The sequence below is a fragment of the Saimiri boliviensis genome, chromosome 7 (assembly GCF_048565385.1).
Source record: "Saimiri boliviensis isolate mSaiBol1 chromosome 7, mSaiBol1.pri, whole genome shotgun sequence".
In the NCBI taxonomy this organism is placed as follows: Eukaryota; Metazoa; Chordata; class Mammalia; order Primates; family Cebidae; genus Saimiri; species Saimiri boliviensis.
In genome coordinates, this window is record NC_133455.1 from 104,736,471 (window position 1) to 104,797,418 (window position 60,948).

The 60,948-nt window shown below is 39.8% G+C and overlaps 2 non-coding genes across 2 annotated transcripts; one reads left to right on the forward strand and one right to left on the reverse strand.

The window, feature by feature from the left end:
* Positions 1 to 50,555: 50,555 nt before the first annotated feature.
* Positions 50,556 to 50,696, reverse strand: LOC141585246 (U4 spliceosomal RNA). Its single transcript, XR_012518641.1, has one exon. It is a non-coding gene; the product is annotated as a U4 spliceosomal RNA (small nuclear RNA).
* Positions 50,697 to 53,237: 2,541 nt separating this feature from the next.
* LOC141585247 (U4 spliceosomal RNA) lies at positions 53,238 to 53,378 on the forward strand. Its single transcript, XR_012518642.1, has one exon. It is a non-coding gene; the product is annotated as a U4 spliceosomal RNA (small nuclear RNA).
* Positions 53,379 to 60,948: the final 7,570 nt, after the last annotated feature.

The window sequence follows — 60,948 nt, forward strand, 5'->3', positions numbered from 1 at the left end:
TTTAGATTTGGAAGTCATGAAATTTGGAAGTTTAGAATGTATGGATTCCAGAATGCTCAAACGTATGAATTCTAGCATCCTAAATGGGACTGAATTCTAAAATCATAGAATGTTTGAATTCTAGAATCATAAAATATCTGAATTTTAGAATTTAAAATGCGTGAATTGTAGAAATGCAGAAATATGTAATGTCTGAATGCAGGAATCCTTAAATGTGTGTTGTAGAAGTTCTCAAATCTAGAATAGAACAATGTCTGAATTCTAGAATTTTAGAATGTCTGAATTCTAGAAACATAAAGTGTCTGAATTCTAGAATCATAGATTGTATGAATTCTAGGATCCTATCATGTATAAGTTCTAGAATCTTAAAAAGACCTGAATTCTAGAATTTTAGAATGTATGTATTCTCGAGTCTTACATATGTTTAAATCCTAGAATCCTAGAATTTGTGAATTCTAGCATTTTAAAAACGTCTGAATTTTGGAATCCTAGAAAGAATGGCTTCTATGATGTTAAAAAGGCATGTACTCTAGAATTCTGGAATGTGTGCATTTTATAATTTATAATGTATGAGTTCCAGAATACTAAAATGTACGAAATCTAGTTTCCAAGAATGTATGAATTCTAGAATCCCAAATATGTCTGAAATCTAGAATATTCGAATGTAAGATTTCTAGAATCATAAAGTGTCTGAATTCTAGAATCCAAAAATGAATGGATTCTAGAATCATAAAACGCTGGAATTCTAGACTCTGCACATGTCCAAATTACAGAATTGTAAAACGATAAAACATCTGACTTCTAGAATCAGAAAATGTATGAGTTCTCGAATGGTAGACAGTTACAATGCTAGAATCCAAGGATGTCTCAATTCTAGAATTTTTGTATGTGTAATTCCAGAATCTCGGAATGAATGCATTCTAGAATCTTCAACAGGTCTGGATTCTCCAATGTGAAAATGTGGAAAACCTAGAATCCTAAGATGTCTGAATTATGGATTCCTAGAATGTATGGACTCTAGAATCTTTAAAAGGTCCGAATTCCAGAATCTTCGAATGTCTGAATTCTAGATCCTAAAATGTCTGAATTCCAGAGTCACAAAATGTTAGAATCCTAGAATCTCCGGATGTCTAATCTCCAGAATTGTAGAATCTTAAAACGTCTGAGTTCTAGAATCTTAAGACAGTGTGAATTCCAGAATCCCGGAAGGTTTGAATTTCATGAATCATAAGATGTCTGAATGCGAGATTCACAGAATGTCTGAACGCAAGACTACTAAAACTTGTGTTGCAGAAGGTCTCCACTCCAGAAACCAACGATGTCTGAATTCTAGAATTTTAGAACGTCTGAATGCCAGAAACAATGTCTGAATTCTAGACTCACAGAATGCGTGAATTCCAGTATCCCATAATGTATAAACTCTAGAATCCTAACAAGATTTGGGTTCCAGAATTTTAGAATGTATGAATTCTAGAATCTTAAGTGTGTCCAAATCCTAGAATCCTAGAATGTATGAATTCAAGAATTTTAAGAATGCTTGAATTTTAGAATCCTCAAAAGAATGGATTCCACAAGGTGAAAAAGGCGTGTGTTCTAGAATTGTGGAATGCATGAAATTTGGAAGTTTAGAATGTATGGATTCCAGAATGCCCAAACGTATGAATTCTAGAATCCTAAATAAGTCTGAATTCTAGATTCTTAGAATGCATGAATACTAGAATCCTAAATAGATCCGAATTCTAGAATCTTTGAATGCATGAGTTCTAGAATGATAAAACGTCTAAATTCCGGAATCCAAAATAGGTCTGAATTCTAGAATCCTAGAATGTGTGAATTCTAGAATCCTCAAATATCCGAATTTTAGAATTTTCAAATGCATGAATTGTAGAAATGGAGAAAGTCTGAATTTCAGAATCCAAGCATGTGGGAATTGTAGAATTGTAGTATGTCCAAATCCTAGAACCATAAAAAGTCTGAATTTTAGAATCCTAGAATGTATGAATTCTAGAATTTTAGAGTGTATGAATTCTAGAATCTTAAACTGGTCTAAATTCCAGAATCTTAGAATGCATGAGTTCTAGAATCCTAAAAAGGTCCGAATTCTAGAATCCTAGAATGTATGAATTCTAGAATCCTATAATGGTCTGAATTCTGGAATCCTAGAATGTATGAATTCTAGAACCCTAACATATATGAATTCTAGAATGCTAGAAGTTACGCATTCTAGAATCCTAAGACAGGATTGAACTTTAGAATCCTGGAATATGTGAATTTCTGGAATCCAAAAATATTTGAGTTCTAGAATTGTAGAAAGTCTGAAATCTGGACTCCAACAGTATCTGAATTCTAGAGTTTTAGAATGTCTGAATTCTAGAATCAAAAAATGTCTAAATTCTAGAATACTAGAATGTTTGAATTCAGGAATTATAATATAGGATGAATTCCAGAATCCTAGAACAGATGAACTTTAGAATCATAAAGTCTATGAATGCCAGAATGATAGAATGTCTGAATACTAGAATCCTGAATTGTATGAATTCTAGAATCTTAAAAAGGTCTGAATTCTATAGTCCTAGACTGTATGAATTCGAAAATCATAAAATGTCTGAATTCTAGGATATGAGGATGTCCATATTCTAGCATTCTACAATGATAAAAGGTCTCAATTCTAAGACCCTAAAAAGTGTTAGTTCTAGAATTGTGGAAAGTCTTAATTTTAGAATCCAATGATGATGTCTGAATTCTAGAATTTTAGAATGACTGGATTCTAGCATCAAGAAATGTCTGAATTCTAGAATCCTAGAATGTGTGAATTCTGGAATCCTATAATGCACAAATTCTAGAATCCTAAAAAAAGTCTGAATTCTAGCATTTTAAAAACGTCTAAATTCTAGCATCCTAGAATGTAAAAAATTCCGAATCCTACAAAGTCTGTATTCTAGAATCCCGGAATGTATGAATTCTAGAATCATAAAATGTCTCAATTCTAGACTCCGAAAAATGTATGAATTGTGGAATCATTAAAATGTCAAAATTTTCGAATTCTGAAATGTGTGAATTCTACCATTGAAGAAAGGCTGAATTCTAGAATGCAAGCATGTCCGAAGTGTAGAATGGTAGTGTGTCTGAATTCTAGAACCATAAAATGTCTGAGTCCTAGAATCCTAAAATGAATGAATTCTAGAATCCTAGGGTGTATGAATTCTAGAATCTGAAAAAGGTCTCAATTCTAGAAGCTTAGATTGCATGACTTCTAGAATGCTAGAAAAGTCTGAATTCTAGAATGCTCGAATGAATGAATTCCAGAATCCTCTAAAGGTCTGAATTCTGGAATTCTTGAATCCAAGAATGTATGAATCCAGAATCCTAAAAAGTATGAATTCTAGGTGCCTAGAATGTATGAATTCTGGAATCCTAAAAAGATCTGGATTCTAGAATCTTCGAATGCATAAATTCTAGAATCCTAAAATGTCTGAATTCTAGAATCAAAAAAATGTGAGAAGCTTCTAGAAGCTCCAGATGTCTACATTCTAGAATTGTAGAATCATAAAACGTCTGAATTCAACAACCTTAAAATGCGTGAGTTCTAGAATTGTAGAATGTTAAATTTCCACAGTCCAACGATGTCTGAATTCTAGAATTTTAGCAGGTGTGAATTCTAGAATCTTGGAATGTATGCATTCTAGAATCTGAAATGGGTCCGAATTCTACAATGTTAAAATGTCAAAATCCTAGAATCATAAAATGTCTGAATTGTAGATTCCGAGAATGTATGAATTCTAGAATCTTAAAATAGTGCGAATTCTAGAATCCTAGAATGTCTGAATTCAAGGATCGTTAGATGTCTGAAAGTGGGAATCATGGAATGTCTGAATGCAAGCCTCCTAAAATGTGTGTTGTAGAAGGTCTCAATTCTAGAATCCAACCATGTCTGAATTCTGGAATATTAGAATGTCTGAATTCTAGAAACATAAAGTGCCTGAATTCTAGAATCATAGAATGTGTGAATTCCAGTATCCTATCATGTATAAATTCTAGAATCCTAACAAGACCTGAATTCTAGAATTTTAGAATGTTTGTATTCTAGAGTCTTAAATATGTCCAAATCCTAGAATCCTAGAATGTATGAATTCTACCAATTTAAAAATGTCTGAATTTTGGAATCCTAGAAAGAATGGCTTCTACGATGTTGAAAGGGCGTGTATTGTTGAATTCTGGAATGTGTGAATTTTATAATTTTAGAATGTATGAATTCCAGAATCCTAAAATGTATGAATTCTAGATTCCAAGAATGTATGATTTCTAGAATCCCAAATATGTCTGAAATCTAGAATCTTTGAACGTAAGATTTCTAGAATCATAAAGTGTCTGAATTCTAGAATCCAAAAATGAATGGATTCTAGAATCATAAAACGCTGGAATTCTAGACTCTGCACATGTCCAAATTACAGAATTGTAAAACGATAAAACATCTGACTTCTAGAATCAGAAAATGTATGAGTTCTCGAATGGTAGACAGATACAATGCTAGAATCCAAGGATGTCTCAATTCTAGAATTTTTGTATGTGTAATTCCAGAATCTCGGAATGAATGCATTCTAGAATCTTCAACAGGTCTGGATTCTCCAATGTGAAAATGTGGAAAACCTAGAATCAGAAGATGTCTGAATTATGGATTCCTAGAATGTATGGACTCTAGAATCTTTAAAAGGTCTGAGTTCTAGAATCTTCGAATGTCTGAATTCTAGATCCTAAAATGTCTGAATTCCAGAGTCACAAAATGTTAGAATCCTAGAATCTCCGGATGTCTAATTTCCAGAATTGTAGAATTACTTAAAACGTCTGAGTTCTGGAATCTTAAGACAGTGTGAATTCCAGAATCCCGGAAGGTTTGAATTCCATGAATCATAAGATGTCTGAATGCGAGATTCACAGAATGTCTGAACACAAGACTACTAAAACGTGTGTTGCAGAAGGTCTCCGCTCCAGAAACCAACGATGTCTGAATCCTAGAATTTTAGAACGTCTGAATGCCAGAAACAATGTCTGAATTCTAGACTCACAGAATGCGTGAATTCCAGTATCCCATAATGTATAATCTCTAGAATCCTAACAAGGTCTGAGTTCCAGAATTTTATAATGTATGAATTCTAGAATCTTAAGTGTGTCAAAATCCTAGAATCCTAGAAAGCATGAAATCAAGAATTTTAAGAATGCCTGAATTTTAGAATCCTCGAAAGAAGGGATTCCACAATGTGAAAAAGGTGTGTATTCTAGAATTGTAGAAAGCATGAAATTTGGAATTTTAGAATGTATGGATTCCAGAATGCCCAAACGTATGAATTCTAGAATCCTAAATAGGTCTGAATTCTAGAATCTTAGAATGTATGAATTCTAGAATCCTAAATGGATCTGAATTCTAGAATCTTTGAATGCATGCGTTCTAGAATGATAAAAAGTCTGAATTCTGGAATCCTACATAGGTCTGAATTCTAGAATCCTAGAATGTGTGAATTCTAGAATCATAAAATATCTGAATTTTAGAATTTGAAAATGTGTGAACTGTAGAAATGGAGAAAGTCTGAATTCTAGAATCCAAGCATGAGGGAATTGTAGAATTATGGTACGTCTGAATCCTAGAACCATGAAAGGTCTGAATTTTAGAGTCCTAGAATGTGTGAATTCTAGAATTTTAGATTGTATGAATTCTAGAATCTTAAACTGGTCTAAATTCCGGAATCTTAGAATGTATTCATTCTAGAATCCTAAAAAGGTCTGAATTCTAGAATCCTAGCATGTGTGAATTCTAGAATCCTATAAAGGTCGGAATTCTGGAATCCTAGAATGTATGAATTCTAGAACCCTAACATATATGAATTCTAGAATCCTAGGAGGTACGCATTCTAGAATCCTAGGACAGGATTGAACTTTAGAATCCTGGAATGTATGAATCTCTGGAATCCAAAGATGTCTGAGTTCTTGAACTGTAGAAAGTCTGAAATCCGGACTCCAACAATATCTGAATTCTAGAGTTCTAGAATGTCTGAATACTAGAATCACAATATGTCTAAATGCTAGACTACTAGAATGTTTGAATTCGGGAATTATTATATGGTATGAATTCCAGAATCCTAGAACAGATGAACTTTAGAATCGTAAGGTCTACGAATGCAAGAATGATAGAATGTCTGAATACTAGAATCCTGAAAGGTATGAAATCTAGAATCTTCAAAAGGCCTGAATTCTATAGTCCTAAACTGTATGAATCCTAAAATCATAAAATGTCTGAATTCTAGAACATGAGGAGGTCCGTATTCTAGAATTCTACAATGATCAAATGTCTAAATTCTAAAACCCTAAAAAGTGTTAGTTCTAGAATTGTGGAAAGTCTTAATTTTAGAATCCAATGATGATGTCTGAAATCTAGAATTTTAGAATTACTGAATTCTAGCATCAGGAAATTTCTGAATTCTAGAATCCTAGAATGTGTGAATTCTGGAATCCTATAATACACAAATTCTAGAATCCTAAAAAAGTCTGAATTCCACCATCTTAAAAACGTCTAAATTCTAGAATCCTAGAATGTGTAAGTTTTTGAATCCTAAAAAGTCTGTATTCTAGGATTCCGGAATGTAGGAATTATAGAACCATAAAATGCCTCAATTCTAGAATCCGAAAAAAGGTATGAATTCTAGAATCAAAAAATGTTTCAATTCTAGAATCTAAGGATGTCCAAATTCCAGAATGGCAGAGTCATAAAACGTCCGAATTCTAGGATCCTAGAACGTGTGGACTACAGAATTGTAGAAAGGTAGAATTCTAGAATCCCATGACTTCTGAATTTTAGAACTTTTAGAAGGTCTGAATTTTAGAATCGTAGGATGTATGAATTCTAGAATCTTAAACAAGTCTGAATTCTACGATTTCAGGATGTGTGAACTCTAGAGTCATAGAATGTCTGAATTCTCGAAACTCAGAATGTAGGAATTCCAGAATCCTGGAAAGGTCTGATTTCTAGAATCCTAGAATGGATGAATTCCAAAATCCTCTAAAGGTCTGAATTCTGGAATTCTAGAATGTATGAATTCTAGAATCCTAGAATGTATGATTTCCAGAATCCTAAAAAGTATGAATTCTAGGTGCCTAGAATGTATGAATTCTGGAATCCTGAAAGGATCCAAATTCTAGAATCTTCAAATGCATGGATTCCAGAATCCTAAAATGTCTGAATTCTAGAATCAAAAAATGTGAGAATTCTAGAAGCTCCAGATGTCTAAATTCTAGAATTGCAGAATCATAACACGTCTGAATTCGAGAATCTGAAAATGCGTGAGTTCTAGAATTGTAGAATGTTAAGTTTCCAGAATCCAACGATGTCTGAATTCTAGACTTTTAGCATGTGTGAATTCTAGAATCTTGGAATGTATGCATTCTAGAATCTGAAACGGGTCTGAATTCTACAATGTTAAAATGTCAAAATCCTAGAATCATAACATGTCTGAATTGTAGATTCCTAGAGTGCATGAATTCTGGAATCGTCCAATAGTGCGAATTCTAGAATCTTAGAATGTAGGAATTCTAGAATCCTAAGATGTCTGAATGTGGGAATCATGGAATGTCTGAATGCAAGACTCCTGAAATATGTGTTGTACAATGTGTCAATTCTAGAATCCAACAGTATCTGAATTCTAGAATTTTAGAATATATGAATTCTAGAAACATAAAATATCTGAATTCTAGAATCATAGAATGTGTGAATTCTAGTGTCCTATAATGTATAAATTCTAGAACCCTTACAAGATCTGAATTCTAGAATTTTGTAGTGTATGTATTCTAGAATCTTAAATATGTCTAAATCCTAGAATCCTAGATTGTATGAATTCTACAGTTTTTAAAATGTCTGAATTTTAGAATCCTAGAAACATGGATTCTATGATGTTAAAAAGTTGTGTATTCTAGAATTTTAGAATGTATGAATTTTATAATTTTAGAATGTATGTATTCCAGAATGCTAAAATGTATGAATTCTAGAATCCTAAATAGGTCTGAATTATATAATTTTTGAATGTATTAATTCTAGAATCCTAAATATATCTGAATTCTAGAATATTTGAATTTTTGAATTCTAGAATCCTAAAAAGTCTGCATTCCAGAATTCTAGAATATGTGAATACTAGGATCATAAAATATCTGAATTTTAGTATCATAGAATGTCTGAATTCTAGGATTTTACAAAGTATAAATTTTAGAGTCTAAAATCGCTCTCAATTCTAAAATAGGAGAATGTAGCAATTGTGGTATAAAATATCTGAATTATAGAACATGAAAATATCCAAATTCTAGATTATTAGAGTCATAAAATGTTTAAATTCTATAATACTAAAGTGTGTGATTTTTTGAATTTTAGAAAGGTTGAAGTCTGGAGTCCAATTTTGTCTGAATTCTACATTTTTAGAATGTCTGAATTCCAGCACCATAAAATGTCTGTATTTTAGAATCATAGAATGTCTGAAACCTACAATATTTAATGTATGAGTTCTAGAATTTTCAAAATGTTTAAATTCCAGTATCCTAAAATATATGAATTGTAGATCATAAAATGTCTGGCTGCTAGAATCATAGAATGTTTGCATTTTAGAATCTTAAAATGTATGAATTCTAGAATCTTAAATAGGTCTGAATTCTAGAAAGCTAGAATGTATGAATTTCTAGGATTCTAAAATGTCTGATATCTAGTATCTGAAAATATCCAAATTCTAGAATTGTGGAATCACAAAATGTCTGAATTTTAGAATCCTCAAATGTGTGAATTCTAGAATGGTAGAAAATCTGAATTCCAGTATTCAAGCATGTTGGAATTCTAGAATTGTAGTAAGTCTGAATTCTAGAACCATAAAACATCTGAAATCTAGAATCCTAGAATCTTTGATTTTCAGAAACCTGGATTGTATGAGTTCTAGACCCTTAAAGAGTTCTAAATTCCAGAATCATAGAATGTCTGAATTCTAGAATCCTAAATGCATGATTTCTAGTGTTTTCAAAACGTCTAAATTCCAGAATCCTAAAATATATGAATTCTAGAATCATAAAATATATGATTTCCAGAATACTAAAATATATGAATAATAGATTCCTAGAATGTACGAATTCTAGAACCCTAAAAAGTTCTGAATGCTGGAATCTTCAAATGTATGAATTCTAGAATCCTACGATGTATGATTTTCAAAACCCTAAAACATATGAATTCTAGATTCCTACAATGTATGAATTCTTGAATACTAAAAAGGTCTCAATTTAGAATCCTAGAATGTATCAATTCAAGAATCATAAAACGTCTGAGTTCTAGAATCCTAAAATGTATGAATTCTAGATTCATAAAACGTTAGAATTCTAGAATCCACATGTCTAAATTCTAGAATTTTAGAAGCATAAAATGTCTGAAATCTAGAATCTCAAAACGTGTCAGTTCTAGAATTGTAGTAAGTTAAAAGTCTTGAATCCAATGATGTCTGAATTCTCGTATATTAGTATGTGTGAATTCTAGAATCTTGGAATATATGCATTCTAGAATCATAAACAGGTTTAAATTCTACGATTTTAGAATATATGTACTCTGGAATTATTGAATATCTGAATTATAGATTCCTAGAATGTATAAATTCTAGACTCTTAAAATAGTGTGAATTCTAGAATCCTAGAATGTATGAATTCTAGAATCATAAGATGTCCGAATGTGGGAATCATAGAATATCTGAATACAAGGCTCTTAAAATGTGTGTTGTAGAATGTCTCAATTCTAGAATGCAACGATGTCTGAATTCTAGAATTTTAGAATGTCTGGATTCTAAAAACAAAAACTGTCTGAATTCTAGAATCATAGAATGTGTGAATTCTAGTATCCTATAATGTATAAATTCTAGCATCCTAACAAGATTTGAAATTATAGAATTTTACAATGTACGAATTATAGAATCTTAAATATGTCTAAATTCTAGAATCTTAGAATCTATGAATTCTAGAATTTTTAAAAGGTCTGAATGCTAGAATCCTAGAGAGAATGTATTCTATAATGTTAATAAGGTGTGTATTCTAGAATTCTGGAATGTATGAATTTTAGAATTTTAGGATGTATGAATTCCTGAATGCTAAAATGTATGAATTCTAGAATCCTAGATAGATCTGAATTGTAGAATCTTCAAAGAATTCTAGAATCCTAAATAGATCTGAATTCCAGAATCTTCGAATGTATGAATTCTAGAATCATAAAATATCTGAATTCTAGAATCATAAAATGTCTGAATTTTAGAAACATAAAATGTTTTTATTCTATATTCATTAAATATTTTAATTCTAGAATCTAAGGACGTCAAAATCCAGAATTGTAGGATCATAAAATTTCTGAATTCTAGAATCCTAGAACATGTGAGTTCTAGAAGTGTAGAAAGGTAAACTTCTAGAATCCAATGATGTCTGAATTCCAGAATTTTAAAATGTCTGAATTCTAGAATCATAGAATGTATGAGTTCTAGAATCTTAAACAGGTCTAAATTCTATGATTTTAGAGTGTATGAACTCTAGAATCATAGAATGTCAGAATTATAGACTCTTATAATATATGAATTCTAGAATCCTTAAAAGGTCTGAATTCTAGATTTTTAAAATGTATGAATTCTAGAATCCTAGAATGTATGGATTCTAATATCATAAAATGAATGAATTCTAAACTATAAGGATGTCTAAATTTTAGAATTGTAGAATCATAAACTGTCTGAATTTTAGAATCCTAAAATGTGTGAATTTTAGAATTGTAGAAACTCTGATTTCTAGAATCCAAGCATGTCAGAATTCTAGAATTGTAGTGTGTCTGAATTCTAGAACCATAAAATGTCTGATTTCTAGAATTCTAGAATGTATGAATTCTAGAATTCTAGTGTGTATGAATTCTAGAATCTTAAAAATGTCTAAATTCCATAATCTTAGAATATATGAATTCTAGAATCCATAAAAGTCTGAATTATAAAATTTTAGAATGATTTCTAGAATCCTAAAAAAGTTTGAATTCTAGAATTCTAGAATGTATGAATTTTAGAATCCTAGAATGTGTGAATTCTAGAATCCTAAAAAGGTGTGAATTCTAGAATCCTAGAATTAATGGATTCTACAATTCTAAAATGTATGAATTCCAGAATTTTAAATAGGTCTGAATTCTAGAATCTTTGAATGTATGAATTCTGGAATAATAAAGTGTCTACATTCTAGAATTTATAATGTTTGAATTCTAGAATCATAAAATGTTTGAATTCTAGAATCTCATGATGTCTAAATTCTAGAATTGTAGAATCATAAAATGTTTGAAATCTAGAATTTTAAAATGTGTGAGTTCTAGAATTGTAGAAAGTTAAAATTCTAGAATACCACCATGTTTGAATTCTAGAATATTAGAATGTCTGAATTCTAGGATCATAGAATGTATGAATTCTGAAATCTTCAACAGGTCTGAATTACACAATTTTAGAATGTCTGAATTCTAGAGTCCTAGAATGTATGAATTCTAGAGCTGCATTTGGGCATTCCACGGTGAATGTAAGTATATCTTGTAATTAGAAATAAGTGGCTATAACACTAAAACAGAGCTATTTAGCAGAATGGTTGTCAATGTCGGCATTTACCTTACAGAGTTACACTGATATGTGCATTCAGCAGTTCAGCAAACCTTTACGTGAAGTATCTAAAAACTGTTATTTCCATCCAAATCCCAATCCCAATGAAAATTGGCAGTAAGACTGCGTCTAAAACTCAGAAGAAACCTATCTTTCAAACTGCTCTACTGTGTGTTCCTTCAGCTTAGGGAATTGCATGCATCTTTAGATTCAGCGAGTTAGAAACACATTTCTTTTAGGAGCTCCGTTTGGACATTCCAGAGTGAATGGGATTATATAATGCAATGAGAAATATCTGCCTCTAAAATAAAACCGGAGCTATCTGGTAGAACGGTTGTCAATGTGTGCATTCACCTTACAGAGTTACACTGATGAGTGCATGCAGCAGTTCAGAAACCCTTTCTTTGGAGAATGTAAAAGTAGGTATTTCCAGCCAAATCTCGGCATATGAGAATTAGCGGTAAGACAGTGTGTAAAACACAGAAGATACGCATCTTTCAAGCTGCTCTGCTGTGTGTTCATTCACCTTAGTGAGTTGCATCTATCTTTATATTTAACAAGTTAGCAGCACGTTTCTTCTAAAAGCTGCATTTGTACATTCCAGAGTGAAAGGGAGTATATGCTGTAATGGGAAATACCTGGCTCTAAAACTAAAATGGAGCTTATCTAGCAGAATGGGTGTCAATGTGTGAATTCACCTTACAGAGTTACACTGATGTATATATGCAGCAGCTCAGAAACCCTTTCTTTTGAGAATGTAAAAACAGATATTTACAGCCAAATCCAGGCATATGAGAATTAGCAGTAAGACTACATCTAAACCACAGAAGAAACGTATCTTTCAAAATTCTCTGCTGTGTGCTCATTCATCTTAGGGAGTTCCATCTATCTTTAGATTCAGTGAGGAAGAAACACGTTTCTTGGAGGAACTGTATTTTGACATTCCAGCGTGAATGGGAGTATAGGCTGTAATGGGAAATATCTGGCTCTAAAACAAAAACCAAGCTATCCAGCAGAGTGGTTTTCAATGTGTGCTTTCATCTTACAGAGTTACACTGATGTGTGTATGCAGCAGTTCAGAAACCCTTTCTTTGGAATCTAAAAACAGATATTTCCAGCCAAATCCAGGCATATGAGAATTATCAGTATGACAGCATCTAAAACATGGAAGAAATGTATCTTTCAAACAGCGTGTGTTCGTTCACCTTAGAGAGTTGTATCTATATTTAGATTCAGTTAGTAAGAAACACGTTTCTTCTATGTGCTGCGTTTGGGCATTCCAGGGTGAGAAGGTGTATATGTTGTAATGGGAAATATCTGGCTCTAAAACTAAAACGGAGCTATCTTGCAGAATGGCTGTCCATGTGTGCACTCACCTTACAGAGTTACACTGATGTGTTTATGCAGCACTTCAGAAACCCTTTCATTGGAGAATCTAAAAACAGATATTTTCAGCCGAATCCATACATATGATATTTAGCAATAAGACTGCATATTAAACACAGAAGAAACATATCATTCATACTGCTCTGCTGTGTTCGTTCTCTTTAGAAAGTTTCATCCATTTTTAGTTTCAGCAAGTTAGAAACACATTTCTTCTAGAAGCTGCATTTGGACATTCCAGAGTGAAAGTATATGCTGTAATGAAAAATATCTGACCCTAAAATAAAAAGGAAGCTATCTAGCAGAATGGTTGTCAATGTGTGCATTCACCTTACAGAGATACACTGATGTGTGCATGCAGCAGTTCAGAAACCCTTCTTTGGAGAATCTATAAACAGATATTTCCAGTCAAATCCAGGCATATGAGAATTAGTGGTAAGACTGCATGTAAAACACAAAAGAAACCTATCTTTCAAACTGCTCTACTTTCTGCTCATTCACCTTAGGAAGTTGCATCTATCTTTAGATTCAGCAAGTCAGAAACACGTTTCTTCTAGGAGCTGCGTTTGGACATTCCAGAGTAAATGGAAGTATATGATGTAATCAGAAATATGAAGTGTGTATGCAGCAGTTCAGAAACCCTTTCTTTGGAGAATCTAAAAACAGATATTTTTAGCCAAATCCAGGCATATAATAATTAGCAGTAAGACAGCACCTAAAACACAGAAGAAACATCTTTCAAACTGTTCTGCTGTGTGTTCATTCACCTTAAAAAGTTGCATCTAAGTTTATAAGCTCCATCAATTCACTTATATTCCTCTCTATGTTGTCCATTCTCGTTAGCATTCCTATACACCAATAACAGACTTAAAGAGAGCCAAATCAAGAAGGAACTGCCATTCACAACTGCTACAAAGAGAATAAAATACCTAGGAATACAACTAACAAGGAATGTAAAGGACCTCTTCAAGGAGAGCTACAAGCCACTGCTCAACGAAATAAGAGAGGACACAAACAGATGGAGAAACATTATTGTGAAAATGGCCATACTGCCCAAAGTAATTTACAGATTCAACGCTATTCCCATCAAGCTACCAATGACCTTCTTCACAGAACTGGAAAAAAACACCTTCAACTTCATATGGAACCAAAAGAGAGCCCGCATAGCCAAGTCAATTCTAAGCAAAAAAGAACAAAGCAGGAGGCACCACACTACTGGACTTCAAGCTATACTACAAGGCTACAGTAATCAAAACAGCATGGTACTGGTACCAAAACAGAGATGTAGACCAATGGAACAGAATAGAGACCTCAGAGGAAATACAACATATCTACAACCATCCGATTTTTGGCTAGCCATGTGCAGAAAGCAGAAACTGGACCCCTTCCTGACAACTTACACTAAAATTAACTCCAGACGTATGAAAGACTTAAACATAAGACCTAACACCATAAAAACCCTAAAAGAAAATCTGGGCAAAACCATTCAGGACATAGGCATAGGCAAGGACTTCATGACCAAAACACAAAGGCCACAAAAGCCAAAATAGAAATGTGGGACCTAATCAAACTCTCCAGCTTCTGCACAGCAAAAGAAACCATCATTAGAGTGAATCAGCAACCAACAGAATGGTAAAAAATTTTTGCAGTCTACCCATCTGATAAGGGGCTGATATCCAGAATTTACAAAGAACTAAAACAGATCTACAAGAAAAAAAAAAAAAAAAAAAAAAAAAAAAAAGCAAGCTCATTCAAAAGTGGGTGAAGGATATGAACAGACACTTTACAAAAGAAGACACACAGGAGACCAACAAAAATATGATAAAATGCTCATCACCACTGCTCATTAGAGAAATGCAAATCAAAACTACACTGAGATACTATCTCACGCCAGTTCGAATGGCGATCATTAAAAAATCTGGACACAACAGATGCTGGAAGGACATAGAAATAGAAATTCCATTTGACCCAGCAATCCCATTACTGGATATATATCCGAAGGATTATAAATCGTTCTACTATAAGGACACATGCACATGAATGTTCATAGCAGCACTGTTTACAATAGCAAAGACCTGGAAGCAACCCAAATGCCCACTGATGATAGACTGGACAGGGAAATTGCAGTACATATACACCATGGAATATTATGCAGCCATCAAAAACGATGAGTTCATGTCCTTTGTAGGGACATGGATGAACCTGGAAACCATCAATCTCAGGAAACTGACACAAGAGCTGAAAATCAAACACTGTATATTCTCACTCATAGGCGGGTGTTGAATAATGAGAACACATGGACACAGGGAGGGGAGCACTACATACTGGGGTCTGTTGGGGGGAAATGGGGGAGGGACGGAGGTGTGGGGAGGTGGGGAGAGACAGCATGCAGATAAATGTCAGATATAGGTGAAGGGGAGGAAGGCAGCAAATCACACAGCCATGTGTGTACCTATGCAACAATCTTTCATGTTTTTCACATGTACCCCAAAATATAAAATGCAATAAAAATAAATAAATTAATTAAAATGTTGCATCTAAGTCTAGATTCAGCTGGTTAGAAAAAAGACTCTTCTAGGAACTGCGTTTTAACATTTAAGAGTGAATGGGAGTATGTGCTGTAATGAGAAATATCTGGCATTAAAACGAAAATGGAGCTATCTAACAGAATGGTTTTCAATGTGTGCATTCAACTTAGAGAGTTAAACTGATGTGTGTGTGCAGCAGTTCAGAAACCCTTTCTGTGAGGAATCTAAAAACAGATATTTCCAGCCAAATTTGGCATATAAGTATTAACAGTAAGACTCTGTCTAAAACTCAGAAGAAATGTATTGTTCAAATTTCTCTGGTATGTGTTGGTTCACCTTAGGGTGTTGCATCTATGCTTAGATTCAGTGAGTTAGAAAAACATTTATTCTAGGAGCTGCATTTGGACATTCCAGAATTAATGGGAATATATGCTGTAATGAGAAATAGCTGGCTCTAAAATGAAAACTGAGCTAACTAACAGAATGGCTGTCAATGTGTGCATTCAACTAGCAGAGTTAAACTGATGTGTGTATGCAACAGTTCAGATACCCTTTCTGTGGAGAATCTAAAAACAGACATTTCCAGCCAAATGCTGGCATATAAGAAATAGCAGTAATACTACGACTAAAACAGAGAAGAAACATATGTTTCAAACTGCTCTGTTGTGTGTTTGTTCACCTTTGGGAGTTGCATCTATGTTTATATTCAGCGAGTTGGAAACATTATTCTTCTAGGAACTGCGTTTGGACATTCCAGAGTGAATGGGAATATATGCTGTAATAAGAAACATCTGGCTCTAAAACAAAAATGGAGCTATCTAACAGAATGGTTGTCAACGTGTGTATTCAACTTACAGAGTTAAACTGATGAAACTAGAGAAACAAAAGTGGCAGGACAATCAGTGTGACTCTAGGTGTCACTGTGTCTTGTGAGAAAAAGTAATTTAGCTTTAGAGGAACACTAAGAATTACTACTAGCCCGGGTTCTGGAATGTATTGTTAATATCACTAGCAATGAATATTATAAAAAAGGGATCTGTGTTTTATTTCTGTAATAAAATAACAATGCAGTATTTAATGCTCCAAAGAAAACAAGTTATACCTGAAATACAGTTGACCATATCAGAATCAAATAAGCTTCCTAACAAGGCACGGTGGCTCACACCTGTAATCCCAACACTTTGAGAGGCAAAGCAGGCAGATCACCTGAGGTCGGGAGCTCGAGAGCGGCCTGACAAACATGGAGAAACCCCATTTCTACTAAAAATACAAAAATTACCCAGGCTTGGTGGTGCATGCCTGTAATCCCAGCTACTGGGGAGGATGCGGCAAGACAATTGCTTAAACCAGGGAGGAGGTGGGTGTGGTGGGCCAAGATCACACCATTCCACTGTCGTACTGTCTACGCAAAAATGCAAATTCACTGAACCAGACTAAATTGTATTCAGTGGAAGGCTGATCAAAAAATTCAAAAGAATGCAACTTTTGTTTTATCTACTTCTGACCTAGAACCACCCCCTACCAACCTTCCTACTTCTAGTTGTTCCACCTCACCGAACCAAATGACTATACATCTTACACATATTGATTGGTGTCTCATGTCTTTCTAAAATATATAAAAGCAAGCTCTACCCTGACCACCTTGGGACCATGGTGTCAGGACCTCCTGAGGCTGTGTCATGGGCATGTCCTTAACCTTGGTGAAATAAGCTTTCTACTTGACTGAGACCTGACTAAGATATTTTGGGATCACAATCCACAATCACCATGGTGTGACATTTGACTACAGCATTCAGTACAGAGATGAGCTATACAGGTATGTAGCCTGAAAGCAAGAAGCTATACCATATCACTTACATGTGAAGTGGGCTACACCATCCAGGTTTTATAAGGACACTCGATGGTGTTTGCACAAAGATGAAATCACTTAGGAAACATTTCTCAGAAAGTATCCACATAGTTAGGAGATGCTTGAGTGTATTTTAAATGGTTAAAGCCTAGGAGAAAATAAAAGCTACTGAACTCCTGGTACGGTTTAATAACAAAGCTTAATAGAGTTAACATATTTCATCTACTCTAAGATGCTAATAATTAACAAACATTATTTTATGCAACATGACAAATAGGTTGCCAATTAAACAGACTTTCTGAATGACAACAAAAATGTAAACTTACTTCTATTAATGCCAGGAAAGTAAAATGAAAATGAATTATGGTTTTGACATGTTAAAGCAAAAAAGGAGGAAGCCATTAGCCTGAGGTCTTGCCTAAGCAAACGGAAACCAAACTTCGAGGCATGTAAACTGACTTAACAACATTAACAAACCAACCAGTCAATGACAAAAAGCCCAGCTGCCAGTTGACTGTATGACTATTGACGCTGAGGGAACCATCCCCACAACCAGCGGTTGCCTAACTGCAGCCAATGAGAAACCTCACTTAGTTGCCACCGCTAAGAGCTTGAAACCCCAAGCCCTATTTTTTGTTCTGGTGCTTCAGGCATGATGCACGCTGGTGCTGGGATGCTGTGCCATGCACCCCTAACCCCTAACCCCTAATCCCTAGTCCCTAACCCTAACCCTGAGCCTAACCACGTTAAGTACAGGCTGCAATGAGCAATTGGATTAGATTAGATTGTGCTAATGCTCTCCAACTTTGGCAACAGAGCTACACTGTCTCAAAAAGAAAAAATACAAAAAAATTAGCTAGGCATGGTAGTGGAATCCTGTAATCTCAACTACTTTAGGGGGCTGAGGCAGGGGACTTGTTTGAACCCAGGAAACAAAGGTTACAGTGAACTGAGATCACCCCACTACACTCCAACCTGGACAACAGTGCAAGACTTTGTCTCCAAAAGAAAATAGAGACACAGTTAAACACACGCTTCACTAATAAGACATGCAAACAGACATCAAGCACATAACAAGATGATCAGTATCATTACCATTACGACCATCTACAACGAAACCACAATGGCATATACCTTTGACACACACTAGAAAGGCTATAATCCAAAGAAATGTAAAATAACAAGTGTTAGCAAGGTCTGAGAGAAATCACCATCCTTTAAAACTGTATGGGGAATGTAAAATAGTGCAGCCATTTTTTAAAAAAATATGTATGTTACTGTGTTGTAGGTTTTGGGGTACATTTGAAGAATATGCAAGATTGTTGCATCGGTATATACTTGGCAATGCGGTTTGCTGCCTTTCTCCCCATGATATCCCTCCCCAGCTCCCACTACATGCCCTCCACAGACCCAAGTGTATGATGCCCCCCTCCCTTTGTCCATGTGTTCTCACTGTTCAACACCCAATTATGAGTGAGAACATGCAGTGTTTGATTTTCTGTTCTTCTGTCAGTTTGCCAAGATTGATGGTTTCTAGGTTCATCCGTGTCCCTACAAAGACACGAATTCCTCATTTTCTATGGCTGCATAGTATTTCATGGTGTATATGTGCCACACTTTCCCTGTCCAGTCTACCGTCGATGGGCATTTGGGTTGGTTCCAAGTCTTTGCTATTGTAAACAGTCCTGCAATGAACATTTGTGTGCATGTGTCTTTATAATAGAACGATTTATAATCCTTTGGATATATAGCCAGTCATGGGATTGCTGGGTCAAATGGTTGAACTAATTTGCACTCCCACCAACAGTGTAAAAGTGTTCTATTTCTCCACATCCTCCAGCATCTGTCATCTCTAGATTTTTTAACAATTGCCATTCTAACTGGCGTGAGATGGTATCTCAATGTAGTTTTGATTTGGATTTCTCTAGTGCAGCCTATTGTTAACATAGTTTGTTGCTTCCTCAAAAAGTTAAAAATACACCAGGCACGAGAGCTAATGCCTATAGTCACAGCACACTGGGAGACCAAGATAGGTGGATCACGTGAGTCCAGGAGTTAAAAACTAGCCAGGATGACACAGCAAAACCCAATCTCTACTAGAAATACAAAAATTAGCCTGGCATGGTGGCACACACCTGTAGTCCCAGCTACATGGGAGGCTGAGACAGGAAAATTGCTTGAGCGTAGTATGTGGAGGCTGCAGTAAGCTGAGATCACACGAGTGCACTTCAACCTAGGAGACAGCACAAGACCTCATCTCAAAAAGGAAAGGCCGGACATGGTGACTCCGATCAGCACTTTGAGAGGTGGAGGTGGAAGGATCACTTGTAGTCAGCAGTTAAAGACCACCTTGGCCAACGTGGCAAAACCCAGTCTCTACTAAAAATATGAAAATTAACCGGGTGAGGTGGCATGCACCTGTAATCCCAGCTACTTCAAAGCCTGAGGCAGGAGAATTGCTTGAACCCAAGAGACTGAGGTTCCAGTGAGCTGATATCAAGCCACTGCACTCCAGCCTGGCCAACAGAGGCAAGATCCCACCTCAGAAAAAAAAAAGAAAGAAAGAAAACCAAAATGCCTGGGAATGGAGGAGTTTAGTGGCTCATGCCTATAATCCGGCAATTTGGGAGACTGAGACGAGCACGTACCTCAGGCTGGGAGTTCGAGACCAGCCTTACCAACATGGAGAAACCTCATCTCTACTGAAAATACAAAAATTAGCTGGGTGTGGTGGCGCCCACCTGAGGCACAGGAATCTCTTGAACTCAGGAGGTGAAAGTTACGGTAAGCCAAGATTGCACTACTACACTCCAGGCCTGTGTGTCAGAGCAAGACTCTGTCTCCAAAAGAAAAAAAAATACAAAAACTTAGCTGGGCATGTTAACAGGAGCCTGTAATCTCATCTGGTGCAGTGAGCCAAGATTGCACCACTGCACTCTAGCCTGGGCAAAAGAGCAAGACTCCATCTCAAATAAAAAAAAAGAAAGTGATAAGACAACACACAATGCATTATATATCTAACAACAGTCTGTTAACCACAGTGTATAATTTGTCTGATTCAACAACAAAAACAACCAAATTACCAAATCTAAAAACAGTTGAACACACATTTCGACAATATGACATGCAAATGGAAAACAAGCACATAACAGGATGATCAATATAATTCTCATTATGGCAATCCACATGGAAACCACAATGGTAAACTCCTTTAACACACACTCAAAAGGCTATAATCCAAAGAAATATAAAATAACAAGTGTTAGCAAGGTCAGAGAGAAACCACCATCCTTAAATACTATATGTGAATATAAAATGGTACAGCCTATTTTTAACATAGTTTTATATTTACTCACAAGTGAAAAATAGCGTGGGCACAGTAGCTAATGCCTGCAATCACAGCACATTGGCAGACTGGGACAGGTGGATCACGTGAGTCCAGGAGTTCAAGACCAGCCAGGACAACATAGCAAAACCCCATCTCAACTAAAAATACAAAAATTAGCCAGGCATGGTGGCACACACCTGTAGTCACAGCTACTTGGGAGGCTGTGACAGGAGCATTGCTTGATCCCAGACCGTGGAGGTTGCAGTAAGCCAAGATCACACCACTGCACTCCAGCCTGGGAGACGGCATAAGACCCTGTCTCAAAAAAGAAAGGCCAGGCATGGTAGCTCATGCCTGTAATCCCAGCATTTTGGGAGGCTGAAGCAGACAGATCTCTTGAGGTCAGGAGTTCGAGACCAGCTTGCCCAACATGGTGAAACCCCATCTCTACTAAAAACATGAAAATTAGTCAGGCATGGCAATAGGCACCTGTAATCCCAGCTACTTGGGAGGCTGAGGCAGGAGAACTGCTTGAATCCAGGAGGCAGAGATTCCAGTGAGCAGTTATCAGGCCACTGCACTCCAGCCTGGCTGACAGGGCAAGACCCATCTCAAAATAAAGAAGAAAGAGAACCAAAATACCTAGGAGTGGCAGGTGTAGTGGCTCATGCCTGTAATCCCAGCACTATGGGAAGTTGAGGCAAGCAAATCAACTGAGGTTGAGAGTTTGAGACCAGCCTGACCATTGTGGAGAAACACCATCACTATGAAAAATACAAAAATTTGCCAGGCGTGGTGGCACAGGCCTGTAAGCCCAGCTAGTCAGGAGGCTCAGGAAAAAGAATCTCTTGAACCTGGGAGGTGGAAGTTGTAGTGAGCCGATATTGCACTACTGCACTCACGCCTGGGTGACAGAGCAACACACAGTCTCAAAAATAAATAAATAAATAAATAAATAAATAAATAAATAAATACAGAAAATAAGCTGGGCATGGTAGTGGAAGACTGTAATCTCAGCTACTTGGGAGGCTGAGGCAGGAGAATCATTTGAAACCAGAAGGTAGAGGTTGCCGTGAGCCGAGATCACACCACTGCACTACAGCCTGGGAAACAGAGCAAGAGTCCTTCCATCTCAAAAAAAAGAAAAAGAAAAAAGTGAAAACACAACCCACAGAAAGGAAGAAAATATTTGTGCATTACATATCTAACAGTCTGTTAACCACAATGTATAATATAATTTGTATAACTCAACAACAAAAATTACAAAATGGAGACACAGCTGAACATACACTCTGCCAATAAGACATCCAAATGAAAAACAGGTACATAAAACATGAATATTATCGTTATCATTATGGCCGTCTAAACTGAATAACATACTCAATGTCATACTCATTGTCATACACAATGACAAACACACACTTTGCCAATAATACATGCAAATGGAAAACAAGAACATAAAAACATGATCAGTATCATTATCATTATGGCCATCTAAACTGAAACCACAACATACTCCCTCACACACACTAGAAAGGCTATAATCCAAGAAATGTAAATTAACAAGTGTTGGCAAGGCCAGGGAGAAATCACAACCCTTAAGTACTGTACGGGGAACGGAAATGGTGCAGCCTGTTTTTAACGTAGTTTGGTAATTCCTCAAAAAGCTAAAAACTGCCTGGGCACATCAGTTGATGCCTGTAATCCCAGCACATGGGGAAGCAGAGGCAGGTGCATCATGTGACTCTAGGAGTTCAAGACCAGCAAGGACAGCATGGCAAAACCCCCTCTCCACTGGAAATACAAAAATTAGCCAGTTCATGGTGGACACACCTGTAGTCCCAGCTACTTGGGAGGCCGAAATGGGAGGACTGCTTGAGCCCACAATGTGGAGGACACAGTAAGCCAAGATCACAACCCTGCACTCCAGCTTGGGCACCAGCAGAGGACCCTGTCTCGAAAATGAAAGGGCGGGCATGGTGGTTCATGCCTGTAATCGCAGCACTTTGAAAGGCTGAGACGGACAAATCATTTAACGTTAGGAGTTCAAGACCAGCTTTACCAATATGGCAAAACCTCGACTCTACTAAAAATATGAAAATTAGCAGGGCTTGCTAGCACACACGTGGAATCCCAGCTACGTAGGAGGCTGAGGCAGGAGAACTGCTTGAACCCAGGAGGTGGAGGCTGCAGTAAGCCGATATCGAGCCACTGCACTCCAGCCTGGCTGACACATCAAGATCCCATCTGAAAAAGAAAAAAAGAAAGAAAACCAAAATACCTGGGAGTGGCAGGGTGCAGTGGCTCACGCCTGTTATCCCAGCAATTTGGGAGGCTGAGGCGAGCAGAGTGCCTGATGTTAGCAGTTCGAGACCAGCTTGACCAACATGAAGAACACGTGTCTCTACTGAAAATACAAAAATTAGTCAGTCAGAGTGGCATGTGCCTGTATTCCCAGCTCCTCAGCTGGCTGAGGTAGGAAGATCACTTCAACCTGGGAGGTGAAGTTTGCAGTGAGCCAAGATGGTACTACTACACTCTAGCCTGGGCGACAGAGAAAGACTCCGTCTCAAAAAAATTCAAATAATTTCACACTAGAATAGTTATACTAAAAAACAAAACAAAAAATGGGTTGATGAAGATGTGCAGTAACTTGAACCCTTAAACACCGCTTCTGACAGTGTTAAACAGTCCAGCCTATGTGTAAAATCATTTCGTGTTTCTTCAGACAGTTACAAATAGATTTGCCACATAGCTCAGTGATTCCATTCCTCGGCATATACCCCAAAGAACTGAAGACAGGTGTTCAAACAAATGCTTGTATGCTCTTTAAGTGTGTCAAGGTGACAAATATGCAGGAAAGTCTGGGGAACAGGGCCAGGAAAAGAAAACTGGATCAGAACAATGAAAAAACACATCATACTCCCAGGTGGTGCGGAAGGTAAAACTGAAATGAGTTTGTAGACTGTATTAGCATGTAGGAACCATGCTGATTTCCTGATCTAGGGGTTATGTGGTGGTTACCTGGGAGAATGTACTTCGGGTAAAATATACTGAAGTATTTTCTGGGACATTGTAAATCTGGTACAGCAACAACTGCTGCAAAATCTAAGAGAGGAAACAGGTTATACTTTGTACTGCAATTGGAAGATTCCTAGAAGTATGACATTATTGGAAAGTAAATTACTTTTTAAAACAACCATATCAATATTATTCCAGGAAAGCAAAGACCTCATCAAAATCCATTATAGATGCTATAGTTCAACCAAAGCTGTGAAATCCTTAGAAAAGTCTCAATGTCAACAGAGTCCGCTTAGTAGACATTATTGTATTTACTAGTATTAAAAGCTATTGTGTGGCTATATTAGTGTTATGGCATGATGTGGATATCAGTGTTAGGGCATGATGTGTATATTATATTGGTGTTAGGGCACGGGGTGATGACTATATTAGAGACCACTGTGAGAATACTTATTAGCAGCCACTGTGTCTTGGACACTGACAAGATCAGAGTCTCCTTGCTGCTTCTGGCACCTCAGAGGGAACTTGGTCAGGGGTGAGTTTGTGCACCCTCTCATGATGCCAGAGCTCAGCACAGACACTCTTGCTCAGTTTCTAGGTGAACGTGTAACCCCGCGTGGCTGTCCTAAAATACCTATAAAATTCAATATTGAGTTTACTCAATGTAATAGGTTTAGAAATTCAAACCAAAATGAAGCCCAGTGTAGCCATTCCTTACCAAAGACAGTGATGGCAGACTTTGGAAGCCATGCAGAATAAAATGAATATATACACAAATTAAGAAAAAAAAACCTACTCAAAATAGTCCAGAGATTGTAATTTTAAATGCAAAACTACAAAAAATCTAAAAGAAAGTCTATATTACTTTGAGTTTGGTGTTGAGTTGTAACACAAATCATCAAATGCCAATTCATGAAAATATTGATAACACAGACTTTATAAAACTAAGTATTCTACTGTGCAAAACTGTATTCAGAGAACAAAAAGACAACAGAGATGTGAGAAGATATTTACAAAATACATGACTTTAAAACTGGGTAAATATCTGAACAGATACCTAACCAAAGCAAATATACTGATAGTAGGCTGGGAATGGCGGCTCATGCCTGTCATCTCAGAACTTTCGAAGGCTTAGACAGGTAAATAATCTGAGGTCAGGACTTCCAGACCAGCCTGGCCAACATGGTAAAACCCCATCTCTACTAAAAAACACAAAAAATTAGCCAAGCGTGCTGGTGGGCGCCTGCAATCCCAGCTACTTGGGAGGCTGAAGCAGGAGAATTGCTTAAACATGGGAGGTAGAGGGTGCAATGAGCCAGTAGTGTGCCATTGTCCTCCAACCTGGGTTATAGAGCAAGACTCCATCTCAAAAAAAAAAAATGTTAATAACATATCTGATACAAGTTGATATGTTTATACAAGGGGAAACTAGTTTGGGTCTACACAGGAAATCTGCATTTTCCTCCCAATTTCAGTGTGAATCTAAAACGAATTTAAAATAAAACCTTTATTTAAAATTTGTAAATATTTTCAAATATCTGCTTACTTATTTGTACTAATAATAAGTAGTAATTGACACTAACTACTCCTACTTTTCAAAACAAGGGCATTCCTGATGCTACAAAGTAATTGATGCAAACATACATAATTTCAATGAAATGCCTATTTTACAAGATTTATGTTAAAATAACACATCCATGTAAACATATTTATCGTATCTTTTTTCTTGTGGTATGGTTCACTCTCTAGGAAATCTGGTCACCTTAGAACCAAGGACATAATTCAGATTTTGGAGACTATTTCCATTTACAGCGGGGTGATTTCAAAAGTATAACTTTTTTTTTTTTTTTTTTTTTTGTGAGATGGAGTTTCGCTCTTGTTACCCAGGCTGGAGTGCAATGGCGCAATCTCGGCTCACCACAACCTCCACCTCCTGGGTTCAGGCAATTCTCCTGCCTCAGCCTCCTGAGTAGCTGGGACTACAGGCACGCACCACCATGCCCAGCTAATTTTTTGTATTTTTAGTAGAGATGGGGTTTCACCATGTTGACCAGGATGGTCGCGATCTCTTGACCTCATGATCCACCCGCCTCAACCTCCCAAAGTGCTGGGATTACAAGCTTGAGCCACCGTGCCTGGCTAAAAGTATAACTTTTTAAAAAAAGATAAAATAAAAATTCGTTGTGACTGAATCACTTATTACAATGAATGCTTGTCTTTGTTTTGTTTCCTAGCATTTCTTTTAGCTACAATACAACAAAAGCAAATATTTGCCATTGGAAAAAATATTCAAAGGAAGACTGTAAAGGGAATTTGTGACCACAATTATTCAATGTTTCATGACGATGCTTTCTAATACTGAAAAGTTTAAAGGGATAGTCAAAGTTATTCCTCCAAAGATGCTTTGAAGAAATTGATGAAATTAGAGAAACAAAACTGGCAGGACAATCAATCTGACTTTAGATGTCACTGTGTCTTGTGAGAAAAAGTAATTTACCTTTAGAGGATCACTAAGAATTACTGGAAGCCCAAACTCTGGAATGTATCTAAATTTAGTTGTCAATAACACTAGCAGTGAATGTGATAAAAAGGGATCTCTGATTTATTTGTGTAATACAATACCAATGCAGTATTTAACGCTCCAAGGAAAACAAGTTATACTTGAAATACAGTTGACAATATCAGAATCAAAACAAGCTTCCTGACCAGGCATGGTGGCTCACGCCTGTAATCCCAACACTTTGAGAGGCCAAAGCAGGCGGATAACCGGAGGTCGGGAGCTCGAGACTGCCTGACAAACACGGAGAAACTCCATCTCTACTAAAAATACAAAAATTACCCAGGCTTGGTGGTGCATGCCTGTAATCCCAGCTACTGGGGAGGATGTGGCAAGACAATCGCTTAAACCAGGGAGGAGGCCAGTGTGCTGGGCCAAGATCACATCATTCCACTGCCCTACTGTAGGTGTAAAAATGCAAATTCACTGAATCAGACTAAACAGTATTCAGTGGAAGGCTGATCAAAAAATTCAAAAGAGGCAGGGCGTGGTGGCTCAAGCCTGTAATCCCAGCACTTTGGGAGGCCAAGGTGGGTGGATCACGAGATCGAGAGATCAAGACCATCCTGGTCAACATGGTGAAACCCCGTCTCTACTAAAAATACAAAAAAATTAGCCGGGCATGGTGGCATGTGCCTGTAATCCCAGCTACTAAGGAGGCTGAGGCGGGAGAATTACCTGAACCCAGGAGGCGGAGGTTGCAGTGAGCCGAGATCGCGCCATTGCACTCCAGCCTGGGTAACAAGAGCGAAACTCTGTCTCAAGAAAAAAAAAAAATTCAAAAGAATGCAACTTTTGTTTTATCTACTTCTGACCTAGAACCACCCCCACCCTGCTTTCCTACTTCTAGTTGTCCACCTCACTGAAACAAATGACTTTACATCTTAAACATATTGATTGGTGTCACATGTCTCTCTAAAATATATAAAAGCAAGCTCCACCCTGACCACCTTGCGACCATGGTGTCATGACTTCCGAGGCTGTGTCATGGGCAAGTCCTTAACCTTGGCGAAATAAGCTTTCTACTTGACTGAGACCTGACTCAGATATTTTGGGATCACAATCCACAATCACTATGGTGTGACATTTGACTACAGCATTCAGTACAGAGATGAGCTATACAGGTATGTAGCCTGAAAGCAAGAAGTTATACTCTATCACTTATGTGTGAAGTGGGCTACACCATCCAGGTTTTTTTTTTTTTTTTTTTTTTTTTTTTTTTTTTTTTTTGAGACAGAGTTTCGCTCTTGTTACCCAGGCTGGAGTGCAATGGCGTGATCTTGGCTCACTGCAAACTCCATCTCCCGAGTTCAGGCAATTCTCCTGCCTCAGCCTCCTGAGTAGCTGGGATTACAGGCACGCGCCACCATGCCCAGCTAATTTTTTTTTTATTTTTAGTAGAGACGGCATTTCACCATGTTGACCAAGATGGTCTCAATCTCTTGACCTCGTGATCCACCCACCTTGGCCTCCCAAAGTGCTGGGATTACAGGCGTGAGCCACCACACACAGCCACCATCCAGGTTTTATAAGGACACTCAATGATGTTTGCACAAAGATGAAATCACTAAGGACACATTTCTCAGAAAGTATCCACATTGTTAGGAGATGCATCACTGTCTTTTAAATGGTTAAAGCCTAGGAGGAAAAAAAAAAGCTACTGAACTCCTGTTATGGTTTAATAACAAAGCTTAACAGAGTTAACATATTTCATCTATTCTAAGATGCTAATAATTAACAAACATTATTTTATGCAACATCACAAATAGGTTGCCAATTAAACCGACTTTCTGAATGACAACAAAAATGTAAACTTACTTCTATTAATGCCAGGAAAGTAAAATGAAAATGATTTGTGGTTCTGACATGTTCAAGCAAAAAAGGAGGAAGCTGTTAGCCTCAGGTCTTGCCTAAGCAAACGGAAACCGAACTTCGAGGCATGTAAACTGACTTAAAAACATTAACAAAACAACCAGTCAATGACAAAAAGCCCAGCTGCCAGTTGGCTCTATGACTATTGACGCTGAGGGAACCATCCCCACAACCAACGGTTGCCCAGGTGGAGCCAGTGAGAAAACTCACTCAGCTGCCACCGCTAAGAGCTCGAAGCCCCAAGCCCTGTTTTTCGTTCTTGTGCTTCAGACACGATTCATGAATCATTCATTTGCTCACACAGTTTAAATTTATTTGGCTTAAAATTTTTCTAACCCCTAAATCCTAACCCCTAACTGGTAACCCCTAACTCTAACCCTATTCACTAACCCTAATCCTCTCCCTAAACCCTAACCATACGTTAGTTTCTACGTTTGCACTGATATGTCCGTGTTGAGTATTAAAACTGCTGTACTGGCAAGGCCGCATGAGTAGTGTGGATTTTATAGCAACATTTTTGGACCGAGGCCCCTTATTAGCATCAGGTGTTTTCTACCTGAACACTGGGGTGATTGTATTCGTATTCAGAGGTCATGTCTGCGTTAGGAACGCTCCATTTGTCTTCTGAGGCTGCTGAGTGCACCTCACACTGCAGCCGCCTGGCCTTGGGTCGGGAGAACCCAGGTGTGCAGGATTCAGAGGGGCTTTTCGTGTCCCATTTCCCACACAGAGCTCTTCGTACTAGTCTCTGACCCTAAGCAGTCAGGAATGCAAACAGGAAGGATTTTAATCACCATGGACATGATCCAGAGTTGTCCCAAACCGAGGCTGTGCCCGCTACGTCTGTGCCGTGGAGAACGCAGCTCCACTCTCACAGTGCCCCACAGGTCTGTACTGAGAATGCAACTCCACAGATCACTGCACAGGTGCTGTGACACCAACTGAAAAGGCAGGCTCGGAAGCCCCCTGCTGGTGGCCAGGCAGTGCGGGGCCCTCTTGCTCACGGTCCTGTGCCCACACCCCCTGGTAGCAGCTAGAGCCACTGCAAGGCCCTCTTGCAGTAAGAGTCCCGCCCCAGGACCTGTGCTGAGGAGGACGGAGCTCCACCCTCACAATGCCCCCCAGTTCTATACAGAGGAGAGCACAACTCCGCAGACTGCTGTGATGGAAAGCACCACGGTGGTGTGACATGATGCACACCTGTGGCAGAGCCTCAGGATTCTGAAAGGTGGGCGTGGGCACCCCTTGCTGGGGGCAGGCAGTGCAGGGCCCTCTTGATCACGATGCTGTGCCCGCACCCCCTTCTGGCGGCTAGGGCTGCTGCAGGGCCCTCTTACAGTGTGGTGACCGGCATCACCTGCTGGCAGCTGGAGCACTGTAGGGCCCTCTTGCTCACAGTGTAGTGGCAATATGCCCACTGCTGGCAACCAGGGCAGTGCTACATCCTCTTGCTCATGGTGTGGTGCCTGTGCTGCTGGGCACTCTTACTCGTGACGTAGTGGGGGCATGCACCCTGCTGGCCCCTGGGGGCACTGCAAGACCCTCTTTCCAATCGTGTCCTGGCAGCATTTCCGTGATGGGAACTAGAGCACTGCAGGGTCCTCTTGCTCATGTGTTGTATTCATGTGCCACCTGTTGGCTGCTTGGCACACTGTAGGGCCCTCTGGCTCACAGTGTAGTGGCCCTGTTGGCAGCTGGGACACTGCAGGGTCATCTTGCTCATAGTGTACTAGCGGCAAGTCCCCTGCTGGCTGCTTGGGACACTGTAGGGCCCTCTTGCACACAGTGTAGTGGTGGCATGCCCACCAGCTACACTGCTGCCAGCAGGGGACACTGCAAGACCCTCTTGCTCACTGTTGTGGCAGCACGTTTCCTGCAGGCAGCTGAGACACCGCAGGGCCCTCTTGCTCCCTGTGTGATGGCTGGAGCCCCCTACAGGCCTCCTTCTGCAGCACTTAAAGTCAGAAAGCCAGTTTATTCAACACCCACAGTTCTGGAAATTCAAACTGAAACGGAGCTATTACTGGAAAGAGCTGATGTCCCAGTTCTTTTTTTTTTTTTTCTTTTTTTTTTTATTGCATTTTAGGTTTTGGGGTACATGTGATGAACATGCAAGATTGTTGCATAGGTACACACATGGCAGTGTGCTTTGCTGCCTTCCGTCCCCTCACCTGTATCTGTCATTTCTCCCCATGCTATCTCTTCCCACCTCCCCACCCCCCGCCCCTCCCCCATTTCCCCCCAACAGACCCCAGTGTGTAGTGCTCCCCTCCCTGTGTCCATGTGTTCTCATTGTTCAACACCCGCCTATGAGCGAGAATATACGGTGTTTGATTTTCTGCTCTTGTGTCAGTTTGCTGAGAATGATGGTTTCCAGGTTCATCCATGTCCCTATAAAGGACGTGAACTCATCGTTTTTGATGGCTGCATAATATTCCATGGTGTATATGTACCACATTTTCCCTATCCAGTCTATCATCGTTGGGCATTTGGGTTGGTTCCAGGTCTTTGCTATTGTAAACAGTGCTGCAGTGAACATTCGTGTGCACGTGTCCTTGTAGTAGAATGATTTATAATCCTTTGGATATATACCCAGTAATGGGATTGCTGGGTCAAATGGGATTTCTATTTTTAGGTCCTTGAGGAATTGCCACACTGTCTTCCACAATGGTTGAATTAATTTACATTCCCACCAACAGTGTAAAAGTGTTCCTATTTCTCCACATCCTCTCCAGCATCTGTTGTTTCCCGATTTTTTAATGATCGCCATTCTAACTGGTGTGAGATGGTATCTCAATGTGATTTTGATTTGCATTTCTCTGATGACCAGTGATGATGAGCATTTTTTCATATGTTTGTTGGCCTCCTGTATGTCTTCTTTTGTAAAGTATCTGTTCATATCCTTTGCCCATTTTTGAATGGGCTTGTTTGTTTTTTTCTTGTAGATCTGCTTTAGTTCTTTGTAAATTCTGGATATCAGCCCCTTGTCAGATGGGTAGACTGCAAAAATTTTTTCCCATTCTGTTGGTTGCCGATTCACTCTACTGACTGTTTCTTTTGCCGTGCAGAAGCTGTGGAGTTTGATTAGGTCCCATTTGTCTATTTTGGCTTTTGTTGCCATTGCTTTTGGCGTTTTGGTCATGAAGTCCTTGCCTACACCTATGTCCTGAATGGTTTTGCCTAGATTTTCTTCTAAGGTTTTTATGGTATTAAGTCTGATGTTTAAGTCTTTAATCCATCTGGAGTTAATTTTGGTGTAAGGTGTCAGGAAGGGGTCCTGTTTCTGCTTTCTGCACATGGCTAGCCAGTTTTCCCAACACCATTTATTAAACAGGGAGTCCTTTCCCCATTGCTTGTTTTTGTCAGGTTTGTCGAAGATCAGATGGTTGTGGGTATGTTGTATTTCCTGTGAGGCCTCTGTTCTGTTCCATTGGTCTATATCTCTGTTTTGGTACCAGTACCATGCTGTTTTGATTACTGTAGACTTGTAGTATAGTTTGAAGTCCGGTAGTGTGATGCCTCCCGCTTTGTTCTTTTTGCTTAGAATTGACTTGGCTATGCGGGCTCTCTTTTGGTTCCATATGAAGTTTAAGGTGTTTTTTTCCAATTCTGTGAAGAAGGTCATTGGTAGCTTGATGGGAATAGCATTGAATCTGTAAATTACTTTGGGCAGTATGGCCATTTTCACGATGTTGATTCTTCCTAACCATGAACATGGAATGTTTCTCCATCTGTTTGTATCCTCTCTTATTTCATTGAGCAATGGCTTGTAGTTCTCCTTGAAGAGGTCCTTTACGTTCCTTGTTAGTTGTATTCCTAGGTACTTTATTCTCTTTGTAGCAATTGTGAATGGCAGTTCGTTCTTGATTTGGCTCTCTTGAAGTCTATTACTGGTGTATAGGAATGCTTGTGAGTTTTGCACGTTGATTTTGTATCCTGAGACTTTGCTGAAGTTGTTTATCAGTTTCAGGAGATTTTGGGCTGAGATGATGGGGTCTTCCAGATATACAATCATGTCATCTGCAAATAGAGACAATTTGATTTCCTCCTTTCCAATTTGGATACCCTTTATTTCTTTTTCTTGCCTGATTGCTCTGGCTAGAACTTCCAGTACTATATTGAATGGGAGTGGTGAGAGAGGGCATCCTTGTCTAGTGCCGGATTTCAAAGGGAATGCTTCCAGTTTTTGCCCATTCAGTATGATATTGGCTGTTGGTTTGTCGTAAATAGCTTTTATTGTTTTGAGATACGTTCCGTCAATACCTAGTTTATTGAGGGTTTTTAGCATAAAGCATTGTTGAATTTTGTCAAAAGCCTTCTCTGCATCAATCGAGATAATCATGTGGTTTTTGTCTTTGGTTCTGTTTATGTGGTGAATTACGTTTATGGACTTGCGTATGTTGAACCAGCCTTGCATCCCCGGGATGAATCCTACTTGATCATGGTGGATGAGCTTTTTGATATGCTGTTGCAATCGGTTTGCCAGTATTTTATTGAAGATTTTTGCATCTATGTTCATCATGGATATTGGCCTGAAATTTTCTTTTCTTGTTGAGTCTCTGCCGGGTTTTGGTATCAGGATGATGTTTGTCTCGTAAAATGATTTGGGAAGGATTCCCTCTTTTTGGATTGTCTGGAATAGTTTCAGAAGGAATGGTATCAGCTCCTCCTTGTATGTCTGGTAGAATTCAGCTGTGAACCCATCTGGACCTGGGCTTTTTTTGGGTAGTAGGCTCTTTATTGCTGCCTCGACTTCAGACCATGTTATTGGTCTATTCAGGGTTTCGGCTTCTTCCAGGTTTAGGCTTGGGAGGTTGCAGGTGTCCAGGAATTTATCCATTTCTTCCAGGTTTACTAGTTTATGTGCATAGAGTTGTTTGTAATAATCTCTGATGATGGTTTGGATTTCTGTGGAATCTGTGGTGATATCCCCTTTATCGTTTTTTATTGCATCAATTTGGTTATTCTCTCTTTTCTTTTTTATTAATCTGGCTAATGGTCTGTCTATTTTGTTGATCTTTTCAAAAAACCAGCTCCTGGATTTATTGATTTTTTGAAGAGTTTTTTTGTGTCTCTATTTCCTTCAGTTCTGCTCTGATCTTAGTTATTTCCTGTCTTCTGCTAGGTTTTGAGTTTTTTTGATCTTGCTCCTCTAGCTCTTTCAATTTTGATGATAGGGTGTCAATTTTAGATCTCTCCTTTCTTCTCATGTGGGCACTCATTGCTATATATTTTCCTCTAGAGACTGCTTTAAATGTGTCCCAGAGATTCTGGTATGTTGTGTCTTCGTTCTCATTGGTTTCAAAGAACATCTTTATTTCTGCCTTCATTTCATTGTTTATCCAGTCAACATTCAAGAGCAAGTTGTTCAGTTTCCATGAAGCTGTGCGGTTCTGAGTTAGTTTCTGCATTCTGAGTTCTAACTCGATTGCACTGTGGTCTGAGAGACTGTTTGTTATGATTTCTGTTCTTTTGCATTTGCTGAGGAGTGATTTATTGCCAATTATGTGGTCAATTTTAGAGTAGGTGTGATGTGGTGCTGAGAAGAATGTATATTCTGTGGATTTGGGGTGGAGAGTTCTGTAAATGTCTATTAGGTTTGCTCGTTCCAGGTCTGTGTTCAGGTCCTGGATATCCTTGTTGATTTTCTGTCTGGTTGATCTGTCTAATATTGACAATGGGGTGTTAAAGTCTCCCACTATTATTGTGTGGGAGTCTAAGTCTCTTTGTAAGTCATTAAGAACTTGCCTTATGTATCTGGGTGCTCCTGTATTGGGTGCATATATATTTAGGATCGTTAGCTCTTCTTGTTGCAGTGATCCTTTTACCATTATGTAATGACCTTCTTTGTCTCTTTTGATCTTTGTTGCTTTAAAGTCTATTTTATCAGAGATGAGAATTGCAACTCCTGCCTTTTTTTGCTCTCCATTTGCTTGGTAGATCTTCCTCCATCCCTTTATTTTGAGCCTTTGTGTATCCTTGCATGTAAGATGGGTTTCCTGGATACAGCACACTGATGGGTTTTGGCTTTTTATCCAATTTGCCAGTCTGTGTCTTTTGATTGGGGCATTTAGTCCATTGAAATTTAGGGATAGTATTGTTATGTGTGAATTTGATGCTGTCATTTTGATGCTACCTGGCTGTTTTGTTGGTTAGTTGATGCAGATTCTTGATTGTGTTGCTGCTTTTTTACCATTTGGTGTGTTTTTGGAGTGGCTGGTACTGGTTGTTCCTTTATATGTGTAGAGCCTCTTTCAGGAGTTCTTGTAGAGCAGGTTTGGTGGTGATGAAATCTCTGAGTGCTTGCTTGTTCACAAAGGATTTTATTTTTCCTTCACTTATGAAGCTGAGTTTGGCTGGATAGGAGATTCTGGGTTGAAAGTTCTTTTCTTTAAGGATGTTGAATATTGGCCCCCAGTCTCTTCTGGCTTGTAGGGTTTCTGCTGAGAGATCTGCTGTGAGTCTAATGGGCTTCCCTTTGTGGGTAACCCGACCTTTCTCTCTGGCTTCCCTTAGGATTTTCTCTTTCATTTCAACCCTGGTGAATCTGACGATTATGTGCCTTGGGATTGCTCTTCTTGAGGAATATCTCTGTGGTGTTCTCTGTATTTCCTGGATTTGAATATTGGTCTGCCTTGCTAGGTTGGGGAAGTTTTCCTGGATAATATCCTGAAGAGTATTTTCCAGCTTGGATTCATTCTCTTCATCACATTCAGGTACACCTATCAGACATAGATTAGGTCTTTTCACATAGTCCCACATTTCTTGAAGATTTTGTTCATTCCTTTTTGCGCTTTTTTCTCTGTTCTTGCCTTCTCTTTTTATTTCATTGAGTTGGTCTTCGACCTCTGATATCCTTTCTTCTGCTTGGTCAATTCGGCTGTTGAAGCTTGTGCATGCTTCACGAAGTTCTCGTGTTGCGTTTTTCAGCTCCATCAATTCACTTATTCTCCTCTCTATGCTGTCCATTCTCGTCAGCAGTTCGTCCAATCTTTTTTCAAGGTTCCTATTTTCTTTGCGATGGGTTAGAACATGTTCTTTTAGCTCATTGTAGTTTCTTACTACCCATCTTCTGAAGTCTGATTCTGTCATTTCATCACCCTCCTTCTCCATCCGGTCTGGTTCCCTTGCTGGTGAGGAGTTGTGATCACTTTTAGGAGGAGAGGTGTTCTGGTTTCGGGAGTTTTCATCCTTTTTACGCTGGTTTCTACCCATTTTTGTGGGTTTATCCACCTGTTGTCTGTCTCTGTCCCAGGGAGTTGGAGCTTTATGAGTTTCCGTTGCACTACTGCCTTTTTTGATTTTTTTTTTTTTCAGGTCGGACCCGCCCAGCTAGCAGCACGCCTAGCCACTGCCTGCCCGCAGGGGCTTTGCTGAGCTGCTGTGGGCTCTGCCCAGCTGCCCTGAGCTCTTCCCTGTAGTTCTTTTTATATGGGCATAGTTAGAACTGTCTCGGCAATGGTGGCCCCGCCTCGGTTATGGCGGACTCTCTCTGTTGTGGCAGGTTGCCTCGGCAACGGCAGCCTGCCTCCGTAGCGGTGGAGAGTCTCAGTAATGGCAGAAGCCCCTCCCCCACGGAGCTGGACCGTCCCGGTTCAGCTGTGCTTGGTTTGAAGGGCTCAACCCAGAGGGTTTCCAATTACTGTTTTTGTTTTCGTTGTTGTTGGGGGTGGAGGGGTGGGACCAACCGAGCCTGATCACCTGGCTCCCTGACTCAGAGTCTTTTCTTTTAAGTTGAACGACCCCGCGTTCCGGTCGCTTGTTGAAAAGGCGCCGGGATCTCCCGTGCTGCGACTCACGGGCTCGAACCGCGGCTCCGGCTCCTGGCGGATTTTTTGCCTAGGAATCTCCTGGCCTGGCTCGCTATTTCAGATGAATGGGCTATTCTGCCATCTCAAGGCTCTGCTCGCCAGCTAAGAGGGCTCCCAGACCAGTGGCTTTTGTACGGAGAACCTCAGCAACAGGGAGTGGTCACAGCAGCCGCGCGGGCGAAATCAGCCCCGCGGGGGCCAAAACAGCCACACCGGCTGGGACTGCGATGCTGGCGACCCCTCTGCCTGGGTATCTCCTGGTCTGTGGGCAATAAGAGTTCGTCTGGAAATGCGGCGTCCACTCACCCTCTGCACTTTCACTGGGAGCTGAAGTCCTGAGCTGTTCTTAGGCGGCCATCTTGAAAGTCGGATCGATGTCCCAGTTCTTGTCTAACTTGGAAGAAAGATTTTAACCAAGAGGCAGAACAAAGATGGCAGATAACATTATTGAAAATAAATACAGGCCAGGCGCAGTGGCTCACACCTATAATCCCAGCACTTTGGGGGCCAAGACAGGTGGATCACGAGATCAAGAGATCAAGACCATCCTGATCAACATGGTGAAACCCTGTCTCTACTAAAAATACAGAAATTAGCTGGGCATGGTGGTGTGCACCTGTAGTCTCAGCTACTCGGGAGGCTGAGGCAGGAGAATTGCTTGAACCCAGGAGGCAGAGGTTGCGGTGAGCAGAGATCGTGCCAGTGCACTCCAGTCTGGGTAAAAACAGTGAAACTCTGTCTCAAAAAAGAAAATAAAATAAATGCAGTGTAAAGAGCTTCTTATAGAAAATATAAGTAGACCCCAAGGGAGGAACGTGCTGACTGTGCTGGAAAACAGCCCAAGAGTGCTGTGTAGGGAATTTTATTACGTACTTCTTCACATTCCTGCCTCTGTCTCAACTCTCCACCTGTTCTGTCTGGTTTTTCTGCTCCTACCTTAGGTCCCCAACCTGCCTCTCTTTGGTTTCTGGAGCCTCCTCACTGTTGGTTAAGGCACATGTGTGGTGATCAATCCAAATCCACTGTTGTGGCTGGCTCCTTCCTGCCTCCCAGCAAGGCCCTGCAGCAGTCACGTCTGTACCTCCTGTGCCTCCCTATCTCTTTCGCATGCCCTTCCCTGCCCTAATCTGAGAAGACAATTCTTCCCCACGTTTCTCTTAAAAATGTCCCCTTTGTCCTTCTTATCAGCATGTAGCTAGCAATTTTCTGACATTTTAACCATAGACTGAATGATGAACGGGGCATCCTAAGAGGAGTTCTAGGGTGTTTCTTTCTGCATAGGTACCTCTTTTTCCTCTAACCCACAACTGACAAGTGCCCATCCACTCCAGCATTAGATATGCTACTAATATATAAATTTTTGATGGTCCCTCCAGGTGAGCCTTCCCATCATGTTCATGTCTAGCTATCTACCGACTCTAACAGAGCCCACTATCCTATGTCTTTCCTAAAATAAGTGAAGGAACAATTCATTGGAAACCATAGAAAATAAAATGAATGTAGATGAAAACTTTGCAACTTATTCAAATAATCACCCAAAATCATCCTTATGCTAAAAATGCAAAACTATACAATTTTTAGAAGAAAACATAGAATAAAAGCTATCTGCTCTTGGGTTTGGTAATGAATTTTAACAAACAACACAAACTGTCAATACACACCAAAGAAAGAATTAGGTGAATTTCTTTTAATATTAAAAGTGTATACCCTGGAAAATATCTTGTTACGGGAATAAAAACACAAGCCACATGTTGAAAGAAACTATTTACAAAATGCAGATCTGAGAAAGAATTTGCATTCAATATACAAAAATATCTTAAAGCCAAGTAAAGTGGGCTGGGTGCAGTGGCTCAAGCTTGTAATCCCAGCACTTTGGGAGGCCGAGGCTGTTAGATCACGAGGTCAAGAGATCGAGACCATCTGGTCAACATGGTGAAACCCCGTCTCCACTAAAAATACAAAAAAATTAGCTGGACATGGTGGCACGTGCCCATAATCCCAGCTACTCAGGAGGCTGAGGCATGAGAATTGCCTGAACCCAGGAGGCAGAGGTTGCAGTGAGCCGAGATCATGCCAGTGCACTCCAGCCTGGGTAACAAGAGCGAAACTCCGTCTCAAGAAGAAAAACCAAAAAACAAAACAAAACAAAAAAACAAGTAAAGCGGCCCAATTAAAGATGCACTTAAATCTGAACAGACACCTAACCAAAGGATTTAAAAGAAACCAGTCCCTTCAAAAGACTCCAATACTGATACCAACCATCCGCCTGAAGCTGCCTTTCCTTTCTTGCCTGGTAAGAGACCACCCATGACAGAGAGGGTCTGGACAGTATACAGTGGATGCACAGAGCAAGTTTTCACGTCCTTTGCTTCACCTTTTGATGTCAGAAGCCTGAAAACTTCACCCTTTACCTGTCCTCATGGTAACACTGCCATTTTTTGTACATGGGACCCACGAGGAAGTAAGAAACTCAACTGTGATTGCACTCATTTCTCCTTTCGTAAATATTCATGACTCCTCCTAGAGCTTATTCAATATTTGTATTGGGCCATGCCACTCAGCATAAATTTCTGTTTTCTTTATCTCTCCCTTAAAGTGTCTGCTTCTGGCTTCTGGCTGGAGTCTATGCTTCCCAGCCTATTAAAAGGACTACCCTGCAGGCTGCAACCCTTTACAGGAGGTAAATCTCTCACTGGGTGCAGGCACTCATGCCTGTAATCGCAGCATTTTGGAAAGTCAAAGTGAGTGGATCACTTGAGTTCAGGAGTTTGAGACCAGCCTGGCCAGCATGGTGAAACCCTGCCTCTACTAAAAATACAAAAAATTAGCCAGGCTTGGTGACGGACATATGTAATCCCAAATAATTGAGAGGCTGAGGAAGGAGAACTGCTTGAACCCGGGAGGTGGAGGTTGCAGTGAGCCAAGATCACATCATTGTACTCAAGCCTGGGCAACGAGAGTGAAACACCTTCTCAAAAAAATAAAAATAAATAAAAATGTAAAAAACAAAATCACTCCTTTCCAAATTTATGAACCTCATCATTCTTCAATTGACAGTATTACAAAGTTCAAAAGACCTTCTATACTCTCCCACAGAAGTCCTAGAAATTGTCATTTTGTTAATTAGTATTGATGCGTGAGAACTTGTAATCAAATGAGTAGAAATATTGAGACTGTGTTTTACCAGTTACGTGTCTCGTAATCCAATCAACCAGATCTCTAAAATTAACCATGAGAATACATATGCCTGATTCACGGCTAAAACTTTAGGATGAAACCTATGAGATCTCTATTTGTGTTTTTTGCCTATTCATGTATGTTATGTATATGTGATGTTTTCTTAACTCCAGATAACAATGCAAAATTCATTTATAAAATACTCTAAAAATGCTCTATTCTAACTTAGCTTGGAAAAAAAAATAGGCATTTATACATAAATATTCCCCAAACTCCTAGAAATGTGGAAACTGATATAAATGTTTTTCAAGTTAACACAATGTACATAAAACATAGTTAAATAAGATCAATTTAGTATTTTTGGTATAATAAAGCAACTATGCCTTCAGAGCTACCACCATTGAATATAAAACAAACATAAATTTATATTCTTCTTGAGTTCTACTCAAATAAGCTAATATACTTACTAGATACTTAAAATCTTAAAACTTATAGATTGATTCTAATTAAGTCCTTATTCTTATAAAAAAACATTATTTCAATAATAATTTTTTACAATACGTCTGCCTAATAATAGTTTCCAAAGTACTTTTGGTAATTTTTAATCTTAAAATTGAGCTAACTAAAACATTTGCATTAAATATCTAGATCATTTATAAATAAGATACAATACTAAAACATTTTACTGAACATAACTAATTCAATTTTATATAGTTTTGTCCCCTATTTTCATGGAGAGAATAAAGATATTTTGGCCTGTTAATAAACTTTTTTTTTTTTTGTCTACTACACAAGTAAAAAGAGATAACTAACCTTCCCTGTGTTATATTGGAATTGGTAAAATGTTATGTTTTCAGAAATTATATAAAATTTCTGGAAATTTATCAATGTCTTCCTTATCCATGCTATGTGCTGGTATAGTGTTATGCGTCATATTTTCAATTATTATTTTAAATGTCATATGCCACAGATAAAATTGAATATCCTTCTCATTTGTGTTATAATGAACTCTCATCAGATCTTTTGTCATAGTCATTTCATGCTCTTTGTCATTTAGATGTTATTTAGGCCTGATGCTTTCCTACAAGCTCCTGCAATCAGCTATGGATCAGAATGTTCATCTCCAACACAGGACTCCCTCTGAGACTCACAGAAAAGACTATGACAGGTACTCTGGTTACAGGCTTCTGATGATATTGCTCAAATAACTTTAAGACCATACACTTGACTCAGTGAAGCTGTCCAGAAGTCTAGTTGAGAAACTGATGGGTTCATGACATGGCTAACCCAAGATTCAGCAAGACTGGAATTGAGTACATGGCACTGAATAAACTGATGAAAATTGATTACAATTTTATAGCTTCTTTTGAGCATTACTGGTTCTTTAATGTTATAGTTTCTGGATTTAAGAAATCTCTTTCTCTTCAGCTAACTATAACTCACAACAATTAAGATTACATTTATTTAAATAGAAATAAAGCATTTATCTTTTTCCTCGACTGATTTCTCCAGAATTTTGAAATTCTTACTGAACACTCTTATTTTCCTGACAATATAGTTTTTAGCAGAAGTCAAATAAGAATCTGTTCACCTTAGAACAGGACATAATTGGAAACTTTGTTTATACTATCAAGGTTTTTTACTGGAATATCATATTTAGCAATAGTGTACCTAAGATCAGTTATGACCAGCAATTTTAAGGAACTATGGTTGATTTTTATGGACCCAATCCTTACAAAAAGCAGTCTGAGAAAAGCCAGCCTAATATCTAGATTACAAGGTTCACATCCTTACAGATTAGTAAGAAAGGTCTTTTCCTTGCAGGTCCAAGAATTTGGAGATAGTTTGGGGGCCTCAAGAAGAGAGGAATTCACTCAAAGCTATTAGGACTGCAGCTGAAATTTGATAGTATGTTCTGGGCTTGGCTTTTAGCCTCAATAAGGCCTTTCAAACTCCAATCTGAGATTCTGTAGGAAAACTTTCAGCAAAGAAGCTTGAAAGCACCTATGTGGTCAGCTCCTGTTCTTGCTGCACTTACATAAATAATCAGGCAAAATCTAACAAAACTAGACTTATTTTTAAAACAAGAATAATCTTTCATTACCTATGTTCAAAAATGATGGTTACTACAGAGAGAAATTTTATGTTTCAATGAAAAACTCAGCCAGGCATGGTGGCACATGCCTATAATTCCAGCACTTTGGGAGGCCAAGAATTCAAGACCAGCCTGGGCAACATAGCACAACCCTGCCTCTACTAAAAATCCAAAAATTAGCTGGGCATGATGGCATGTGCCTGTGGTCCCAGCTAATCAGGAGGCTGTGGAGGGAGGCTTTCTTGTACCCAGGAGATAGAGGGTGAAGTAAGCTGAGCACTCCAACCTCAGCCATAGAGCCAGCCCCTGTTTTCAAAAAAGTTTTTTAAATAGGAAAACTATAGCCCTTGTGGGTTATCAGATTCTAGTCTTGTTCTTTTCTTTGGGCTATTTTTACCTCTTTGTAAACTGGATCCTGCCATCTGATAAATTTTGTCACATGATGATACATGTGGAACAAGCAGCCAAGTATTGTCTCCCCTATTAATGTATCTATTGTCAGATAATTTGAAGGCCTCCAACCCTGGACCAAAGAAGAGGAAGGTTTGGTCCCCAAAATGCATAACCAAATTGTAATACATTGATGCAATGAAATACTATTTCGCCATAGAAAGGAACAAGCTATAAACTCACACGAAGACATGAGTGATCTTTCATGCACATTGCTAAGTGGAAGAAGACAGTGTGAAGAGAATCCACAAAGTGTGACTTCATTTAATGAGATTCTGGAGAAGGGAAACTACACAGATGCAAAGCCATTGGCTGCATGGGGTGGGGGTTTGAAGTGTTCCATATGATATTTTAATAGTATATACCAGCCACTATCCATTTGTAAAAAAAATGCAGAATTTTACAGCTAAGTGTGTAAATCAAACTATTCAAATTAAATAATATTATTCAGGATGTGGAGTATCCCAGCACAGAATCCATAATATGAAAAATAATTTAACTATGTTACAAATTACAATGGTTTGGATGTGCTTTGTTTCTGCAAAAACTCATGTTGAAATTTGACCCCCAAGGCGGCAGTGTGGGGAGGTGGGGCCTAGTGGAAGGTGTCTGGATTATGGAGTTCGATCCCTCATGAATAGATTAATGCCATCCCATGAGGGTGAGTTCTGTCTGCTCTCACAGGAATGGATTAATTTCTGCAAGAGTAGATAGTCAAAAAGAGTCTTGCTTCCTTGGCTTTCCTCCTGCTTTCACTCTTGCTGTGATCTCTGGTGCACCCCTTGCTCCCGTTCCACTTTCCAACATGAGGTGAAAAAGACTGAGGCCCCACCAGATGTGCTGCCCAATCTTGGACATTCCAGCCACCAGAATTGTGAGCCAAATGAACCTTCTTTACTTACAAATTACCCTGCCTCAGGTATTGTGTTACAGAAGCACAAAATGGACTAAGACACAAATGTGGGAAACAACTCTCTGAAGGTGTAGGGAAAACGGTGCTGACCTAAGTTCTCTTTAACAATGAATAGAATCTGTAGGCTGAAGGAAAATAAACTATACTTCATCATTGGATTCCATTTTATAAAGTTCTTTCCAACAGGGATAATGGTGAACAATTGTAAAAACACAGTATCTGTATCTGGAATCAAACAGTGAGTTATATAAGTCGCAGATGGTAGGAACCAGGTCCCTTACTGTTGAAGTGGGAGGTTATAAATTAGCAAGGGGAGAAGGGTAGAAAGATTCATGTGATAGTAGATCAGAGGTGAAGACATCAACATAAACTCATGTTTAGTTTAATTCAGATACATCTGAGGTTCCACATCAAAACCTTTCTAACTAGGTGTGTATAGGTAGGTAACATACACACATATACTTCCTAGCATTGCTAATGGGAGATAAGACACAATGTCTCACTCAGCAGCCAGATATAAGTTTTTCTACCATTCTGAAAGGAATCAGGCTCTTTGAAGAAATGTGTGATACTAGAACTGGAACAGTAAATATATGAGCCAGGATAATCTTGAAGTATCAGAAAGTAAGTAAGTACTGAGAAAAATTGAAATATGTCAAAAGAAAACTGGAGCCAATAAAAAGACCTATGCTGGCCAACACAGGAATGAACTGTTCAACATAATGCTGCAGTGTTTAATACTAATTAAAGCTTCAAGTAATTATCTAGGTGTCTCCATTTGTATGTGTAGGTGAATAAGCAAATGGAGTTGAATAGAAATCTCCTTTGCAAAGGCCGAGCGCGGTGGCTCAAGCCTGTAATCCCAGCACTTTGGGAGGCCGAGGCGGGTGGATCATGAGGTCAAGAGATCGAGACCATCCTGGTCAACATGGTGAAACCCCATCTCTACTAAAAATACAAAAAATCAGCTGGGCATGGCGGCGTGTGCCTCTAATCCCAGCTACTCAGGAGGCTGAGGCAGGAGAATTGCCTGAACCCAGGAGGCGGAGGTTGTGGTGAGCCGAGATCGCGCCATTGCACTCCAGCCTGGGTAACAAGAACGAAACTCCGCCTCAAAAAAAGAAAAAAGAAAAAAAAAAGAAATCTCCTTTGCAAAAGAATTCCAAACACTTAATGTAGACACTCAGCCATCAAGAAGGTGGAGCTAACACCTCACTCCTTGAGTATGGGCTTTACATATGTGTAAACTTATTTTTCACATATTTTTCTTGTGCTGTGGATGTGTCCTGGGTTCATTCTCTAAAATGGTGTTCACCTTAGAACAGGAAAAAAAATAATAACCTGACAGATTCTATTTCAATTCATGGATAAATATTTTAACAAGAGTGACTTTGTAAAAATATGTTCCAATGGCTGATTGACTCATTGTGACTGGATCACTTATTCCAAATTCTTCTTGTCTTTTTTTCCAGTGTCTACCTTTTAGCCATAATACACCAGAATCAAATATTGGCCACTAAGAAAAAATATTCAAAGAAAAAAAGAATGTGAATCAAACTTGTGACCATGATAATTCAATGTTTCACCACAACACTTCCTAAAACAGAAAAGTTTAAAAGGATATTCAAAGTCAATTTCCTCAATAAGGCTTTGCAGAAAATAAGGAAACTAGAGAAACAAAATTGGCGGGACATCCTATGGGTGATTTTAGATGTTTCTATGTTTTATGGGGAAAAAATACTTTACCTTTAAAATAATTACAAAGAATTATTGGAAACCCAAACTCTGGAATGTGTCCAAATTTAGTTGAACTTCTATGTAATTATTTAGCTAGTCATAAAGCTGATACTTTTTTAAAAATCTCTGCCTTATTTGTGTAATAAAATACACAATGAATAATTAATGCTCATAGGAAAACATGTTAGACCTTGTGAAAAGAAAATAAATCTTGGGGACCCAAAATCACTAAGCTAAAAGGAAAAGTCAAGCTGGGAACTGCTTAGGGCAAACCTGCCTCCCATTCTATCCAAAGTCACCCATCTGCTCGCCGAGATAAATGCATATCTGATTGCCTCATTTGGAAAGGGTAATCAGCAACTCAAAAGAATGAAACCATTCATCGTGATCTACCTATGATCTGCAAGCCCCCCATTTGGCCTTCTCTTCAAGTTGTCTCACCTTTCTGGACTGAACCAATGTACATCTTACACATAATAATTGATGTCTTATGACTTCCTGAAATGTATAAAACCAAGCTGTGCTCCTAGCACCTGGGGCACATGTTGTCCAGACCTCATGAGGATACATCCCGGGTGCGTGCATCCTCAAACTTGGCAAAATAAACTGCCTAAAAAAATACAAGACCTGTCTCAGATTTTCGGGATTTATACATGTAATGTAAGATGTTAATGTTTGTGAAACACACATTATTCTATCTACTATTAAAACTTTACTGCCAATTAACCTTAGACTTTCTCAACAAAATAAAAATGTTGATGAGGTACAAATAATATATTTAAATTTAAATAATGTGACAAGTTATTATATGCCTACTTTTCATTTTTTAATACACCGGTTTTGACTACTTTAATGCTGCAAGAAAAATGAGTAATTAAAACATGAATAAAAATGTTTACAGGGTGCGGCTATGTTTCCTCCAGCCTCAGGCTTGGGGTGACTTGAAAGGCACCTGCCCATCCCCAGCTTTCATCCCAGCTGTCCTGATGGTGGCTCTAAGCATTTCTCCTTTCTCCATATGTAGACCTCACCCCAAAAACAAACTCAAATTTTACAATATGTTAGGGCATGCTACGATGATGAGGAGCCAAAGCCTCAAGCAAGGGAGGCTTCTGAAAACAAGACTTGTAGACTATAATGTGTGGAAGCAAAGCCAGTGTTGGAGTTCCTTCCTCTGCACACGGGGAGCAGACAGGAAGCTTTTGTCTCACCTTCCTCACGTGGTCTGCAGCCACGTCTCCCCACGTCAGACCTGAGAAGAACAAGACTTTGATCTTCACCGTGGACACACTACCAGGTTCTCCAAGGCCATGGCCTCTCCTCAGGTGGGTCCTGAGGAGAACAAAGCTCTGCTTCTAATCCTAACCCTGCCCCTAGACTTTGACCCTGACCCTAAACCCTGATCCTCACTTTGACCCTGACCTTGACTGTACCTCTAACCATACTTCCAGCCCCGACCCTGACCCAGGCCGCAATTCTAACCCTATTATTATCACTACACTCTATCTCTAATCTTACCCTCTAGTGCTAAACAGCTGTACCCAAAAACACTTTTTGATTATTCAACTTCTTTTTCTTGAAATCTCTAAGGACATCCTAAATGAGATGTCATTATGTATTCTGCAGTCCCGCTGAGTGGCATGGCTTCAAATAAGACGTTCTAATACTTTGCCACACAGAAGCGTGAAGGGTAGCAGCACTAGGTTGTCAGGAATGCATGTTGGCATTCACGAGTCATTGGCGCTGTTCTCCACATATTTTCAGATCATTTTTTATGAATGCATTCTGACTATTCCATCACACCTACTTAAATTTTTTGCCATCGCAGGTGAGAAGAAATCATATGTGATTTTCAGGAGAAATCTCCAAGAAAGAGTTCTATCCAGCATACTTTTTGTCTTTTCTAGAGCAATGGGGATCTTATTGATGGTACCTTCTTCAGCCTCGATTCCTGTGTTAGGACGACACAACACAGAGCGACCACTCACCTGACCCATGATGAGATGCAAATAAATGAGGAAGAAGATTTTTGAGCCACTGAAATGTGGATGTTGTTTGTCACCGTGGTTTAACCTAGCCCCCACTGACTGATGCAGGGCTGAAGAATGAGTCAGAACTGGGTCTGGACATGTGAAGTGCACTCCTCCAGGCTAAGTAAAATTTAAATCTTGTTGCAAAGGTAACAGTGAGCACGATGCGTTATTAGTATGTGTGTGGGATACATAAGGTATGTCAAGTGAGAATAATGAGAAACTCAACTTTAAAGACAGTGCTAATTTGGACTGTAGAGAGACTCCAATGTCCTACTTAGCACTTGAGACTGTGATGGCTGAACAAACTCATTAAGAACCCTAAATGAAGGCTTGGGATAAATATCTGAGGGTGTCTAATATACCAATTATTCATCCTAGAATGGGCAGAGTCCTTGACCCCATTCTAGGGAGACTTCCAAAAGAAAAAAGACCTGCATTTCTCCAACAACCTACATCGAGAGACTTTCCTGCACATCTGAGCTGTGGCTAACACTCCTCACCTTTCATTCTGTCCTCAGTGTTTTGGGGAAACACCTTTAACTCTCTATGACTTACAGGTTAATAAATGGCCCTTATAATTCCCTCCAGAGATAGAAAAGACTAATGATGAGGGAGTCTGAGTTCACAGCAGCAAGCAGGCATGTGTGCTCAGCAGCCACGTGGCTCATCTGCTAGATTACTACATACAGTGTTCTGCAATGTTGCTTAACACAACGGGACTCTCTCCCGACTCAGAAGGTTTAATTGCTCACCTACTTCTTTTTCTGCCTTCTTGGGCTCCTAAAATGAAAATAACTCTGGGGCGATACAGTGAGTGAAAGAAGTGCCAACCGTATCACAGCAAAATAAAGATCCCTAAAAAATCCCTGGCCTAAGATGACAACCTTGGCTGGGTAAGTCTGAATGTGCTGAAAATGGACATGGGAGCATGAAGGTGGTCAAAATGTTCACATTAAAGAACTTCCACATAGACTACAAGAAAAGAGGGAGGAATGGAGGTGGCAGCCCGAGTCCCTAAAATAAAAGCAGATGTTTTGAGATCAGTTATATTCTTTCCGACAAAAATTAGAGACAGAAACCAAAGTTTAGCCTGAGGTGACAATTAGCTGGGCAATAAGCCAGAGGCACATGTGGTGTACACAGATTTAAACATTCTCCCTTATATTAATATAAATACTAAATTAATGTCATATAAATATAAACACTTGGGTCTACAGTAGTTTTAAAGGAGATCTCACAAATGAGTTTGGCTTTTGAAGGCTAGCACTGATAGTCCAGAGAATTTATTTTGGTCCAGAGAGAGAAAGAGAGGAATCCATTTCGTTCCAGAGAGAAAAAGAGAAGAATTTCTCTGGTCCCTTCAGGAAGGCATCTGGCTTTGCCTCTCCTTGTATGTTTGAACTATGCATATGGCAGAAGACAGAATTTCACAGATTTGAGGTGTGAAAAGTCACTGGGTGCGTTAAGAAGCCTGGGATTCTTCTTGGAAAAATAAGTTTATGGAGACAAAATGAGTTGGAGAAGGTTGTTACTGAAGTGAAGCAGAATTGCTTTTAGTAATCTGCTTATTACCCTCACCCTCATCCCCTTAACCTCTAACCCTAAACTCTAACCCCGTGACCCTAACCCTACCCCTACCCAATCCCTCATCCTACTCTTTAGCCCTGACCCTTGACCCTTGACCCCAATCTCCAACCCCCAAACCCCAACACCAACCCAAAACTTAACCCCTAACCCTACCACTAACCTTAACACTTTACATCTGCCCAGATTCTCCAGCAGAAGCAGGGACCCTTGGCTCCCAGCTGTGCACCACTGCATCTGGCACAGGACCCCATAGTAGTCCCCAAATAGGCACCTGAATGCCCACTGTGCCAGCCATGCAGTGGAAGCCCGTGCTATATTCTAACCTCCAAAACCAGGGCCCAGCACCTACATCAGGCTGCTCAGGGCCAAAGTAAGCTGGGACACCCACGGTCTTCATAAGACCAAGGCTCTCTCATGCCTTCTGTCACAGAGCGAGACGCAGACCCAGCATCATCGCATGCCCCCTCCTTCCCTCTGTGGCAGCTCGGCAACCTTCCAAGTCAGGGGTCCTTCCCTGATGACACTCCAAGCACAAAGCACTGGACTTCCACACAGTGAGGCTGCACACATTATTCTGTGTAGATGCCCACTTAGGTCGCTGGGAGAAAGGGTGGTAGAGGGACCCTCACGTTGCCCTGTGGTATGCATGCTCTGGTTTATATGACTGCAAACCATTTATGAGAAACTCAAGCTGAAACACTACTTGTTTCCAACGTTTTGTCGGGAGAGGATTTACAATGTACTCTTCCAAACAAGGTAGCCACAGAGCACAGTGACTACTTCCCCTCTTAAGTCACTCTGAGGGCCTCTGCATCAGTTCTAGAATTGGAAGACTGGTGGGGAAGAACTGGGATGTTGAGGGGTACTGGATACTTGCTGGACACCAGCCTCCCCTAAACTAAGCTTACAGACAGCCGAGATCCCGCCTGATAAATCAGACATTTTAACACACACAGCTCTCGATAGCAGGACTTACAGATGCAAAACTCTAAGGCAAAGGATTGTCTCAACTCCTTGGTGTCTCAAAGAACTAAAACACTGCCTAACACAGGTGCACCATCAAAGTTATTATTAAATACGCTTCTATATTTTATTCATCTTTGATTGTGAAAGTGATGTGATAAACACAGTGGACTAATGACCTTTGAGATCTCTTCACGGGATCCTTTCTTGTGGACCCCCAGATCTGCCAACATGGAGAAGGCATCCATAAACATGTGCAGGACAGAGGCCAGATAAAACTGTCTCTCAGCCTCAAAGTGGCCTGGCAGTCACAGGAACGGCCACGTGGAGTCTGGCCCATATGAGGAGTCAAGCTTTCGGCTTCAGGCACCCTACTGCACCTGCAAAACCAAGTTGTGCCTAACAAAGAAGAATCAGCCAGCCTACTCTCCCTAATGAAAGATTCTCCCCAGGGCCTGAAAACTTGGGGGGATTACTCCTCCCTCCTCAGGCTGGGTCCCAAGGTACAAGACCACGTGCACCAGGAGCATGGGTCAGCAAGCCAGCAGAAGCCAGAAAAGGGCAGGCCGGAAGACAAGGACCCCCTGAAGATCAGGAGAGAGGCCGTCTAGGTACCATGGAGCAGTTACGTCAGACTGGAACACGTCCCATTTACAGGAGACTAGAAAACCCCAGCCTCACCCTCACTTGGGGCTGATACCATTTTAGGCCTCAGCCCGTCTGCACCCAGGCACTCATGAAAACATCATGTTGCTCCACACCACCTCAGGCTGTTTGCTGGCGCTCTCAGGGTTCGAACCAATAATAGAGCCTGTGCCTAATATCCCAGGTGGTAATTCAAGAGCGATACCTGGGTGACACGCCTCCTCCTCCACCCTTCATATCCAAGTGATCACCAAGGTTACAAGCCAGCCAGGCAAGGTAGCTCACACCTGTAAGCCCAGTACTTTAGGCGGCTGATGCATGTGGATCACCTAAGGTCAAGAGTTCGAGACTGCTCTGGCCAACATTGGAAAAGCCTGTCTCTACTAGAAATTCAAAAATTAGCCAGTGTGGTGGCAGGCGCCTGTAATCCCAGCTACTCAGGAGGCTGAAACAGGAGAATCGCTTGAACCTGGGAGGCACAGGCTGCAGTGAGCCGAGATCACGCCATTTCACTCCAGCCTGGGCAACAGAGCAAGACTCTGTCTCAAAAATAAAAGAAAAGAAAAGAATTAATATAATTTTGACACCAGAAGAGGGGTCCTGTCTCAGACCCCAGCAACAGGATTTTGGGTCTCACACGAAATGGAATTTATGGCAAGTCGCACAGACTTTAAAAGAGTTTATTAGCCACTACAAAGTGACAGAGCAGGGAGTCCTCAGAAAGCAAGAGGAGGAATGCACCTGTTTTAAAGAACAAAATTTTTTTTGAGACGGAGTTTTACTGATTGTTACAATGACATGATCATGGCTCACTAAAACCCCTGCTTCCTGGGTTTAAGGATTCTCCTGAATAGGTGGGATTACATGTGTGCACCACCACGTCCAGCTATTTTTTTTTTGTATTTCTTTTCCATTTTAATTTATTTTTTATTTAATTTTCTTTATTCCATCTCTGTAAATTCCAAAAATTGCCAATGCTGACTATATTTCCAGTCGTCATGGCGGGGTATTGGGAAAAGTTTTCAATTAGCAATAATCGCACCTCAGATAAACCTCACTGGCTACGATACTGCCACTGTACAAAGCTTTTTTTTTTTAATTTTTAGTAGAGACTGGGTTTCACCATGTTTGCCATGCTGGTGTCCAACTCCTGGCCTCATGTTATCCGCCCTCCTCGGTGGATAAGTGATTAAGTAATCACACTTGTAATCCCAGCACATTAACGTACAAACAGAATTACTTAATGTTTGTTTATATAGGTCATTAAGAAGAGTGTTGTCTCTTATGAAGGATTGTGATCAATTTGTGTCAGGCTACTAGTATTGCTACTTTTCTTTGTTACTATTGATTTTAACAATAATTTATGAGTGTACTATTATCTTTAAAACTTATTTGTAAATTAAGAATGCTTTTTGCTGGCCAGGCACGGTGGCTCAAGCCTGTAATCCCAGCACTTTGGGAGGCCGAGGCTGGTGGATCACGAGGTCAAGAGATCGAGACCATCCTGGTCAACATGGTGAAACCCCATCTCTACTAAAGGTGCAAAAAATTAGCTGGGCATGGTGGCACGTGCCTGTAATCCCAGCTACTCTGGAGGCTGAGGCAGGAGAATTGCCTGAACCCAGGAGGCAGAGGTTGCGGTGAGCCGAGATAGCGTCATTGCACTCCAGCCTGGGTAACAAGAGTGAAACTCTGTCTCAAAAAAAAAAAAATGCTTTTGCTTAAAGTACTGGTATATTTTTATAAGTTTTGGGTCTTTATTTAGTTATTAACTTGTTCCTGCAACCATAAATATTTTATAACCAAAGGTGCTCAATCCTTAAATATATAATCCAACAGATTTAGTGTGTGTGTGTGTGTGTGTGAGAGAGAGAGTGAGACAGAGAGACAGAGAGAGAGAGAGAGAGTCTCAATCTGTCTCCCAGGCTTGAGTGCAGTGGTGTATTCATGGCTGGCTCACTGCGCCCTCAAACTCCTGGGCTCAAGTGATCCTCCAACCTCAGCCTCCTGGGTAGCTTGGACCACAGGCACGAGCCACCATGCCAACTAATTTTTATATTTTTTGTAGACATGAGGATCTCGATATCTTCCCAGGCTGGTGTTGAACTCCTGATCTCAAGTGATCCTCCCGCCTTGGCCTTCCAGAGTGCTGAGATTACACTCGTGAGCCCTACACCCTGCCCAGATTTAGCTTTTTCTAAAGCTTTTATTTAAAATAAAGTCACTAAGGTTAAGATGCCTCTGACGGTTTCGCATTTTAAGTGCAAAGACTATGTTGAGTGAATTTTTCCATCAGTTGTAAAACGTGCATCCATGTTTATCTCATTCCTATGGTTTCCAATTAATCATCCCTTCTTTCTTTTTGGAAACACACGGGCTAGTGGGCTCCATGTCAGTTGGCATTTCCAGAACGACGGCGCTGAAAGCTCTGCTCTTCGACTTCAAGTGGTGCAGAGGGACGGTCACCAGAGGGCGCGCGGCCTCGGCCCTGCAGTGCCCCCGGTCACCAGCAGAGGGCGCGCTGGAGCAAGGCGGTGTAACTGCCTGGTGGCCAAGCTCCTCTAACAATCAGAAGCCCGGCTTTACAGAGGCTGACAACTCCACATGGACCAAGACCCTTTCCCATGTAATTTCTAAAACTGTAAACCCAAGACCCTTTCACATGTCGTATCTGGAGTTGTCAGCCTCTGTAAAGCTGGGCTTCTGATTGTTAGAGGAGCTTGGCCACCAGGCAGTTATGCCGCCTTGCTCCAGCGCGCCCTCTGCTGGTGACGCGGGGGCACTGCAGGGCCCTCGCACTCACAGCGCTGGCGGAGATCAGAAGTTCAAGACCAGCCTGGGAAAATATCGAGATCCTCATGTCTACAAAAAATATAAAAATTAGCTGGCATGGTGGCTCGTGCCTGTGGTCCCAACTACACAGTAGGCTGAGGTTGGAGGATCACTTGAGCTCAGGGGTTTGAGGCCACAGTGAACCAGCCATCATGCTCACACCACTGCACTCAAGCCTGGGAGACAGAGTGAGACACATTCTCTCTCTCTCTCTCTCTCTCTCTATCTATCTATCTCTCTATCTATCTCTCTCCCTCTCTCTCTCTCACACACACACACACACACACACACACACACATTCAGGTTAAATCTGTTGAATTATGTATTTAGGGACTGAGTACCTTTGGTCATAAAATATTTATGGTTACAGGAACAAGTTAATAACTAAGTACAGACCCAAAACTTATAAAATTATACCAGTACTTTAAGCAAAAAGCATTCTTAATTTAAAAATAAGTTTTAAAGATAATAGTACACTCCTAAATTATTATTAAAATCAATAGTAACAGAGAAAAGTAGCAATACTAATAGCCTGACAGAAACTGATCACAATCATTCATAAGAGACAACACTATTCTTAATAACCTACATAAACAAATATTAAGTAATTATGTTTGTACGTTAATGTGCTGGGGTTACAGGTGTGATTACTTAATGTTTACCTTAAGTAAGCACACCTGTAATCCCAGTACTTTGGGAGGCCGAGGAAGGCAGATAACCTGAGGCCAGGAGTTGGACACCAGCATGGCCAACATGGTAAAACCCAGTCTCTACTAAAAATACATAAAAAAAAAATAGCTTTGCACAGTGGCATTATCATAGGCAGTGAGGTTTATCTGAGGTGCGATTATTGCTAATTGAAAACTTTTCCCGATACCCCGCTGTGATGACTGGAAATATAGTAAGCATTGGCAATTTTTGGAAGTCTCTACAGGGATGGAATAAAAAAATTAAACAAAAAATAAAAATAAATTAAAATAGAAAAGAAATAAAAAAATTAGCTGGACGTGGTGGTGCACATCTGTAATCCTACCTACTTGGGAGGTAGAGGCAGGAGAATCCTTAAACCCAGGAAGCAGAGGTTTTAGTGAGCCGAGATCATGTCATTGTGACAAGGGTAAAATTCCGTCTGAAAAAAAACTTTGTTCTTTAAAACAGCTGCGTTCCTCCTCTTGCTTTCTGAGGACTCCTTGCTCTGTCACTTAGTAGTGGCTAATAAACTCTTTTAATGTCACTAGACTGTGCGACTTGCCATAAATTCCATTTCGTGTGAGACCCAAAATCCTGTTGCTGGGGTCTGGGACAAGACCCCTCTTCTGCAGACAAAATTATACTAATTCTTTTCTTTTCTTTTTTTTTTTGAGACTGAGTCTTGCTCTGTTGCCCAGGCTGGAGTGAAATGGTGTGATCTCGGCTCACTGCAGCCTGTGCCTCCCAGGTTCAAGCGATTCTCCTGTTTCAGCCTCCTGAGTAGCTGGGATTACAGGCGTCTGCCACCACCCTTGCTAATTTTTGAATTTCTAGTAGAGACAGGCTTTTTCAATGTTGGCCAGAGCAGTCTTGACCTCTTGACCTCAGGTGATCCACATGCCTCAGCCGCCTAAAGTACTGGGCTGACAGGCATGAGCTACCTTGCCTGGCTGGCTTGCAACCTTGGTGATCACTTAGATATGGAGGGTGAAGGAGGAGGCGTGTCACGCAGATATCGCTCTTGGATTACCACCTGAGATATTAGGCACAAGGCTGTATTATTGGTTCGAACCCTGAGAGCACCAGTAAACAGCTCGAGGTGGTGTGGAGCAACATGTTTTCATGAGCACCTGGGTGCAGACGGGCTGAGGCCTAAAATGGTATCAGCCCCAAGTGAGGGTGAGGCTGGGGTTTTCTAGTCTCCTGTAAATGGGACGTGTTCCAGTCTGACGTAACTGCTCCGTGGTACCTAAACGGCCTCTCTCTTGATCTTCAAGGGGTCCTTGTCTTCCGGACTGCCCTTTTCTGGCTTCTGCTCGTTTGCTGACCCACGCTGCTGGTGCACGTGGTCTTGTACCTTGGGACCAAGCCTGAGGAGGGAGGAGTAATCCCCCCAAGCTTTCAGGCCCCAGGGAGAATCTTTCACTAAAGAGAGTAGGCTGGCTGATTATTCTTTGTTAAGCACAACTCGGTTTTGCAGGTGCAGTGGGGTGCCTCAAGCTGAAAGCCTGACTCCTCATATGGGCCAGACCCTACGTGGCCGTTCTTGTGACTGCCAGACCACTTTGAGGCTCAGAGACAGTTTTATCTCACCTCTGTCCTGCACACGTTTATGGGTGCCTTCTCTGTGTTGGCAGATCTGGGGGTCCAGATAGGATCCCGTGAAGAGATCTCAAAGGTCGTTAGTCCACAGTGTTTATCACATCACTTCCACAATCAAAGATGAATAAAATATAGAGCATATTTAATAATAAGGTTGATGGTGCACCTGTGCTAGGCAGTGTTTTAGTTCCTGAGAGACCAAGGAATTGAGACAATCGTTGCCTTCGAGTTTTGCATCTGTTAAGTCCTGCTATCGAGAACTGTGTGTGTTAAAATGTCTAATTTATCAGGCGGGATCTGGGCTGTCTGTAAGCTTAGGTAAGGGGAGGCTGGTATCAAGCAAGTATCCAGTACCCCCTCAACATCCCAGTTCTTCTCCACTAATCTTCCAATTCTAGGACTGATGCAGAGGCCCTCGGAGCGACTTAAGAGGGGAAGTAGTCAGTGTGCTCTGTGGCTAGCTTATTTGGGAGCATATATTGTAAATCCTCTGCTGACAAAACATTGGAAACAACTAGTGTTTCAGCTTGAGTTTCTCATAAATGGCTTGCAGTCGTATAAACCAGAGCATGTATACCACAGAGCAACATGAGGGTCCCTCTACCACCCTTTCTCCCAGCGGCCTAAGTGGGCATCTACACAGAATAATGTGTGCAGCCTCACTGTGTGGAAGTCCAGTGCTTTGTGCTTGGAGTGTCATCAGGGAAGGACCCCTGGCTTGGAAGGTTGATGAGCTGCCACGGTGGGAAGGAGGGGGACGTGTGGTGCTGCTGGGTCTGCATCTCACTCTGTGACAGGAGGCATGAAAGAGCCTTGGTCTTATGAAGACCTTAGGTGTCCCAGCTCACTTCAGCCCTGAGCAGCCTGATGCAGGCACTGGGCCTTGGTTCTGGAAGTGAGAATATAGCACGGGCTTCCACTGCATGGCTGGCACAGTGGGCATTCAGGTGCCTATTTGGGGACTGCTACGGAGCCCTGTGCCAGATGCAGTGGTGCACAGCTGGGAGCCAAGGGTCTCTGCTTCTGCTAGAGAATCTAGGCAGATGTAAAGGGTTAAGGTTAGTGGTAGGGTTAGGGGTTAAGTTTAGGTTTGGTGTTGGGGTTTGGAGATTGGGGTCAAGGGTCAAGGGTCAGGGCTAAAGAGTAGGATGAGGGATTGGGTAGGGGTAGGGTTAGGGTCACGGGGTTAGGGTTTAGGGTTAGAGGTTAAGGGGGTGAGGGTGAGGGTAATAAGCAGATTACTAAAAGCAATTCTGCTTCACTTCAATAACAATCTTCTCCAACTCATTTTGTCTCCACAAACTTATTTTTTCCAAGAAGAATCCCAGGCTTCTTGAAGAACCCAGTGACTTTTCGCACCTTAAGTCTGTGAAATTCTGTCTTCTGCCGTACACATAGTTCAAATATACAACGCGAGGCAAAGCCAGACGCCTTCCTGAAGGGACCCAAGAAATTCTTCTCTTTCTCTCTCTGGAACAAAATGAATTCTTTTTTCTCTCTCTCTGGAACAAAATGAATTCTTTTTTCTCTCTCTCTGGAACAAAATGAATTATCTGGACCATCAGTGCTAACCTTCAAAAGCCAAACCCATTTGTGAGATCTCCTTTAAAACTACTGTAGAACCAAGTGTTTATATTTATATGACATTAATTTAGTATTTATATTAATATAAGGGAGAATGCTGAAATCTATCTACGACACATGTGCCTCTGGCTTATTGCCCAGTAAATTGTTGCCTCAGACTAAACTTCGGTTTCTGTCTCTAATTTTTGAAGTAAAGAATATAACTGATCTCAAAACATCTGCTTTTATTTTAGCGACTCGTACTGCCATCTCCATTCTTCCTTGTATTCTTGCAATCTGTGTGGAAGCTCTTTAATGTGAACATTTTAACCACCTTCATGCTCCCATGTATAAGGTCAGCACATTCTTGCTTGAGGCTTTGGCTGCTTATCATCGTAGTGTGCCCTAACATATTGTAAGATTTGGGTTTGTTTTGGGGATGAGGTCTACATATATAGAAAGGAGAAATGCTTAGAGTCACCATCAGGACAGCTGGGATGAAAGCTGGGGATGGGCAGGTGCCTTTCAAGTCACCCCAAGCCTGAGGCTGGAGGAAACATGTCCACCCCCTGTAAACACTTTTATTCATGTTTTAATTACCATTTGTCTTACAGCATTAAAGTAGTCAAAACAGGCGTATTAAAAACTGAAAAGTAGGCATATTAAAACTTGCAACATTATTTAAATTTAAATATATTATTCATACCTCATCAACATTTTCTTTTGTTGAAAAGTCTAAGGTTAATTGACAGTATAGTTCTAATAGTAGATAGAATGATGTGTGTTTTATAAACATTAACATCCTACATTACATGTATGAACCAAGAAAATCTGAGACAGGCTTTAGATTTTTTAGGGAGTTTATTTTGCCAAGTTTGAGGATGCACACACCCGTGATGTATCCTCATGAGGTCCGGACAACATGTGCCCCAGGTGGTAGGAGCACAGCTTGGTTTTATACATTTCAGGAAGTCATGAGACATCAATTATGTGTAATATGTACATTGGTTCAGTCCAGAAAGGCGAGACAACTTGAAGAGAGGCCAAACAGGGGTCTTCCAGATCACAAGTAGATAAAGATGAATGGTTTCATTCTTTTGAGTTGCTGATTACCCTTTTCAAATGAGGCAATCAGATATGCATTTATCTCGGTGAGCAGATGTGTGACTTTGGATAGAATGGGAGGCAGGTTTGCCCTAAGCAGTTCCCAGCTTGACTTCTCCCTTTAGCCCTAAGCAGTTCCCAGCTTGACTTCTCCCTTTAGCTTAGTGATTTTGGGTCTCCAAGATTTTTTTCACAAGGTCTGACATGTTTTCCTATGAACATTAATTATTCATTATGTATTTTATTACACAAATAAGGCCGAGATATTTTAAAAAGTATCAACTTCATGACTAAGCTAAATAATTACATAGAAGTTCAACTAAATTTGTAAACATTCCAGAGTTTGGGTTTCCAATAATTTTTTGTGATTATTTTAAAGGTAAAGTATTTTTCCCCCATAAAACATGGAAACATCTAAAATCACCCATAGGATGTCCTGCCAATTTTGTTTCTCTAGTTTCCTCATTTTCTGCAAAGCCTTATTGAGGAAATTGACTTTGAATATCCTTTTAAACTTTTCTGTTTTAGAAAGTGTTGTGGTGAAACATTGAATTATCATGGTCACAAGTTCGGTTCCCGTTCTTTTTTTCTTTGAATATTTTTTCTTAGTGGCCAATATTTCATTCTGGTGTATTATGGCTAAAAAGTAGACACTGGAAAAAAATAAAGACAAGAAGAATTTGGAATAAGTGATCCAGTCACAATGAGTCAATCAGCCATTGGAACATATTTTTACAAAGTCACTCTTGTTAAAATATTTATTCATGAATTGAAATCAAATCTGTAAGGTTATTATTTTTTTTCCTGATCTAGGGTGAACAGCATTTTAGAGAATGAACCCAGGACACATCCACAGCACAAGAAAAATATGTGAAAAATAAGTTTACACATATGTAAAGCCCATACTCAAGGAGTGAGGCCTTAGTTCCACCTTCTTGCTGGTTGACTGTCTACATTAAGTATTTGGAATTCTTTTGCAAAGAAGATTTCTATTCAACTCCATTTCCTTATTCACCTACACATACAAATGGAGACACCTAGATAATTACTTGAAGCTTTAGTTAGTATTAAACACTGCAGCAGTATGTTGAACAGTTCATTCCTGTGTTGGCCAGCAGTAGCTCTTTTTATTGGCTCCAATTTTCCTTTGACACATTTCAATTTTTATTTATTACTTACTTTTTGATACTTCAAGATTATCCTGGTTCATATATTTACTGTCCCAGTTCTAGTATCACACATTTCTTCAAAGAGCCTAATTCCTTTCAGAATGGTACGAAAACTTATATATGGCTGCTGAGTGAGCACATTGTGTCTTGTCTCTCATTAGCAATGCTAGGAAGTATATGTGTGTGTATGTCACCTACCTATACACACCTAGTTAGGAAGGTTTTGATGTGGAACTGTATGTATCTGTATTAAATGAAACATAAGTTTATGTTGATGTCTTCACCCCGATCTACTATCACATGAATCTTTCTACCCTTCTCCCCTTGCTAATTTATAACCTCCCACGTCAACAGTGAGGGACCTAGTTTTTACCATCTGCGACTTATATAACTCACTGTTTGATTCCAGATACAGATACTGTGGTTTTACAATTGTTCACAATTATCCCTGTTGGAAGAAACTTTATAAAATGGAATCCAATGATGAGGTATAGTTTATTTTCCTTCAGCCTACAGATTCTATTCATTGGTAAGGAGACAGGTCAGCACCGTTTTCCCTACACCTTCAGAGAGTTGTTTCCCACATTTGTGTCTTAGTCCATTTTGTGCTTCTGTAACACAATACCTGAGGCAGGGTAATTTCTTAGTACAGAAGATTCATTTGGCTCACAATGCTGGTGGCTGGAATGTTCAAGATTGGGCAGTTGCATCTGGTGGGGCCTCAGTCTTTTTTGCCTCATGGTGGAAAGTGGAAGGGGAGCAAGGGGTGCACCAGAGATCACAGCAAGAGTGAAAGCAGGAGGAAAGCCAAGGAAGCAAGACTCTTTGACTATCTACTCTTGCAGGAATTATTCCATTCCTTTGAGAGCAGACAGAACTCACCCCCATGGGAGGGCATTAATCTATTTATGAGGAATCAATCTCCATAATCCAAACACCTTCCACTAGGCCTCACCTCCTCACACTGCCACCTTGGAGGTCAAATTTCAACATGAGTTTTTGCAGAAACAAACCACATCTAAACCATTGTAATTTGTAACATAGTTAAATTATTTTTCACATTATGGATTCTGTGCTGGGATACTCCACATTCTGAATAATATTATTTAACTTGAATAGAGTTTGATTTACCCATTTAGCTGTATAATTCTGCATTCTTTTACAAATGGTTAGTGGCCGGTATATACTATTAAAAAAACATATGGAACACTTCAAACCCCCACCCCATGCAGCCAGTGGCTTTGCATCTGTGTAGTTTCCCTTCTCCAGAATCTCATTAAATAAGGTCACATTGTGAGGATTCTCCTCACACTGTCTTATTCCACTTAGCAATGTGCATAAAAGATCACTCATGTCTTCGTGTGAGTTTATAGCTTGTTCCTTTCTATGGCGAAATAGTATTTCATGGCATCAATGTATTACAATTTGGTTATGCATTTTGGGGACCAAACCTTCCTCTTCTTTGGTCCAGGATTGGAGGCCTTCAAATTATCTGACAATAGGTACATTAATAGGGGAGACAATACTTGGCTGCTTGTTCCACATGTATCATCATGTGACAAAATTTATCAGATGGCAGGATCCAGTTTACAAAAAGGTAAAAATAGCCCAAAGAAAAGAACAAGACTAGAATCTGATAACCCACAAGGGCTATAGTTTTCCTATTTAAAAAACTTTTTTGAAAACAGGGGCTGGCTCTATGGCTGAGGTTGGAGTGCTCAGCTTACTTCACCCTCTATCTCCTGGGTACAAGAAAGCCTCCCTCCACAGCCTCCTGATTATATGGGACCACAGGCACATGCCATCATGCCCAGCTAATTTTTGGATTTTTAGTAGAGGCAGGGGGCAGGGTTTTGCCATGTTGCCCAGGCTGGTTTTGAACTCTTGGCATCCCAAACTGCTGGAATTATAGGCATGTGCCACCATGCCTGGCTGAGTTTTTCATTGAAACATAAAATTTCTCTCTGTATTAACCATCATTTTTGATCATAGATAATCAAAGATTATTCTTGTTTTAAAAATAAGTTCAAGTTTTGTTACATTTTGCCTGACTATTTACGTAAGTGCAGCAAGAACAGGAGCTGACCACATAGGTGCTTTCAAGCTTCTTTGCTGCAAGTTTTCCTACAGAATCTCAGATTGGAGTTTGAAAGGCCTTATTGAGGCTAAAAGCCAAGCCCAGAACATACTATCAAATTTCAGCTGCAGTCCTAAAAACTTTGAGTGAATTCCTCTCTTCTTGAGGCCCTAAAACTATCCCCAAATTCTTGGGCCTGCAAGGAAAGGACCTTTCTTACTAATCTGTATGGATGTGACTCTTGTAATCTAGGTATCAGGCTGGCTTTTCTCAGACTGCTTTGTAAGGATTGGGTTCATAAA